This window comes from Protomyctophum parallelum (genome assembly GCF_964188405.1).
Source record: "Protomyctophum parallelum genome assembly, chromosome: 19".
NCBI lineage: Eukaryota > Metazoa > Chordata > Actinopteri > Myctophiformes > Myctophidae > Protomyctophum > Protomyctophum parallelum.
Window position 1 is genome coordinate 44878082 of NC_139717.1, and position 50774 is coordinate 44928855.

The 50774-nt window shown below is 39.6% G+C and overlaps 1 protein-coding gene and 1 long non-coding RNA gene across 2 annotated transcripts; both read left to right on the plus strand.

The window, feature by feature from the left end:
• Window positions 1-22378: 22378 nt before the first annotated feature.
• On the plus strand, window positions 22379-32391 carry LOC310877015 (Fc receptor-like protein 5; the record flags this gene model as incomplete). The annotated part of the gene is made up of 11 exons (XM_083790661.1): window positions 22379-22417; window positions 22882-22917; window positions 23512-23787; window positions 24405-24513; window positions 26082-26200; window positions 27331-27606; window positions 29034-29336; window positions 29506-29763; window positions 30206-30469; window positions 31216-31328; window positions 32320-32391. Exons 1-11 carry the CDS (start codon window positions 22387-22389, stop codon window positions 32389-32391), a joined length of 1857 nt encoding a protein of 618 aa, XP_083646787.1. The 5' UTR covers window positions 22379-22386.
• LOC310876257 lies at window positions 25004-26070 on the plus strand. Its single transcript, XR_014570711.1, has 3 exons — window positions 25004-25143; window positions 25543-25812; window positions 25968-26070. It is a non-coding gene; the product is annotated as an uncharacterized lncRNA (long non-coding RNA).
• Window positions 32392-50774: the final 18383 nt, after the last annotated feature.

The window sequence follows — 50774 nt, forward strand, 5'->3', positions numbered from 1 at the left end:
CCATGCTCAAGGCGCATACTATACTCAAGGGGTTAACATGCTGCATCACTATGTTGGTGTATACGTGTGTGCAAGTCCCACACGTCATTCGCTGATGTGGCAGTCAGCGGACCAATTGGGCGGGCTACTTAAGCCCACCAGTCTGCATGCTCTACCTGCCTTCCTCTGCACATGGTTCCTGGTTGTTATGTGATGTTTGCTCCCACCACCACCCCAGCACCACCGGTGGGCTCTGCTATTTATGTTCCCCATGGGGGTTTATTGTATATCTATCTCCCTGCTCTTAATGTTTTACGATGGTGTTTAATCGTGCCGAGCAGGGAGAAAATGCCAAGTCTAATATCGTATGCACACTTGTATTCTCATTCTATAATAAATATTGGTTAAATGTATTTGTGAGTTGTCTGACTGAACTATGGTTAAAATCAAATCAACCGTCAACTGTCCTCGTGTCTGACTGGTTACCTGAGTGATTATGTAATACTTTTGTTTTATAGGTCAATGTAATGGGTATTGTAAGTTTGTTGTAAAATATTCTTAGTATAGTATATTATTATATTAAATGCATCTGCATGCATTTTTGTACACAATTGTTTTTAGTATACTGTAGGTAGTTCAAAATTGTATATATAAAGGCCTAACCAGGGACTGGGGTTGCAAATTAGCCTTGGCTATAAACCCTATGAACAACACAACGGTTTCTTGTTTTTACAACTTGATACATACTGTTTTTTGTATTGTCCCTGTTAAATAAACGTATAAATAAACTAGAAAAAGTGACCCTCGGGTCTCCACCAGGGCAGGTCAGGTTGTGGCCTCCTGGTGGCGCTATAATAAGCCAATGTGAAAAGGGTGCCCTTTCTTCTGACGCGTTGGATGGCAATTGGATGTTTAGTTCCAAAAATGCTTTTTTGCAAAAATCCACCTGTTGGTGGCGCTATAACAGGCCAATGTGAAAAGGGTGGGATATATTCCTCAGGCTAGTTGGAACATCTGTGAAAGATTTCACGTACATTTCACGCTGCGTTCATGATTTGAGGCTTTTTTCTCAAAACGGGCCAATCTGGACAGATCTGTCTTGAGCACATGACTATAGAGATACTGTGTAACGATTTGCGGGATTTTTGGACAAAATATAGAGGAGTAATATCAAAGAAATGTGTTTTACAAAAGTCGGCCTCCTGTTGGTGCTATAACAGGCCGTTTTGGAAAATTTGGGGCAGAGGTTCATCGCTGGTATCTAGGGAGGGAGGGAGGCAGGCAGGCAGGCAGTTAAGAGATCTTTATACTGTCTCTCTGTCAAATAATTGATTTCACAGGTTGGGTTTATAAAGCATTGAATGGATTAGGGTCGAACTGACATTCCTGATCATTGCTTAATTATTTTAAAACGTGTCTGTTTGTTGCTGCTGTACATTCCTTTAATAATGTTTGCCAACCCCGCCTCGGTATGGGCACTGATGACACGGAGAGAGTGGCCACAGTGTCAGCGGGAATCGAACCCAGGACCTTCTAGCTGTGAGGCGACAGCACTACCGACTGCGCCAGGTGAAGGGAACATTCGCCTACCAAGGGGGGGAAGGGGGAAGAAGAAAAAAAGAGGAGAAAGGGAGAAAGAAGAAAAAACTAATGTGGAAAGGATGAAAAACGCAAAAGGCCTTTGTTTTTGTGCATCTCCCCAGTGATTGATCCAAGGTCTTTATAGTATACAGTATACACGATAGATTCATTCAAAATTGTGATTTGGTCAATTTTAGGTAAGCTCCCTGAGGATCCAAAGGGTCAGGACTGGTCATGGGTGCGATTCCCACATACGCCTTGGAAAAAAATGAAACGCAATGAATTAAAAAACATCCTTTTTGTTTTAAACCATCTAAATGCACCAAATGGACCATCACCTAACCAATTTATACTATTGTTGAGGGGTGCTACCCCTCCTATGTCCAGCATTGAGGGTCTGTGTAAACACAAACATTAAAGACAAAAGTGAGGTCGCAAATTGTGATTGGCCAGAATGAGATATATGATGACGTATGATGATAAGAGCGCCCCTCACATCACACAGGTGTGATTTCATATTCTATGTAGGGCAGGCCTACATTGTCAAACTTTGACAGATGCCTGTTAAAGGGTAAGACCACTTTTTTTGAGGTTTGGGTTGTGTAGTTACTTTGCCATGATGCAACTCCAAATGTGGACAAGAAATAAAAAATAACTGCTCCAGTGATTAGAAATTGATAATTCAAAATATGCTCCTCATTGACTTACATTGTATCTAAAACAGCTCTCAAAGTCACTCTTTTAGTATGTAAACAAACACAAACAAAGTTGATTCAGACAATATAGAGCATCACCAAAACTCATGCTGTTTTATTTTTTCATAAAAATGTTTTCTTCCTGTTGATTTTACTATTTGAAGATCTGGATCCAGATCCACGGATCCAGTCCGGGTTTTCTTCCCAATAAAATGGACAAATCAACAGGAAGAAAACATTTTGATGAAAAAATAAAACAGCATGAGTTTTGGTGATGCTCTATATTGTCTGAATCAACATTGTTTGTGTTTGTTTACGTACTAAAATAGTGACTTTGAGAGCTGTTTTAGCTACAATGTAAGTCAATGAGGAGCAAATTTTGAATTATCAATTTCTAATCACTGGAGCAGTTATTTTTTATTTCTTGTCCACATTTGGAGTTGCATCATGGCAAAGTAACTACACAACCCAAACCTTAAAAAAAGTGGTCTTACCCTTTAAGCATAACCCTTGAGACTGTACTTCATTCATACTTATTCAATTGTAGAACTATTCATATATTCGCTGGTGATATGTACAGTACACACTGCAGTATATATATTAATATATATATATATATATATATATATATTCACTGTACTTTATACTGTACTGTATTTTATAGCACCTTTTATCATAATATTACATGTAACTGTAAGTAAATATGTTATCCGTTCTCCCCAAAATACAGCATGTCACGAGGAAAACTGGAGAGAATGTTTGCATTAGGACAAACGTTTAACCACTTAAACCCCAGCATTCCTATTATGGGGGAGACGTTCACCAGCAATAGCAGATCTGCAAGCTCAACATGTTGTGAGCTTGTAGATCTGACATTTTTGGTGAAGAGACTTCGGTGTACTATAGACTGAAAAATAACACAAGTGCAGTTTAACCTAGGGTAGTTAAACTGATGTGACATTGATCAATTCCAAATATTATCAGAGTATTCTGAGGCACCCCCAGACCCTAGACTTAACCCTGATAGACTGTAGTGTAGGCTGTCACTGTTGGTTGTAAACCCTGTGACGGGCTTGGAAAACAGCAACTGAGGCTTTGGGAGAAGGCTTTTAAGCACAGCAGGTGGATGATGATATAGGAGGAAGAGTGGGGTGGACGAAGAGTGGGGTGGACATTAGCAGCTGGAAGGCACCCGGCAGCCACAGGTTTAGCAGTAAACATCTTGTCTTATGGGGGTCCCTGGCATATATCTTTTCAAATGGCTGTCCGCTGGCTAATGAGTGTAAATGTGGGGGGTCCTTGCCATGAATACGTTTGGGAACCACTGATAGGATCTATACAATGTATTTACAATTAAGCATTAACCCTCTGCATTATGGTTCGTAACAACACCACTGTTAATGTTATTACTGTAGTATGGTAATCATTTGCATGCAGAAGACGATCAAGAATTGAATTACAAAAGTAATTGAAGAAGTCACGATACTTGCCTTTACTGTAAGAGAATAACGACATCCGTGTCCAGTGTCGACTCATCAAAAGAGATCTTGTAGTATATATTTTATACCATACAATATCACAATCTCAAAGTGGCATTTGTTTTGTTTTTCCACGTTAAAGCTGCATCAAAACAAAGTTGTTACATTACCCTGCAGTGAGCTGGTTTGGTTTCCAATATTCCATTTGGTCCTCAGATCCTGCCTAGAGCCCTTCAGCCCGCCTACCGTATCCGGTGATTTGTACACACACATTATGCAAGCACCGTTTCATATCCGCTCTGGACACAGACCGGATCGACATTCGGCAACCCGCGAAGAGGTTGAGGGAGGATCTGTTTACAACGGTGGAGGGAGGAGGGAAATGGATAGCAGTACCACGCAGGAAAAGCGGACGGGTGACGGAGCTTTTTGATTGGAAAGAAATCGGACGGGGGAGATATTAGATTGGAGAGAAATGATTTCGGTGCACGTTTACTGGCAAGAAGTAGGAACGGGGGAGACGGAGGAGCCCCACCATTGGAAAGGAATGGATCTAGCGAGGTAGACGGCCAGACGCTTTGAAGTGCCACCGTGGCTCCTTCTTAATGTAATTTCATGTATAAAGCATTTTTAACTGCCTTGATGTCAAAATGCACGACAGACAGACAGACAGACAGACAGACAGACAGACAGACAGACAGACAGACAGACATGAAAAGTGTGCAATTGTTTGCACGTCTAAATCAATCAAATTCATCTAATGCTACTCTTGGCCTAGTTTCCTCATGCAGATTTGGCTCAGAATCTATTTGGCTACGTGCGGCTACCTCTTCAGCTTGTTCTTCATCACACAGTCAGGAAGGGGAGGAGCCTGGGAGTATGAGGGGTGGAGCCAGAGGGTATAAAAGCCTCCAGTTGGATGCCGGGTGCTGTATATGTCTGTGGGGGTTGGAGGATTAAGGCCTGAGGCAACGAGCTGACAGATCTAAACCTCTGGCTCATCCATTCACCATCGACTACTGCAAACTCTTGCTTGGAACAAAATACACATCCTTTGGTAAGTTTACTAGTCTACTACTTGTAAAGGGATACAGAAATAGGATAGCTGGGCACTACTCTACAGGACACACACAGCATAGGTGGACACTAGGACATCTGGGCACTTCTATGTAAAATTGGGTTTATGTTAAAAATTATATTATTTTTTTAAATGGTCTTAATTAAGTCAAATATGCATGGTGTGAACATGCTCGGTACATCATTATCAGATTTAATTTTATCTATCAACTTCTTTTAAAATACAGGTTTTGTAGCAATCAATTATTGTAGAAATATTAGACTTTAATTGTCGAAGCTCCTATTGAGAACTCTAGTTTTCGCCAGCTGCCGGGCACAGCTGTGCTAATAACCTTGGGGCAGCCCGTCTCGAGTTTGAATCAAATCAACTCAACTTTACCTCAGCGTACCAAAGTGCTTCACAGGTCAGAGAAAACAATACAATACAGTGCAATACAATACAGCAGTGAAGAATGAAGCAATAAAAACAATGCATAGTTATGGTACAGAGAAGAAAAACGTTAAGAGCAGTTTAAAAGCAACAAGGCAAACATATCCTATGTATTAAAGTGCATGAGCATCAGGGGGACTGAAAGGCTTGTGCATATAAGAATGTTTTGAATCCGTGAATCCGTCCATTGAACACCCTGGGCTGTATTTTTGCGTGTCTTAAGTACCAGGTCTTATTCCCTAACTTGAGTAAACTAAAGACCTGGAGGCGTGATCAATGCCATTTGGCTATTCTGAGTGGCCAAAGAGCTTAACTCCATTGGACCCTCAAACTGTCTGCTAAAGCAACTAACTCCACAACCTTTCCCCCTCTCATGCAAGTAATTACAATATATAAAGTCACAACACCAACTTGATAAGGCAGTATTGCTTTGTTTTCAAAATATAAGCTTTTCTTAATATCCTGATATATTATATAAGTTTTTTTTCTTTTCTTTTCTGAAAAATGGAAATTTTGGATTTAGGTGGTTCCTTCCCAAGATATTTACTTGGCGTTAATGTGACAAAAGCTGCTTTAAATTAACAATGTAATTCAGGCGATGCTGTGGATAGAAAAGTTATTTGCAGGAGGTGACGTGAGACAAAGATGTATGAGAACCACAACTATGGGCTGTACCGTACTAACTAACCTTCCACGGTGTGTTTTCTCCCTCTCCGCAGTTCTACCGTGAAATGGAGACCTACGCCGACAAGACGACCATGCAGGAGCTGCTGCCGTTCTGCCGGGAGCTTCTGAGCCAGCGGCCGGGCTGCGGCATGCTGAAGATCTACCTGCTGGGCTCCGCCGTGGCCGTCCTGGGCTCGCTCCTCGGCCTAGTGGAGGCTGTGTGCCACCCCTTCACCACCGGGGGAGGAGGCGACGAGCCCGCGGACGCAGAGATGCCGCTGCTGCCCCTCCTGACGGCCGGGGAGAAGAGGAGGAGGGGAGCACTGGAGGATGAGGAGAGGGAGCGGAGGGGAAGGAGAGAGGAGATGGAGGTGGAGGCAGCAGCAGCATCCGCCACGGATCATGTAACCCAAATCACAAAGACTCACCAACAGCAGATTGTCAGGACTTTGGCCACGCGGTCGCATGCTTCCTGAAAGACACGCGCTTTAGCATGCATGGTGAAAGACACGCTTTTGCATAAGACACAGTTTGACAGCATATGGTGTCTCAAAGACAACCACTTTGACAGCATATGGTGTCTCAAAGACACACACTTTGACAGCATGCGGCGTCTCAAAGACAACTTTAGCATGTGTCTCAAAGACACACACTTTAGCAGGCGTCATGAAAGACACGCGCTTTGATAGCATGCGTCGTGAGAGACACACAGGAGTTGTGTGGAGAAGTGGATCTGCAATGGGGGCGGCTGCCCCAAATGTAGAGACCCCAGCTTCAGTGTCAACATGTTGCAGCTGACTGGGCTGGATGAAGTAGCCGACAGCCTCAGAAACTCAGAAAATTGATGTGGAGTACAATATGTTGATCTGAGATGTCAAAAGCAGTTTTGTACTTTTTGGAAGTTCATTGTTGGTACATTGTTGTATTAATCCAAATGTGCAAACTAGTAAGTAAAAGTTTAAAATGTGTAGAGTAAAAGCGTAAATGTTCAATAAAGTTCTATTTCCTAATAACAGCTTAATTGTCCTGATTGATTAATATATCTGCAGGTCACACTACATGTGCAGATTCTGCATGTCCCTATTTGCTGTTGAATGGGTACGTTTTGAACAGGCTGTAGGCAAAGTGAGGCATGTGCCTTGTTTATGTTTTTGCCTCCCCTCAGCCGAGAGGCTTTTTGTGTATTATTTGCTATGTAATTTGCCATATTCAAGGCTGACAGACAGTGTATCAGACAGGAGAATACAAATCTATTCTCTGTGTCCTGCGTGTCTGGAAGGTGTTGGGTCTTTTCACACTCTAGTGTGAAACGTGTCTGCTAGGTGCCTACTGCCTAGGTGCCTCTGCTGCATGCATCCCCCAGAACCGGTTTTCACGTCACCACACACACACAATGTCCCGACCTCATTCTTCATTTGATTCTTAAAACAGCAGAGGCACGCAATGGCACCGGAGAAATAAAAAAGTCTGTCCAGTGCAAACTTTATTTTCGACGCCTAAACCTCCACCACACCGCTAAAGCTTACACCACCACGGCACCACCACCTGCACTAGGGAGGAGAACCAGAGGTCCCTCGTTTTTCGAGCCACCAATATCCATTTACATGGCTTGAATGCAGCCATGGATACAGTGTTTTGACACGGACATTTGAAAGAGAACTAATGGGTCAATGGTTAATCATTTACCAATCATCAAATTATTGTAGGCCTACAATATATAAGTTAAAACATAAATATATACATTGTATTTCAGTTATTCAATTCTCTCCACTCCAGCTGTCTATCAATCTGCAAATTGTAGTCCCGTTTCCAGAATAAGACTCAAGAAGTTGCTTTGTTTCAGGAGAGGTATGACACATTAAATATGCATGCAACAGCATCCAGCACAAGATGTTAACCTTTTGCATAGCTTCAGCAGGGGTCACCAACATGTCCGTACACGGACAAAATGTGTCCGCAAAGACTTGGTCTTGTCCATGGCTTTTCTTCTTTTTTTTTACTGAATCTCAAGTATCCAGGTTTTCTCAGGAATAAGTATGGCGATTATTTATTATGGCACATTATGAATCCAGTAGTACTAGTGGTTCTCAAATGTTTTATTTGCATGGACCCCTGTAACTCATTTGAACACTCTTAGAGTTACAGACCTGTTATTCAGGGGTATCTATTTATGTATTTCTGGTATTATTATTATTATTATTGCCCACTCATTGTGTATGTCCGTGGCAAAACATTTCTGTTGACAAAAATGTCCACCACAAGCAAACATGGCGATGACCCCTGACCTTTAGCATTTTGTTAGACAATAACTAAACTTTACACAGTCCTGGATATGCTTGTATGCTTGGTTACACTAGCTTCTACTGTTAGTGCCAAATTCAAATAAAAACATCTCTGAAAGTCTAATGATCTCAGCCTAGGGAAACGTTGAAGGTGGTCTCCTACCACCTATTGGTTGATGAAAGGTAAAGCAGTTTTATTACAATGAAGTGATGTAAGTTACATAATGAGTCTGCTTAAAATATATAACTCCAGGTCTTTAGTTTACTCAAGTTAGGGAATAAGACCTGGTACTTAAAACACGCAAAATACAGCCCCTAGTGTGATGTTTTGAAAATATTGACTTAATGGAAAGTAGTACAAAACACTAAGGACAAAACCTCTTAACTCCATTGGACCCTCAAACTGTCTGCTAAAGCAACTAACTCCACCACCTCTCCCCCTCTCATGCAAATAATTAACAATATATAAAGTCACAACACCAACTTCATGAGGCAGTATTGCTTTGTTTTCAAAATATAAGCTTTTCTTAATATCCTGAAATATATAAGTTTTTTTTCTTTTCTTTTCTGAAAAATGAAAATTTTGGATTCAGGTGGTTTCTTCCCAACATAAGAAATGGTAAAATGGTGCATTTATATAGCGCCTTTATCCAAAGCGCTTTACAGAGATTGTGCATTACATTCACCCATTCACACACACATTCATACACCGATGGCAGCGGAAACCATGCAAGGCACCAACTAGCACATCGGGAGCAATTAGGGGTTCAGTGTCTTGCTCAAGGACACTTCGACAGTAACTCTGGGGGAGCCCGGGTTCGAACTGGCAACCTTACGGCTACCATCCAGGCACTCTACCCCTGAGCCACTGCCGCCCTAAGAGATATTTACGTAGCGTTAATGTGACAAAAGCTGCTTTAAATTAACAATGTAATTCAGGCGATGCTGTGGATAGAAAAGTTATTTGCATGAAAACATTTCTGTTGACAAAAATGTCCACCACAAGCAAACATGGCGATGAACCCTGACCTTTAGCATTTTGTTAGACAATAACTAAACATTACACAGTCCTGGATATTTTTTTCTGCAGTGTATGCTTGGTTACACTAGCTTCTACCGTTCAAATTAAAAAACAAACAACTCTGAAAGTCTAATGATCTCAGCCTAGGGAAACGTTGAAGGTGGTCTCCTACCACCTATTGGTTGATGAAAGGTAAAGCAGTTTTATTACAATGAAGTGATGTAAGTTACATAATGAGTCTGCTTAAAATATATAACTGAAGTGTTATAGCCTATATGTTTAGCATATTTAGCAAAGTTCTATATTCACAGTAATCATTAGTGTTGGGTAACACTAGTATCTGCATTTCATTAGAAAATAGATTTTCCAGATCGTACAAAAATACTAACAAGGCAGCTGTCCTAGAAAGTGAACCACTCTTTTAATATACACCTGCAGGTGTATACTTTTCAATGACTTAGCCTACAGTAAACAGTCCTCACAAATTAAACAAAAACATTGTCCTAAATTTTGTTCGAAAAGAGCTCCCTCTTTAAGAGATAAACTCACACAGTCACCTACCAGCAAAGACAGAGGGCCATTGCGGACCAATGACCACCTACAAATATTTAAAAACAAACTCAATGCTCTAATGTTACACAACAAATGTGACCCCACACGATGTACAGACTGCCATCGCGCAAGTTGCAACTGTTCAGGACATCTGAAAAACTTTTTTATTTTTTATTTTTCTGTCTAAAATGATCTGAAGCTATATTATTATTCATTTCATGTTTGAGCAGGTCTGAAATAAATGTCAGAGCTTGACTATGCATGTAAACATGACATAATTGTATTAATGTTTAAGTGTAATGATGTTATTGACCGGATTATCCGTAGTCCTCCAGCCGTTAGTTTAAAAAGCTAATATTATAAGCTAACCACATTACTAAAGCCAATGTATTGCGGTAAATGCGGCATGTCCGCGGTAAATTACTTATACAAGTGAGTCGCGTTATATTTACCTTAAATACCAGCCAGAGTACATTTCAAATAAGCAATTATTAGCCACGTTATGTTGCTATATCAGTTTAATTAATAAAAAACATTACGTTTCTTCTTCGGAAATCCGCATTTCTTCTTCTTTGTTTTTGTGAAATGTTGAGTGACGGCCTGAGATTGGCTAATGCCGTAAGACGCAGGCGCCTGTGATTGGCTTTGGCTGTGTTTTACTTCCTTATTGATCCTTATTTCAGCGACAGAAACAGCTGCTTGGGTGTGTGGTGTTTAATGAACATGGAAGCCGAAAAGAACACGATGGACCCTGCTGCTAGACGTGATTTTATCGCTAAAATAACTTGTACGCTACTTAACATGTTGAGGGCGGAAGGTTTGAGACCAAGCCATCAATTAGAATTGGATAAGGAGCTCGAGGAGTTTTTGGATATGGATGACGGTGATGTTGGAAGTCTGACAGAGGAAGATGACTCGGACGAAGAATCCAGTTTGCCAGGAGATATTGACGATGTTCGTGTATTTGAAAATGATGACACGGACTGTAACATTGTCACAGTGGAGGAAAATATCCACGAGGAGACATTAGCGAACGAGGTCGTCCATCCTATTAGAGAAAATGAACTCGATACAATCCGAAACTACAAGTGTAGATGCACAAAGCGCCAGGCAGATAAAGAGAACAATTCCGCACAGTCGTGTATGCTAAAGTTAGATCCATTAGATGTCTATGACAGACGTCAGCAGATATCCATGTTGGCGGCAGACATGAGAGACATGCTGATTATGGGACAATATGACACTCACATAAGAACAACAGAGATGACTAGTAGCAACAAAAAAACGCCAACCAAACGGAAGACAGGGGACAGAATACATCATCAATGACATAAAAATCTGCAGGACAACGTACATGTTTATGCATAGGTAAGCTTGTAGATTTGCTATAGCTAATTTCATGTAGCCTATATGATATTTCATTGTATATTAATTACAATTATATTCTGATTCTACTTGCATTACATTATACATTAGACTACATACATTCATCATACATGCATGATGAACATACATTTTAAAATTCACATTTTAAAAGACCAGTCACATTATTGTTTGCATATTTTTTAATCAATGTTTTCATTCTAGCTTGGCAGAGAAAACACTCATCGCTATCCACAAGCAGTTCAGAGATTATGGATTTGTGCCACGCTCTGTGAAGAAACCTCGACAGAAGCGCTATCTGCAGCCAGATGACATTCAGCGGGTCATATCCTTCATAAGAGGTATTGTAAACAAGTGTAATGATTTATGGTGCCGTCCACAATAACAGTCTTTGTATTGAGTTGCGCTTGAAATGTACTGTAATCTGTTAATAAATACTTCAATCAATCAGGTTATGCTGCAGAGTATGCTGTGGTTTTGCCAGGGCGCCAAGCAAACCAGAAAAACTTTTCTGGAGAAGTCCTCTCCTCTAGTACCACCAGGGCAGAAGTTTGGCGTAAATACCAGGAGACATCAAAGAAATATGAGCCTGGTAGGTTAAAAAGAGAGCATGTTATGATGTAAACACTAGGGGTGGATGCTATGTGAAAAACAACAAAGTGTGTGTGTGTGTGTGTGTGTGTGTGCGCGCACCATGACTGTTATGATGGAAATCTGTAATAATCTGTCCTTTTTTTCCCATATGTCCGTGTTTTGTCTCTTAGTTCAAGACATTTCTGCCAGACATCAAGTGTACCAAGCCTATGTCAGACTTACTGTATGTTGGCAGTGTCAAAAGAACAACTACAAGGTATGTAAATCATTATGAATGGTCAAAATGATTCAAGATCACAAAATAGGGTTTATTTGAGTTGATTTAGGCATATTTGATTACGTTCTTACTGGCTTGTTTTAATTGTTTCTCTCTATTTATACCTTGTTAAAGGCTGGGTCCGCCTGCTGCACACGGCACTTTTCTCTTCTGTTGGGACTGCACTGTGGGACATTTGGGTTTATTGGTGTGTATTTGTTAACCCCCTGCACTGCATGTTTTGTATTGATTTTATTGTTTGAATTTAGTTAGTTTTGGTGCTAGGCCTGTCCCCTTTCCTTCCCTAACTTCGAGTTTATTTCACTGTGCACGGGCCGACCCGCCCTTCCCTAAGATAAATTACCAACCTGTCACTTTATTATCTTAAAAGTTACTACATTATGGCCCATCCTTTTGTACAGGTTTACCGAAGTAACGGTGTGGCAGAGGAAGAGAAACGTGACACACTGAATGTACAGCTAAAGCACTCCCTGGTTAAGGGCGAGCAAGATCTCTACAACGACATGCGCAGAGACTGCAAAGAGATTTGCACAGATCAGGATCTGCATCTGCTGAACGGCCCTGTTCCACCTGCAAGCAGGGACTTCAAGATGCACTATTCCTTTGACTTTGCTCAACAGGTAAACTCAATTAAAACAAAAAAAGATAAAACAGATTTGTCTGTCTCAAAATACAACAAAATAATAACAGCCTAATCTAATATAAGTACAACAGTTAATACGGCAGTGAATTCAAGTTAATGTGTTTCTTGTTTTTGTTATTTTCTTACAGGTCTTGCATCCACATCGCCATCACCAGCCAGGAGAGATATTTTTCAAAACTCCACGCAAGTGTGGAATTTTTGGTATATGCTGTGAAGGGATACCAGAACAGGTCAATTACCTTGTCGATGAAGGCATGACATGTGGCAAAGGGAGCAATGCAGTCATTAGCTATGTACACCACTTCTTCTGTGATTATGGACTGGGAGAGACGGACGTGGATCTTCACTGTGACAACTGCTGTGGCCAGAATAAAAACAGATTTGTCTTGTGGTATTGTGCCTGGCGCACGATACACAAACTGCATCATCAACTCGGGCTCCACTTTTTGATTGTAGGTCACACAAAATTTGCTCCTGACTGCTACTTCGGTCAGTTCAAGAAGATCTTCCACAAGTCAGACGCCCACAACCTGGCTGACATCGCTGCAATGGTGAACAACAGCTCAAAGCCCAACATTGCACAGCTGGTTGGAACAGAGGATGGCCGTGTGATGGTGCACTGCTATGACTGGCAGAAATTCCTCCAACCATACTTCCGCCCACTGGAGCACATCAAACAGTACCAGCATTTCCGGTGGGTTTATTTTATATTTAAACATGTATTTATTGACACTTTTCAATTATATAAAAACTAGGGCCGGGACTAATTGCGATTAATTTAGATTAATTAACTACAGAAAAATTAATCGCGATTAACTACAGATAAATTAATCGCACCTTTTTTTCACTGCGGAACGTTTCTCACTGGGAGCTTTTCTATAGTACTGAAAACTGGAAATAATAAAAAGTCACCCCATTTTGTGTTGCCTAGAACTGGAGGTCTGACAAAAAACAGTAACAATATGAAGTATACAGCTTTGTGATGTCACTGAGATGTACTTGTTACGGTTACTAATTTTCTTTCAGACCTCCAGTTCTAGGCAACACAGAATGGGGTGACTTTTTATTATTATTTCCACAACAGGTATATTAATGACAGTAAAATGTTGAAAATGAGTGGTATCCTGTAGTCACTATTCATTGATTCACTGGGATACCAAAAAACCTTAAAAAAAAGGTTTCTCGCTGTTCTCGGGTTGAATATTGATATGCGATTAAAATGCGATTAATCTAGATTAATTAATCGCAAAGCCTCTGATTAATTAGATTAATTTTTTTAATCGAGTCCCAGCTCTAATAAAAACTTGTGTTTTCTAGTGGAATTTATTGTCTTTTCAACCCTATAACAACCACTACTTACATAATTTTATATTTCATCACATGCAGGTTTGATGCCGACAAGCCTGGCATGGTGTTTGCCAAGAAACAACACAGCGATGAAGAAGAGGTGAAGTTCCAACTGCTTCGTGACGTCAACGTCCTGCCACTCTACAACCAGCAGGACTGGACAGAGAGAGGCAGGCCTATCTGTACAAACACATCCGAGAGTTTTGTGAGGACTATGCCAAAGACACATGTCCTAAGCCACCACCCAGCCCACCATCACGCCCAACAAAGTCAAAGACACCAGCAAGATTGTAGATTGTAGAATTTAAATAGGATGTTATACCAGGAATTGTTTGCTGTGTTGTTTGCTGTGTGGATTGTAATGTTTGCTGTGATTTGATTTTTTTTATTAATTATTCCTGGTGTAATTATTGTATATTGTGTGTGTATATATATATATAAGGTAAATGGCCTTATCGACGTGAGTCACGTTATGTATTTCTACCTTAAATACTAGCCTAAGTACATTACAAAAATGTTTATTTAATAAACATTAAGGCCTCAATCTTCTTCCTTGATTGTTTTGTTGGAACAGTAGGGCTCGCTGTTTTACCGAATATTTGCCGATGGGATTTCTCAGATTTGTTTGAGAAACTTATATTATTATTATGCTATTATGATTAACGTTAAAGCTTCATCAGAGTTAAGCAACCTCCGTTTACGTCATGGGGCCAGTCTGTCTGTTAGTCTGTCAGTCAATGGCGGCTCTTCTACATAGCCTTCTTTGTCCCTACTTGCAAGTACATGAACCACGTGACCGGGCTGTTTTCTGCCCCCTCAATATCGCAAACCAACTTTTTTATAAGCTGGCTCTCCGCACAAGTGCATAATACTTGTTTATTTGGAGTGAACATGACAATTATATAAATATTAATATTAACACGACTCCCATCGATAAGTTATTTAGCCTGGACATTTCCGCATTTAGCTGAAAACGGGCTCAGTAGCCTACTATTCGGCTAGCAGCAGGAGCTAACGGCTAACAGTCCAGTAGCCCTGGTCCAGTGCTTACGCCCTGTGGATGTCCCTTCCGCAGCCCGCAGATACTCACTCCCGTGAGAGGATTTTCAAATCCCAGCAAAAAAACAAAACGATTTGTAGCTGTTGCAAAAGACACAAATCTACAGAGCTACAAATAAGATGAACTGGTTTCAACTTCACCTACAAAGATTCAAAGCTACAAATAAGCTGTGTATCTTTGTTTTTGTTCCCCTCTATTGAGAACAAAGGGACGTTTAATTAAAACTATGTGGTAACTGCATTATGTATTCATCTTTGTCTACTATTTGAATCTACCCCAATAACATAATAGGTGCTAAAAACATTGTCATTTTCCAGTTACTATAGTTACTTTATAGATTTTGATAATTATTATAAAACATGCATTAACCACTTCAACCTTATATTCATTAGTATGAATAGGGTAGTAGTACTTAACTTAAGTAAATCAATTGGGTAATTTATAGTAGGTTATACGTAGGCCTACTACTTTTTTTAATTTGACACTTTTATAAAGGCTAATGTCCTTACTATACCCTGACCCAGAATTAAATATAATAGCTTCACTCTTGTTTTCGACTCAATACTGCCCCACCTGGGGGGGTAGAGTACCGCAGTTTAGCAATGAAGAGGAAACCACGCCCCCAAATGACACTGACCGAATTTGCATCTTTGAAGACCAAATTCTCAGATTGCTGTAGCTCTGCAAGACATTACACTATAAGCCATATCTCAAAAACTAGTGGGTCAAACTGCACAACCAATATGTCAATTTGAAGCTATGATTCCCTGCTTTCATATGACATGATAAAAACAAAAATTAAAAAAATTCAATGGCAGTCTCTCGATCAAGACTGGTCACATATAGTGTGAAGGCCTCACTAGCTGAGGATGCCAGCTATCCCACCAGCTAAACATATCCCAACAAACTCCACAGAGAAGGCGTTGTCTTTATGAAGTTTTACTGGTCAATTTGTGAAACTGTATAACAACAAAATACAAACATTTCCAAATTACTGTTACAATACGGAAAGCATGTGTCAAACAGTACAAATCACTTATCTCTTAAGCTGGTTGTAAAATACATCTGTACAAATGCAAATAACAAGAAACAACATAAAATAACCTGCCATCATAAACGTATTACTCACAACATTGCTTTTAGCCCAAGAGAAGACACAAACAGCAGTACACAATCTTCCACTAGTACACATGGAGCTGAAGACATCTGACTGACTGCAGGCAGCACAGCTGAAATATATGTTGTATCTAATTGCAAGCACAAGGCAAACATGAAAATAAGAAACCCTGGTGTACCACAGGGTGGTGCTATTTCACAGAATAGTTAAACATGACCACTACACTTGTCCTGGAGGCTGGTAATGCGAGGCTAACAGGCCTAATAGATGCCCAGCTCCCTCAGTGGATTTGACTGATGCTCAGTCCCAGGAGAACACCACCCTGTCCGTCTAATTAAACTGTCAGTGCTAATAGAGGGCTAATGTCAGAGAGTAGTGGACTGAAAACACTGTACATGTTATACGGTGTGTGTGTGTGTGTGTGTGTGTGTGTGTGTGTGTGTGTGTGTGTGTGTGTGTGTGCGCGTGTGTGTGTGTTCTTGGATGAATTAATGAATAAATGGACATTCTGTGATCTCTCATAAATAAAATAAGGGGCCATTAATAGTTAATATATAGCCCAGTTTCATCCAGTGCATCCTGTATAGCAGGACCAACCGTCTTGTCTGTATCTGAGCAGAGATGATGGTTTGTCATTTAGTCCTGTGATTGGTAGATAAGACCCCGTTTAGCTTTTCAATTAGGGAAGATGATCATGGCGTTCTGTGCTTGTATATTTGTAGGCCTGTGTGTGTGTGTGTGTGTGTGTGTGTGTGTGTGTGTGTGTGTGTGAGAGAGAGAGAGAGAGAGAGAGAGAGAGAGAGAGAGACACAGAGAGACACAGAGAGACAGAGAGGGAGAGACAGAGCTGTGTGTTGTGTGTGTGTGTGTGTGTGTGTGTGTGTGTGTGTGTGTGTGTGTGTGTGTGTGTGTGTGTGTGTGTGTGTGTGTGTGTGTGTGTGTGTGTGTGTGTCTCTCTCTCTCTGGGTTTGAGTTTTTAAAGTTGTACGTTGTTTTGTTCCAGGATGGTAAATGAAGATGTTGGTGACAAGATAACATGTCCTCACTGATATTATATGTCAAACACACAAAATTGATGTCATAAACCAATCATTTAAACTTTGACTCTGACCTGTCTTTTTCACCCAACCAATAATCATTGGAATATTATTCACATATCCGGTACATCTCATTACAGAACTCACAAATATAATCCCTGTAGCCTACTGTACAATGGTATAAATTCAACTCCCTACTACCGAAAGAAACTGATCACACACATCTAACTCTTGAACATGGAGCTGTGATTTACAGCTGTATGTTAGGCTGTGTCGTTCTTGTCAGTATGAATGCATTGTATACATTATTGGTAACTACTGTATTTTGTGTGGGATACTCCCTCATTTCCAAGACCTTTCAGGCATCCCACAAATTGAGAAGTCCCACAAATCCCCCCCCCCCATGAAAAGTTAACAGCTATGGATGCATATCAGTCTTGTTACTAGGAGAATCCCAGAGACTGAGGCTATAGACAGTGATGTTTTATTGTATAAATGTTTGAGGTGAATAATTAGAGTATTAGACTATTGATTGTATTTGGCACTGAACATGAGCTAACTGATTGGTGAATTAGTTCTATTGTGATGTTGCCTAACTCCTTTTGTAAGTGTAACACTCTGCAGAATTAACTTTGAATTATTGTAATAAAACTATTATATCATTATACTTTATTAAAAAATGTGATTTGATACCTTCTTCTTTATTAAAAAATGTGATTTGATACCTCCTTCTTTATTTCTGTTTCAATGTTTTAAATTTGAATAATTATTGCCTTCTAGAATTGCAATTTATTTAGCTATTGAATTTGAATGAGCTGCTTTAGCATTTTTTTATTCTTCATGGAAATGATTCAGTTGTATCTGTTGTATCCTGTCTTTTACTATTGATACAAATAAAAATAAAACAAAATGACTCGGTTGCCGTATACGTTGTCTGCGTCTGTTGCATGTTTGACAGATGAGGTCATTGGCACAAGAAAGAGCTGATCAGCCTATAGTAACATTATGTATTGGGGCACCCGCTGGCCTAGCGGTCCAGGCACATGCCACATAATATAGGCTCTGGCCTGACAGCGCGTCCCCTTCTCTCTCTCCCTCTTTCCTGTCCGTCTTCACTGTAACTATCAATAAAGGCACAAAAGCCAAAACATTAATCTTTAAAATAAATATATATAACAAGATGTGTACATGCACGCACGTACTGTACGCACTCACACACACACACACACACACGTGCGTGTGCGTCATACATTATGAAACACTTAGTTTTACTTTTTTAATGGAAGTCTAGATATGACATCATCAGCTATAACCTCTTTCAGAGCCCCATCGTCTATAAGAGGAAGTGAACTGCAGTTTGACACTTTTTCCTCCATCCTGTTAAAATGTATAATTTAAAGGATTCATGAACAAATGACTAAATGCTCGCAGTATCATATTAGTTTACACCCAGCAGTGTATTCATAATCATACTACTATGTGTAGTATGATTTCCTAATCTCGGAAACAGAGATGCCAACACAACAGTGATATGTTACCAATGTGCATTCTGAAGTTTATTACACACACAGAGTAATATACAGTAGGACAGTAGATCTATGACGTCCATAGTAGATTATGGAAACTATGATAAGAACAGAATGAGCAGGACCGCGGTTGCATCTCATATCATATTGTACATATAAGTCTGATACAGTACTCTGATTCAGTAGTAGACAATCATCATGTCAGGGTTATCAATATGCAAATGCAGCTATGTGTCACGTGTCATTGCCCCAATAACATGAACCTGCGCAGTCAACGGACCAGCGCTGGCTTGAGCTGCAATGACAAATTCGTCCACTATGTCCATTTCGCCTCAGGGTTTCCTCCGGGTGCCGTCTCTATTAATATACTCTAAGATTCAACCTACATAGGTTACAATATTGATGCATGTTTGCCATTTGTTTCCCTTTTCCTACGTCACACAACTGATCATTACACGTATTCTAATTTATGTATTTCCCCAATAACAACCTTTAAATAATATGTCTTCCCTTTTGTCTTAACAACAACTGCAGCCTAGATAAGGAGAAGACTGTGACCAAGCAAGAAGCAACCAAGTCATTGTCACACGTCACAACAAGCAGCGTGTGGTTAGTAAGTGTTCACAGCATCCTACATGTCATCTGAAAGGTTGGAACATTCTAACCTTTCTCATGTCTTTTGCTGCCCATTTCGAACAGTCCTGCATCAACACTTCTGCACACATTCTGCTGTCTTCCATTACAATGGTATACGGGTGGGTGATAAAAAATATATTTGTCAAAAACCTTCTGAATATTGTGCAGGACATTATGCTTCATGTGAACATACTCAAGATTAAAACATTTCATTCCTCATTTCTTCAGAATTTTCAACCAAACAAGTAAAACTAAGGAACAAAATGCTAAAATTATTTTAAAGATTCCATAAATATAATATAGATGTCTATTTGTGAGCCCAATCTTTTCAAAGTCTAAGCATAATGTTTTCAGTCATTTCAGATCAAAAAGATTTTGTCCCCCAAACCAAAATCATATTGTGTGACACCATTTTGGGACATTTCAACAGGCTATTGTTTGGACACCCATTGGGATAGAGAGTTACTTCTTCAGTAAGGCTGTTCAGCACTTGCATTACAATAGCATGACAGGTGTCTGTGGTGAATTATCATTTTAACATTTTCATGAAATACGATCTTGTTGGAACGCTGACCAATGCGACTCTTCCAAGTGTCTGTTGGTGTGACACCTTTTTCATTAAAAAAGCTAAAGGTATTAGATTTTTTGGTCATAATTACATGTAAATCTATGTTGCTTTGTTATAGCTAGCATGTTGTTAGCATGTTAATGTGTAGCTAGTAGCCTCAAGGTTATGTTAAGTGCAGAAAACGTAATATGGTGTGACACTTTATCATAATGGTGTGACTATTTTCCTGTCACGCCATATGACTTTTTTGTCACACCATATGATACAAACTGTATTTTCCTACAGATATAACAATAAATAACAAAGTCCCATGCTTCTTTTGTCCATTTAAACATTTGTTTTAAACATTTTCAACTAAAATCTGCAACTATCCACAATAAATTGTGTTTAATTTAGTTGTATTCAGTCATTGCCATGTTATTCAATGTTAAAGCAATGTTCCTGTTGCTGTTGTAATTGTTAAATCAATCTGTAAAGTTCAGTACTCACTAATAAGTAGGTTAAAACACAGTTTGCTTTGAAAAATGAAGATATGATCATACAGTGTGACACTAAATCATTTGGTGTGACGTTCCAAATAGTGAAAAAAATCATACCTTTATTAATTATGAAACCATTAATGTTCATGGATTACATAGCAAATAGTCTAAGGAAGAGTCACAAATATTTGTGTAATTTTAGAGAAAGTTTTGTCACAATAAATACAAAATATATTGAAAGACCCATAACATGGGCCTCACATTGAGTCTTGATTACGGAAATAATATACAGATTTAATACATTTTCACAAAACTATAGTGGATCACAGGTTAGTTATGATAAAGTGAGCAACTTAAGAAAGGTGTACTCAATTTTCATTTTATAAGCAATTATTGTCATGTCACACCATATGACGATTTTAGGCACAGGTACAACAAAATGCTGAATAAATTCTGATTCCAATAAAATATCTAAAAACAAAATATGTTTCCATAAAGATGAGAGTGAGTAGAACAAAAGTAACTCATTTTTATTCCTGTTATTTAAAGGTTTAAAAAAAAAACACTTTTTTTGGGGTGTCACGTCACTGACCCATATATCCTTGCCTTATTAGCTTCCAGCGCTGTCTAAACAACATGGCTCTGCAACACTTCAATCCACTAATCATACAACATTATAGGCTACTCTTTGCTTTCCCAGCTGGCCTTGTGTTGTTGTGTAATGATGGACAGTTGATAGCGGAATAGATAGAGTGCAAGAAGTGGTGTACGTCTTTTAATGTGATTTAAATAATGTTTTAATGTGATCTCTGTCAAGTATGCTTTTTAACAGCATGAATACGTGTGTGTGTGTGTGTGTGTGTGTGTGTGTGTGTGTGTGTGTGTGTGTGTGTGTGTGTGTGTGTGTGTGTGTGTGTGCACTAGAGTTCTCATCGGGCCCGAAAATTAACCCTTTTACTGCTGCCATTTATTGAGAAATTAGGACCTAATTCATGCCAGCATTTTTTTAATTTGAGCTCTTATTTTGAAAAGCCACATTTTGCCTCAACCGGAAGTGAGCTTATCCCTGCCAGCTTTACGTTGCCAAGACAACCTTTGTTTACATGATCGAAAAATGCCGGTACATTTTTGCACTCCACAACGTCGGCTCGTGCCGTCAAAGAAACGCTGTTTTGACCAAAAATGCCATCTGGGACAAGGAATAGGAGATACAGGCGATTGAAAGAAACGGATAGAATGGATTCTTATGGCGACGGTGAATTAATATGAACGATCCAGTGCAGTGCTAACAACAGTGCTAGCTAACCGGCTAACGTGAGTAGCATTATGGCTTGATCAATCATATGCACTAATAAAGGGCAATTGCCGAAGGGCTTCGGCAATGGCAGCAAGCGTTAATATCAAATTAATGCTTCAATTGCCGAAGGGCTTCGGCAATGGCAGGAAGACGGTTAAGGCCCGGCCCTAACTGTGCCCTAACTGATCAGGCCCCAGGCCCGGCCCGGCCCGACTAATTAGCATAGATTTTAGGCCCGATCCGGCCCTAAAATGTCGGGCCTGGTCGGGTTTGTGCAGAATTTGAGAACTCTACACAGAGTAAAAGTGAAACGCCAGTCAGCACCATCTTCATAATAGATAAATACACAAACAGACAGAACAGAACTATTATTTTTATTATTCTAAACAAATTCAATATATATATATTTTTTTTTTCATGGAGCCCCAGGCCCGGCCCGGCCCTACTGATTAGCATACATTTTAGGCCCGGCCCGGCCCTAAAATGTCGTGTCGCTTGTGCGTGCGTGCGTGATCAGGCCATTTCCCTTCAGTGACCTGATGAAATGGAGCCACTACTGTGACTCTCTCTTTCTCTCTCTCTCTCTCTCTCTCTCTCTCTCTCAGTATTAGTTCAAAGTGAGTAGGAAGTAGTTTTCAGTCGTTCATCACAGGAGAGGATCATGCAGGGTCACATCTTTCTCTGTGTTCTCTGTGAGTATATATCACTATTCTATGGAAATAAATATGAGTATAAAACTAATGTCTGTACAGAGTTAAAAATGCAGTGAATTTAATGTTGGATGTTTTCACCTTGCTGTACATTTACCATGTCAATAGGCCTAATAATACTTTACTCTTGAAAATATAAAACATGTGATCATTCTATCGTCTTCTCAGGCCTTTGGGAAAAAAACATGATCATGATTATATTAGGGGAAAGATTTTTTTCTAAAAAGTGTAGGCCTACAGAAAGTGTGTGTTTTTATGTGGCCACCAGGCATTACGTATGCCTGGTTTGCCTGGTGGGTGTGGCCACATAAAAACACACACTTTCTGTGATAGGTGCTTAAAGCAACTTTATTGCTCATAAATCCTGTCTATTTTGTTCGAGCGTCATTAGCCATTCATATTAATACAACTACATGAATAATATTCTTTCATCAAATGCTTTTCAGTGCTGAGTAACCTCCTGCCACATGGACACAGTCAAGGTTAATATTAATTTTGATATCCATTCTCTTTATTATCCCAGTCTCAGTATGACATGCATTTATGCCAGTTCACTGTTATGTATAGTATTGAGTCATGTTTTGAGCGCCTACTCAACTTGTTACTTTGATTTACAGACTACAGTTTGTATCATTTGGCTTTGTGTGTTTGTGTAGAGCAGGGTTGCCCAGAAGGTAGATTGCAATCTATAGATATAAACTATTTTTGGTATCTGACTGCCACTAACTGATTAATTGATTGAGTGACAAAAAACCTTGCAGGGTCACGGACAATTTAGAATAGTTGGACTATTTTGTAATGTTTTAGCAAAAACATATATTAAAAAAAAGAGAAAAAGGCAAAGAAGTTTAGTGATGCAAGATAGGCCCCCTATTGTGGTCTGTATGAGAAACATTCTTAGAGCTCATCTATTAATCATCATATTTTGTATGATAAAATCATAAAAATACGATTACATATTTGTATGCAACTTTGTTCAAGAACTGCCCATCTAAAATGTTGCTACCGATAGCTAACGGTTGGACAGGGAATGTAGGCTTTCTTATGTCTTCTCTTATTGTGTTCTGTTTTAATAGAAGAAGCAGTGGGCAGGCCTGTTGTGGTCCTGCAGCCAAATAGGTCTCATGTCTTCAAAGGAGAGAGGATCACTTTCAAGTGTGAGATACAGGGGAGTGGTGATGCAGAATGGATGTATGAATGGATGACACCTAGGTCATCTCACTCCCAAGCTGAATTCAGCATCGACAGAGTCCAAAGGTCTGACAGTGGGGACTACAGATGTAAAGGCCATGCCAAGAATGACCCGCAGCCTTCCACACAGTGGAGTGATGCTGTTCAACTGACTGTGTCAGGTAAGTCACAATATCTCATTCATATATTAATGTCTATATTTTTTATTGGATCTTCGATCCACACAACTGGCCTTTCATGACACATCAACATATTCAACAGATTGATTGATTGATTGATTGATTGATTGATTGATTGTGTGTGTGTGTGTGTGTGTGTGTGTGTGTGTGTGTGTGTGTGTGTGTGTGGGTGTGGGTGAGGGGGGGGGGGGGGGGTGCGTGCGTGCGTGCATGTGTGCGTGCGTGCGTGAGTCTGTGTAAACTGAATGCTATGTGGGGAGTAGCAGAGACATGCAGACATTTTAAATCAGTAATAAATGCATTCCTACAGTTTCAACATGCTAGACAAGTAAAATAGTAAAGAAGTTCAACAAGGGTTCTATAAAAGGAACTAGTTAGAACGAATAGTCATCTATTCAGTCAGATTTTTATGGACTAATTAACTTACAGGTTACACATAACTGCTGCAGAGTATCACAACTAGTCCTTATTACTGTAGCTTTTGAATGAACTTCTGCTACTTACCAAAGTCTGTGGAGCTCCCCTTGGTGGAATGTACCATGTAATTAATTTAAATAACAATCACTGTTTTTAATCGATAGAAATGTTCTTTCCAACAGGCAACCCCAAGCCTGTCCTGAGTGTGTCTCCTCCATGGTTGAGCCCTGGAGCCTCGGTGACTCTGAGCTGTGAAGTTAAAAAATCATCTGCAGACTGGAGGTTCTACTGGTACAGAGCTGTTCCTACACCACCACACAACTCCTACACTTATGAGCTCTTACCTGGTAGCCTCCATGGGACTGTAGAAGGTTCCTACATCATTCACGGTCCTACAGGCACAGGAGGATATGTGTGTAGAGCTGGGAGAGGAGACCCACCTTATTACACTGAGTACAGCGAGCCTCACTTTGTGTGGTCTGGTGGTGAGTGGGACTCATTATTCATCATTCATAATTCTTCTAGGTTGTTTCCAAAACAATTTACAGAATAGACCCAGTGACTGAGACTGACTGATTTCACTCTATCATTTTGTATGCTCTATCAATCTGTCTCACGTCCTCTGTTTATAATATTTTACCCTTTGTGTTTTAGATAGTCATTCTTCAGCTTCTCTCACAGTGAGTCCTAACAGAACTCAACACTTCTTCTCTAAGTCTGTTTCACTGAGCTGTGAGGGACAACATACTGACTGGAGAGTGAAGAGTAACGCTACTGGTGAATTTAAAGTGCCTTCGCATAGCCATGAGCCAATGACCAGATATACATGGGATGTTGGCCAGTATAACCTCAAGACTGGAGTGTACTGGTGTGAGTCTGGATCGGGAGAGTACAGCAATGCTGTTAACATCACAGAACGCAGTGAGTCCTTCTACATCATTCACTACCTATAACAGAATGCCATTCCAATCATTATTAGCTAGCTATAGCATACATACAAGATTTGACTGAGGAGGTGACTAGTGAAATGGTCAAATTCATACATATTTCTATAACAGCATACATCAGAAATGTAAAGGTAACGATATATTGAAAGAGGTAAACACATGGGTTATTATTATGAATATTATTTATCTATAGGATACAGGCCTACTTTTACATTTGTTATACAAGGTAAGAATTTGACTGTTTCTGTGGTCACCCCGTCAAGCTTGAGTACTGTATGTGATTGTGACTGAGCTACATCAGAGGTGCATGGAGGAAACAGAGGAGGCTAATTCAAATCATGCATCCTTTTTTGCATGTTAACTTGTCTTACAGCTGGTTCTGTCATCCTGGTCAGTCCTGTCCACCCTGTGACTGAGGGACATTCTGTCACTCTACGATGCAAATACAAAGTCAACAAACAACAAACTGAGTCGTCTCTCTTCAAGGTGGAATTCTATAGAAATGAAGTACTGGTCCAAAATAAAATCAGCGATGAGATGATCATACCTGCTGTGTCTAAGTCTGATGAGGGATTCTACAAGTGTAAAAATCCTGGAGGACAGTCAGCACAGAGCTGGATGGCAGTGACATGCGAGTATACTGGTAACACACACACACTAAACATGTTTGTTAGCTGTATATAACAGTAGTTGTATTACAATGTCTCGCATAATTTCTATAGACTAATCTATGCTAAAATTAGTGGTTTTAATTCTAACCTATTTATTTAAAGTGCTATTTTCTTTGTCATCATATAGTGTGTCAACCTCCAGTGACTGATGAACCATCTAAACCTTCAGTGAATGGATCTCCTCCACCTTCAGTGAGTGGATCTACTCCACCTTCAGTGAGTGGATCTCCTCCACCTTCAGTGAGTGGATCTCCTCCACCTTCAGTGAGTGGATCTCCTCCACCTTCAGTGAGTGGATCTCCTCTACCTTCAGTGAGTGGATCTCCTCCACCTTCAGTGAGTGGATCTCCTCCACCTTCAGTGAGTGGACACAGTCAAGGTGAAGACTGATTTAATATTATATTCTCTTTATTCATTTTACATTTTATACTCCGCATATATGTAATGCACAGTGGTGGAGTATAAGTACTTTTACTTATATAATTTTGAGGTATTTGTACTTTACTTGAGTATTTCTAATTTCCAGTACTGAAAAAATGAGTTACTAATTACTTTGGAGATTTAAATTTGATTAGAAAACATACATTAACCACTTCAACAATATACATTTTGGCTATTTTCAATAGCTTTTGTACACATTTTGAACTTGAATGGGGACATTCACATGCGTGAAATGGGACATTCTGCAATATGAGTACTTTTACTTACACTTTCTGTGATAGGTGCTTAAAGGCAAGCAACATTATTGCTCATAAATCCTGTCTATTTTGTTCGAGCGTCATTAGCCATTCATATTAATACAACAACATGAATAATATTCTTTCATCAAATGTGTTTCAGTGCTGAGTAACCTCCTGCCACATGGACACAGTCAAGGTTAATATTACTTTTTGATATCCATTCTCTTTATTATCCCAGTCTCAGTATGACATGCATTTATGCCAGTTCACTGTTATGTATAGTATTGAGTCATGTTTTGAGCATCTACTCAACTTGTTACTTTGATTTACAGTTTGTATCATTTGGCTTTGTGTGTTTGTGTAGAGCAGGGTTGCCCAGAAGGTAGATTGCAATCTATGAATATATATAAACTATTTTTGGTATCTGACTGCCACTAACTGATTAATTGATTGAGCGACATAAAAAACCTACCAATTCCATGTTCCCATCTGGTCACAATGTAGAATAGTTGCACTATTTTGTAATGTTTTTAAAAATAGCAACAAAAAAAACAAAAACAAAAAAAAGAGAAAAAGGCAAAGAAGTTTAGTGACGCAAGATAGGGCCCCTATTGTGGTCTGTATGAAAAACATTCTTAGGGCTCATCTATTAATCATCATATTTTGTATGATAAAATCATAAAAATATGATTACATATTTGTATGCAATTTTGTTCAAGAACTGCCCATCTAATATGTTGCTACCGACGGTTGGACATCAGGGATTGTAGGCTTTCTTATGTCTTCTCTTATTGTGTTCTGTTTTAATAGAAGAAGCAGTGGGCAGGTCTGTTGTGGTCCTGCAGCCAAATAGGTCTCACGTCTTCAAAGGAGAGAGGATCACTCTCAAGTGTGAGATACAGGGGAGCGGTGACGCAGAATGGATGTATAAATGGGAGACACCTAGGTCATCTCACTCCCAAGCTGAATTCAGCATCAACAGAGTCCAAAGGTCTGACAGTGGTTACTACGGCTGTAGAGGCCTAGCCAAGAATGGCCCACAGCCTTCCACACAGTGGAGTGATGCTGTTGAACTGACTGTGTCAGGTAAGTCACAATATCTCATTTATATATTATTACTTGCGCAAGCAGATGTTTATGCAGAAAAACATCAAATCTGTGCCTGTTTTGCTGGGACCAAATGACCACAAATGACCATATTTCTTACGTCATCATTTAGAGCTAGTCATACGTATACTATATACATAATCAGTAAAAATAAAATAGCAAATTGTGCCTGATCTGCTGGGACCAGAGTATGTGGTGTGTATATGTATGACTAGCTCTTAATGACGACGTAAGAAATATGGTCATTTGTGGTCATTTGGTCCCAGCAAACCAGGCACAGATTTGCTGTTTTCTTGCATAAACATCAAATGGCGGGACAGCTGTCACGGTTTTTGGCGCAAAGTAACCACAGTATACCGCTAATCAACTTACAACTACACACTCTATATAGTATATATGTATACGTATATAGTATATGCCTATATACTATACTATATATAGTATATGCCTATATAGTATATGCCTGCTTTGCTGGGACCAAACGACCACAAATGACCATATCTCTTACGTCATCATTTAGAGCTAGTCATACGTATACTATATACATAATCAGTAAAAATAAAATAGCAAGTTGTGCCTGATCTGCTGACCAGAGTATGTGGTGTGTATATGTATGACTAGCTCTTCACCCAAACTTATATAGATAGAAACTTGAATCATACTTAATAATACTAGGTGTTTATATGCATAAAGTAGGTAGGTAGCAAATAGTTACATCTAAAAATTATACATTTCAAACGTTCCTTCACAGAGATACTGAGATTTGACAATTTACAGCGGTCGAAAGGACTTGCGCGCTCTGCTTGCGCACTAGTTGGCCATTTATGCAAGTATGCACTCAACAGAGTGCAGTTCTAGTTGTCTATATTTTTAATTGGATCTTCCACACAACTGGCATTTCATGACACATCAACATCTGCAACATATTGATGGATTGATTGATTGTGTGTGTGTGTGTGTGTGTGTGTGTGTTGTGTGTGTGTGTGTGTGTGTGTGTGTGTGTGTGTGTGTGTGTGTGTGTGTGTGTGTGTGTGTGTGTGTGCGCGTGCGTGCTTGCGTGTGTGCGCACGTCATTTTAAATCAGTAATAAATGCATTCCTACAGTTTCAACATGCTAGACAAGTAAAATAGCAAAGAAGTTCAACAAGGGTTCTATAAAAGGAACTGGTTAGAACGAATAGTCATCTATTCAGTCAGCTCTTTATGGAGGACTTGAAATGAACAAACTAATTAACTTACAGGTTACACATAACTGCTGCAGAGTATCACAACTAGTCCTTATTAGCTTTTGAATGAACTTCTGCTACTTACCAAAGTCTGTGGAGCTCCCCTTGGTGGAATGTACCATGTCATTATGTTAAATAACAAACACTGTCTTTAATCAATAGAAATGTTCTTTCCAACAGACAAACCCAAGCCTGTCCTGAGTGTGTCTCCTCCATGGTTGAGCCCTGGAGCCTCAGTGACTCTGAGCTGTGAAGTTAAAGAATCATCTGCAGACTGGAGGTTCTACTGGTACAGAGCTGTTCCTACACCACCACACAACTCCTACACGTATGAGCTCTTAACTGGTATCCTCCATGGGACTGTAGAAGGTTCCTACATCATTCATGGTCCTACAGGCACAGGAGGATATGTGTGTAGAGCTGGGAGAGGAGACCCACCTTATTACACTGAGTACAGCGAGCCTCGCTTTGTGTGGTCTGGTGGTGAGTGGGACTCATTATTCATCATTCATAATTCTTCTAGGTTGTTTCCAAAACAATTTACAGAATAGACCCAGTGACTGAGACTGACTGATTTCACTCTATCATTTTGTATGCTCTATCAATCTGTCTCACGTCCTCTGTTTATAATATTTTACCCTTTGTGTTTCAGATCGTAATTCTTCAGCTTCTCTCACAGTGAGTCCTAACAGAACTCAACACTTCCTCTCCAAGTCTGTTTCACTGAGCTGTGAGGGACAAAATACTGAATGGAAAGTTAATAGTTACCCTGGTGGACTGTCTTCACCTGAAAGAGGGCAAATGACCAGCTACACATGGGTTGTCGGCAAGTTCAAACTCATCAGTGGAGTGTACTGGTGTGAGTCTGGATTGGGAGAGTACAGCAATGCTGTCAACATCACAGCACGCGGTGAGTCCAGCCAAGCCTACTTCCTTCACTACCTAACAGAATGCCATCTACTCGTCAGTAGCATTAGCAATTTAGCATACATTACTGATTTGACTGAGGAGGTGACTGGTGGAATGGTCAAAATCTTATCTTTTCTCTAACAGTGTACATCAGAAATGTAAAGGTAATCCTGTAATCTGTCGGGGTAAATTAAGTGCATGTGGATTTGATTAATTAAACTATAGGTTGAAACAACCTTTTAATTTGGATGTTTTGACAGTCAGCATCAAATTTAACAAGGTCGTGTCTCCATGCTAAATGTCAGATTTAAGAAGTTTCAACTTTATTATTATCAACATTATCCTATCTGTAGGATACAGGACTACTATTATTTTTTTGATACATGGAGGAGGACACAAATACATTAAAAGTATGTATGTTTTTCTTGCACCTTGTCTTACAGCTGGTTCTGTCATCCTGGTCAGTCCTGTCCACCCTGTGACTGAGGGACATTATGTCATTCTACAATGCAAAAACAAAATTGTCTCGTCTGAGTCGTCTCTCTTCAACGTGGAATTCTATAGAAATGAAGTACTGGTCCAAAATAATACCAGCGAGGAGATGATCATACCTGCTGTGTCTAAGTCTGATGAGGGATTCTACAGGTGTAAAGATCCTGGAGGAAAGTCAGCACAGAGCTGGATGGCAGTGGCATGCGAGTATACTGGTAACAATTGTTGTCTCCACCAGGTCAAAGGCGTTGTCGGGATTACGTTTACGTCCCCGTCTGTCATTCTGTCCTGTTGGCTGTGCACACACACTCCCTGGAGGCAAAATCTCTGCCCCAAACAGAGATTGGACGCACGCACACACACACACACACGCACACACACACACACACACACACACACACACACACACACACACACACACATGCACGCACACGCACACACACACACACACACACACACACACACACACACACACTAAGCATGTTTGTTGTTTGTTGCATGGGCGGAGCTTGGGGGGGTTCAGGGGGTGCACTGCACCCCCTAAAAAAAAAAAAAAAAAAAACTTAAACTTTAATACCTTCTGGCTTCTGACTGTAGTTTGTAATCATCTCTCTTATCATGATATGATGACTCGCTGTATGGCTGTAGTGCATGTGTGTGAGCTGCTGTACTACCTAAATAACTAATTTTTAGGGGTTAGGGCATTGTAAAAACGCTAAAATAATAAAATAAAGGTTAAAAAAATCGCGCGCGCACGCTGCGCGTGCGCGCGGGTGTCGTTGGCCAAGCAGTCGCACCCCCCACCGTCAACTTCAAGCTCCGCCTATGGTTTGTTGGCTGTATATAACAGTAGTTGAATTACAATGTCTCGCAGAATTTCTATAGACTAAATTATGCTAAAATGAGTTGTTCTATAATTCAAACCTATTTATTTAAAGTGCTATTTTCTTTGTCATCACAGTGTGTCAACCTTCAGTGACTGATGAACCATCTAAACCTTCAGTGAGTGGATCTCCTCCACCTTCAGTGAGTGGATCTCCTCCAACTACAGTGAGTGGATCTCCTGCACCTTCAGTGAGTGGATCTGCTCCACCTTCAGTAACTGCAGCACCAGCTGAGGAACGGAGTTCCGCAGTGTGGTTGATTGTAGGACTTCTTCCTGCCATGATTCTTCTACTGACCATCCTGCTGATCGTGCTGCGTCGACACAGAACATCTAAAAGTGAGAAACAATCTTACATCTATATAAAATCTTTATAGGAATCATGTATCCTTATAATATAGGAAACATGCAGCAGTACGTTGTGCCACTAAACAGCAGAGGACTAAAACATTATTTCAATGGTTTTCATACACCTTTCATGCCAAGGAATCACCCCGGTGTACTATGCAGTAGGCCTGGGCCATGTACAGTATGTACTGATAACTCATAACTGAGAGTGTGTAGAGTTTACGGGCTATATCTTGTGCCACCCCTTATCCCTAAACCTATTTGTCTTTTTTTTTTTTTTTTTTAACATTCTAAAATACTCTTCCAATCTACATCGACACGTTGAGAGCTTGTAAGATAAGCTATTTTAACTATTTTAAAATGTTTTAAAATAGTAAAAAATGGCAAATAAGTTTAGGGATAAGGGGTAAGATATAGTAGCTATAGATGTTCTCCCCATGTCCCCCATGTAGGATAGGTATACCCTCACAAAATGCATGCAGTACTCTCTCTGAAAAACATCAGTGTACAAAATGACCCCACTTTGAGAACCACTGCACTATTTAACGTGTTTTACCATTTCTTTTTTTTTTATTGCAGATCTTCCATGTTACATCAGGTATGACTATGTGTACGCGACTCTCACTCTGTCTAACCCTGTCTGCTGATGGCTCACCAGCTTTGTGTCACCTGTCTGTCTGTCCACTAGCACCTCCTACAGTTTGTTCAGGGCATCTGTTCAGCATTGAGTGGAGCTGCCTGGGATCTCAAGTCTGCATGCATATGACCACGTGGCATGTAGTGGTACATTCAACGATCTCCTCCTAAATCTTTAATATCTTTATCTTGAACTAGATCCATCCTGTCCCGGGGAACCAATCAGAACTCAGCAGCAGACCAGAGGACCAACCAGCTGAGAGCAGGTAGGCCTACAGATGATGGAGACACCCCGCATCAGCATGGTCAGCCTTTCAACCAATCACAATCAATCAATCAATCAATCAATCAATAAATCAATCAATCGGCTACTTTATAACACATTGTTATTCAAATGTGGATTTTTTTATGATAATTGTGTGAATCAGACATTGACGCTTATGGATGTCTGTGGTAACTAATGTCTTTCAGATGAACCTGCAGCAGAGTCCAGTGACGCCATATATTCAGAGATTGACAAGGAAAGGAAGGGTGAGCGAATGCACACACAGATCACGTGTGTGTGTACAGTAATGTTGTCATCAATACACAATGAGTGTCGGAGTGTACTTCATAATATTGTAAGTCTAATATCACACGTACTGTTCATCACCTGAAGCCGACAGTAGTTGGTGCATTTATATAGCGCCTTTATCCAAGGCGTTTTACATAGATTGTGCATTACATTCACCCAGTCTTACATTCACCGATGGCAGCGGAAACCATTTCGACACTAACACTGGGGAAGCCCGGGTTCGAACTGGCAACCGCAAGGTTGCCATCCAGCCACTGTACCCCTGAGCCACCGCCGCACTCAGTAGTCTTAGGGTACAATCATTCATTTCGTATAGCTAAACAGAAATGCTACATGAACTGAACTGAACAGGTCTACCAGAATAGAAGGCTGTGCCTATATTATATTATATTTTATTGTATATATTATTGCAAGCATTTCAAAATCACACCCGTGTGAAGTGAAGTGACAAAACAAACATTAAATTATCTTTATTGTTAATGGGATTTAATGTTTGTGTTAGGGACAAGATGACGTACATTTTCCCTTCATTGTCAATGGCGTTTATAAAACATTAAACCTGTATATAGGAGGATAGCGCCTCTCAAAGATGCTTAATCAGTCACATATTTAAACCTGAGCTTTAACATTCCGCTGTAATATTATTGCATAATAACATAATTATTATTTAAATGTGATTTTGAAAAGAGGGTAAAGAGAGGAATTCAAGTGGAAATTATTTGTGTCTGTAATTTATCTCTCTGAAAAAACTCTGAGTGTACAAAAACCCCACTTTGAGAACCACTGCACTATTTAACTTTTATTTTATTTTATTGCAGATAATCCATGTTGCGTCAGGTATGACTATGTGTACACGACTCTCACTCTGTCTAACCCTGTCTGCTGATGGCTCACCAGCTTTGTGTCACCTGTCTGTCTGTCCACTAGCACCTCATACAGGTTGTTCAGGGCATCTGTTCAGCATTGAGTGTAGCTGGGATCTTAATATAAGTATGCATGCATTATGTGGTGAAACTCTTCACTGTCAGGTTAAACAAATTAAATCTCTGGTGTTTCAGAGGAGACATGTGGTTGTCTAGTCTCTACACCACTGTCCTCTAGCCTGACTGACTTTGTCAAGTTATTGGGAAAGAAAATAACAGATCTAGAGCAGTGGTTTTCAACCCTTTTTATAGCAAGGCACATTATTTATTCAGCCTTTGAGTCACGGACCAGCACTTGATGACATTTAGCCTGATCAGACCCAAAACGTTGGATATTGTGTTGTCGTTGGATACGATTTTCTCCACATTTCCATGCTGTATTGACGTGGTACCATTAGGAGAGATAACAGGCAAACGTCAATAAAAATAGTAATTCTTCTAACTCTCACGATTCTGTAACCCATTTTTCACTCCTGTGTCAATTATCTAATGTGATCCTGGGCTCTACACACCCTCCGCCAACCTATAGTCCCCATATATGGGGGACATGGGGAGAGCAACGGACTTGAACTCACTTCCTTCATGCCTGCGTGTCCAAGTTTGCTCCTTTTACACCTGACAGGGGGGAGTTTCCCTGGTTGGACCCTCAAGGACCACTGGTTGAAAAGCACTGATCTAGAGTTTTGGATGCATTACCGCAGTCATAATAGGTTATTTGACCTTTGTTCAGTATATGGTGCATATATATATAGCGCCTTTTATCCAAGGCACTTTACATAGATTGTGCATTATACATTCACCCATTCACACACACATTCATACACCGATGGTGGTGGAAACCATGCAAGGCACCAACCAGCTCATCAGGAGCAATTAGGGGTTCAGTGTCTTGCTCAAGGACACTTCGACACTAACTCTAGGGGAGCCCACAGGGTTTGAACTGTGGCCACCTGAGCCACCACCACTGCCCCCAGAGTGAGAGTGCCTCATATTTGTCTCTCCAAACTGTTGCCGGTGGTTCTGTGCACTAGCTTGCCATCTTTAGCAGGTTAACACCCATAAACTATAACTCTGTGACAGTTATGTTCAAGGGAGAAATTCATGAGTTGATGAGGAGAGCTAGCCTCGCGTTGCGAATATACCACTGTGCTGCCTCGGGGCATATGCATATGCATTAGGGGCGGATGAAGTCTGGAGGAGAGCGGGGCTGCTGCTAATTGTGGGCAAAGTAGCCGTGTGTATGTGTGTGTGCGTGCGTGCGTGTGTGTGTGCATACACGTGGCATGGAGTGGTACATTCAATGATCTCCTAAATCTTTCATATCTTTATGTTGGACTATAGATCCATCGAGTCCCGGGGAACCAATCAGAACTCAGCAGCAGACCAGAGGACCAACCAGCTGAGAGAAGGTACAGATGATGGACACACCCCGCATCAGCATGGTCAGCCTTTCAATCAATCAATCAATCGGCTACTTTCTAACACAAATGTGGATTTGTTTTGGAATTTTACAGAATTACAGAGATGAATTATGATAATTGGGTGAATCAGACTGCAAAGAGAAGAATAAGTCTGCATACCGTTTTGAAAGCTCTCCAAAAACTTTATTTACCAAGGCGGGGTAAAAAACACAACGTTTGGGCCTCTGTGGTCTTCGTCAGGTGTGCAGACTTATTCTTTCTTTTGCAGTCTGTTTCTTTTTAGTTCGAGCACCCGTTGAATTAACCCGGGATGTGCGTGCACCTCCTGGCCAATTGTGTGAATCAGACATTGATGCTTATGGATGTCTATGGTAACTCATTTATTTCAGATGAACCTGCAGCAGAGTCCAGTGACGGCATATATTCAGAGATTGAACTCAAAGATATGGACAAGGAAAGGATGGGTGAGCGAATGCACACACAGCTCACACTGGCGCGCGTGTGTGTGTGTGTGTGTGTGTGTGTGTGTGTGTGTGTGTGTGTGTGTGTGTGTGTGTGTGTGTGTGTGTGTGTGTGTGTGTGTGTGCGTGCGTGTGTGTGCGTGCGTGTGTGTGTACAGTAATGTTGTCATCAATACACAATGAGTGTCAGAGTGTACTTCATAATAATGTAAGTCTAATATCACACTGTTCTCACATGAAGCCTACAGTAGTCTTACTGGGCTGTATTTTGCGTGTCTTAAGTACCAGGTCTTATTCCCTAACTTGAGTAAACTAAAGACCTGGACCTGGTGTGATCAATGCCATTTGGCTATTCTGAGTGGCCAAAGAGCATTGACCACGCCTCCAGGTCTTTAGTTAAGTTAGGTAATAAGACCTGATACTTAAGACACGCAAAATACAGCCCACTGTGTCTTAGGGTACAATCATTCATTTCGTATAGCTAAACAGAAATGCGAAATGAACTATTTCTATTAGGCTATATAAAGGCAGTTTCAATTACAGGCTTAACAGGTGCAAGCATTTGTGAAGTGAGGCGCTAATATATTAGGTCACATTCCCACCTAATTGGGATTCTTGCATATTTAATTTGCTGCGGTTTGCCTTCACACTGTCATCCGCAGCAATTGGAAACGCAGCAGGGGGGACCTTTATCAATGTGTTCCATTCATAAACTAGGCTACACAGTGAAATCTATGGTGATAAAATGATACTCATAACGTGCATGTGTCGTACCGACTGGGACTGGACAGGAGTCCAAAGCTGTATATAGGAGGGCCCCTCAAAAAAAAGTCACATATTTAAACCTGAGCTTTAATGTTCTGCTGTAATATTATTGCATAATAACATATGATTATTTAAATGTGATTTTGAAAAGAGAGTGTTAGATTTGACAGAATTATAGAGATGAATTCAAGTGGAAATTATTTGTGTCTGTAATTTATGGACAATTACCACGTCTATGATCGTTCTTTAATAAGTCCAGTGACGCGACATATTCACAGATTGAACTCAAGTACATGGACAAGGAAAAGAATGGTGAACAGAAATAAACATGAAAAGATTGCAGAATTACTGTACATTTCAAGCACAACTCAAAACAAGAACTGTTAAATGTGGACTTTTTCAGAGTCCAGTGACGCGACATATTCACAGATTTAACTCAAGTACATGGACAAGGAAAATAATGGTGAGCGAACACAATACATGAAATTAACATGAAAAATGTGCAGAATTACAGTACATTTCAAGCACAACTCAATACAAAAACTGTTAACTGTGGACGACACCATAAAGCATTTGACTTGTTTACAATAGGGCCCACCATTTTCAATTCATCATAACATTTAGAGACGTACAAAATATACACTTCTATATAGCCAAAGACTGGAAATCATCATAAAAAGACGTAAAAAGGGAAACGAAACATATACGGGGAAAAGGGGTTGGTGGGGGATTCAGGTTTTACAGGGGGCCAGTTTTGAATTGCAGCCGTCCGTAGGTGGCTTTTGAGAGCGGGTTTGAAGAATGAAACTATTAAAAACAGACACCTCACGTGAATTAACTTGATTGATTCACATTTAGATCTTAATGGAAAACAAACTGATCAATGTTGGCAGTGCTGCATCAGGGATATAGAGCACTAAGATTTAGACTCTTGTGGATGTATTGTTGAGGTTGGAGGACGGACACCAGCTATATATAGAGCTCCGAACATGTGCAAATGCAAATATAAGGTCCCAAATGTTAGAGGGGTCTGCGGGGTGCTTGTGCAATGTCCCTAGTTTTCAATCAATAGGCCTATAAAGAAGTGTTTTAATCTGGCCGTTTGTGGACGATTCTGTCTGAATCCCATGACTCCGCTCTCAAAGGGTACCTACGGGCGGCTGCATGCAATTCGAAACTGGACCTCGTAAAATCTGATTCCCCCTTCCCCCCTCTTTTCCTTTGTACCTCCTTACATGATTTCCTGTTTTTTTATATAGAAGTGTATATTTGTTTGTCTCTAAATGTTCTGATGAATTGAAAATGGTGCACCCTGTTGTAAACAAGTGTAATGCTTTATCAGTGTGTCGTCCACAGTTAACAGTCTTTGAATTGAGTTGTGCTTTCAAGTGAAATGTATACCCATTCTGCAAACTGTTAATAAATACTTAAATCAATCAATTTCAATCAAGTTCCCATAATATGGCCAACTAAAATGTAAAATCTGTTATGGCTGTTACTGTATGTCCACGGAAGAAACACAGAGGTGTTTTCTAATGGTCATGTCACATAATATTTGCTGCACCAAACCCTGTGGAATGCATTCCCCAAACTCTCAGAGACATGCCCCCACCATCCAAGCCTTCAATATTGCTTTCCCCAGCTATCTATTCCACTGTTTTAATTTATTTATTAACTTGATTTTGATATTGACTTGATTTCTTACAATTCTTCCCCTAATAAAGATGTCTCATGTCCCCCTTGTAAAGCATATTTGGGTACTCAGAAAAGCTCTATATAAAGTATTCAATTTGAGATATTATTACTACAAAAACAATGTTTTATTGCTTAAACTTATTTATTCACTATTCATTGATTCACTAGTACACCAAAATCCATAAAAAAAAATACTGCAGGTTAAAATATTGATATGCGATTAATTGAGATTAATTAATTACAAAGCCTCTGATTAAATAAGATTATTCTTTGTAATCGCGAGTCCCAGCCCTATTACAAATACATTCAAAACTCGGGGTCAATGAATCATGGACAAATAGAATAGGCTACTGTCAATGGAGTAAGTATGCTGTCAACTGGAAATGATAATAAATGGAGGTGTTTGGATGTTGGAGAAACAAACTGATAGTACTGATAGTAGCTAATCTTCTTGAAGTTAAGAATGAACTGGCCGCCGTGCTGAGCCGATGTTGTGTCATGCATGGTTGCTGTGTGTGTGCAGAACCTGGCTGTGGTGTTTGCATGACACCCAGCTTTTTCTAGTAGCAGTTTTTGTATTGACTTTGTGCTTTCGTTTGAAATGGACCCATTCTACATGACTGTGAATGTTCAGTCAATGTTCAACAAGTGAGCCATACAGCCAGATCGAGCCATTGTAGGCTACTTGGCTACTGCAAGCATGCCTGTGTGTGTGTGTGTGTGTGCACCGTTTAGCTATAAATATGATTTCTGAAATTATTTTATTAATTATTATTAATTATTAATTATTTAAAATCAATGCTGGTAAGACCCGCAACATGTGGGCATGTTAATTATTTTGAAAGTACTCAGTACCCGAATGCAATGCACACAAACATTATGTAAAGACAAACAAAACGTAATATTTTGAGGGGAAAAATAAGAATAAAATCAAATAAAAGGCAAAAGAAGAAGAAGAAAGTGCATGTGCATGCATGCGGCACACCTGCACACGGCACACCTGCACTGCAGGGTGTACAGCATGTGTGGATTCATGTGTTTATAATGTACAACTCACCCACATGAGGAAATAACACAATGCATTTTGTCTGAGACTGAGTAATCTGCACAGTGGCAGTCAATGTAATTCATAATGTTGGTCTAATATCACACTGTCACGATCACATAAAACCCACAGTAGATCATCTGTGTCCTCCTAACAGTGTGAAACAATTTTTTTGGATTGGTAGGCCTATAGCCAAGGTAACTATGGCTAAACATAAATAATACAACATTAACTTAATTGATCACGTGTATATCAGAAGGTGGCGCCAACATCCATGATTAACTCAATGGCTTTCAAGTTGCTGAAAAATGTAATTTACAGTAGCATTGTAAATGTACTTCAATCATGATAACACAACCGTTTTGAAAGCTCCCCAAAAACTTTATTTACCAAGGCGGGGTAAAAAACACAACGTTTGGGCCTCTGTGGTCTTCGTCAGGTGTGCAGACTTATTCTTTCTTTTGCAGTCTGTTTCTTTTTAGTTCGAGCACCCGTTGAATTAACCCGGGATGTGGGTGCACCTCCTGGCCAATTGTGTGAATCAGACATTGATGCTTATGGATGTCTATGGTAACTCATTTATTTCAGATGAACCTGCAGCAGAGTCCAGTGACGGCATATATTCAGAGATTGAACTCAAAGATATGGACAACGAAAGGATGGGTGAGCGAATGCACACACAGCTCACACTGGCGTGTGTGTGTGTGTGTGTGTGTGTGTGTGTGTGTGTGTGTGTGTGTGTGTGTGTGTGTGCGTGTGCGTGTGCGTGTGCGTGTGCGTGCGTGCGTGCGTGTGTGTGTACAGTAATGTTGTCATCAATACACAATGAGTGTCAGAGTGTACTTCATAATAATGTAAGTCTAATATCACACTGTTCTCACATGAAGCCTACAGTAGTCTTACTGGGCTGTATTCTGCGTGTCTTAAGTACCAGGTCTTATTCCCTAACTTGAGTAAACTAAAGACCTGGACCTGGCGTGATCAATGCCATTTGGTTATTCTGAGTGGCCAAAGAGCATTGACCACGCCTCCAGGTCTTTAGTTAAGTTAGGTAATAAGACCTGATACTTAAGACACGCAAAATACAGCCCACTGTGTCTTAGGGTACAATCATTCATTTCGTATAGCTAAACAGAAATGCGAAATGAACTATTTCTATTAGGCTATATAAAGGCAGTTTCAATTACAGGCTTAACAGGTGCAAGCATTTAAAAATCACACCCGTGTGAAGTGAGGCGCTAATATATTAGGTCACATTCCCACCTAATTGGGATTCTTGCATATTTAATTTGCTGCGGTTTGCCTTCACACTGTCATCCGCAGCAATTGGAAACGCAGCAGGGGGGACCTTTATCAATGTGTTCCATTCATAAACTAGGCTACACAGTGGAATCTATGGTGATAAAATTATACTCATAACGTGCATGTGTCGTACCGACTGGGACTGGACAGGAGTCCAAACCTGTATATAGGAGGGCCCCTCAAAAAAAAGTCACATATTTAAACCTGAGCTTTAATGTTCTGCTGTAATATTATTGCATAATAACATATGATTATTTAAATGTGATTTTGAAAAGAGAGTGTTAGATTTGACAGAATTATAGAGATGAATTCAAGTGGAAATTATTTGTGTCTGTAATTTATGGACAATTACCACGTCTATGATCGTTCTTTAATAAGTCCAGTGACGCGACATATTCACAGATTGAACTCAAGTACATGGACAAGGAAAAGAATGGTGAACAGAAATAAACATGAAAAGATTGCAGAATTACTGTACATTTCAAGCACAACTCAAAACAAGAACTGTTAAATGTGGACTTTTTCAGAGTCCAGTGACGCGACATATTCACAGATTTAACTCAAGTACATGGACAAGGAAAATAATGGTGAGCGAACACAATACATGAAATTAACATGAAAAATGTGCAGAATTACAGTACATTTCAAGCACAACTCAATACAAAAACTGTTAACTGTGGACGACACCATAAAGCATTTGACTTGTTTACAATAGGGCCCACCATTTTCAATTCATCATAACATTTAGAGACGTACAAAATATACACTTCTATATAGCCAAAGACTGGAAATCATCATAAAAAGACGTAAAAAGGGAAACGAAACATATACGGGGAAAAGGGGTTGGTGGGGGATTCAGGTTTTACAGGGGGCCAGTTTTGAATTGCAGCCGTCCGTAGGTGGCTTTTGAGAGCGGGTTTGAAGAATGAAACTATTAAAAACAGACACCTCACGTGAATTAACTTGATTGATTCACATTTAGATCTTAATGGAAAACAAACTGATCAATGTTGGCAGTGCTGCATCAGGGATATAGAGCACTAAGATTTAGACTCTTGTGGATGTATTGTTGAGGTTGGAGGACGGACACCAGCTATATATAGAGCTCCGAACATGTGCAAATGCAAATATAAGGTCCCAAATGTTAGAGGGGTCTGCGGGGTGCTTGTGCAATGTCCCTAGTTTTCAATCAATAGGCCTATAAAGAAGTGTTTTAATCTGGCCGTTTGTGGACGATTCTGTCTGAATCCCATGACTCCGCTCTCAAAGGGTACCTACGGGCGGCTGCATGCAATTCGAAACTGGACCTCGTAAAATCTGATTCCCCCTTCCCCCCTCTTTTCCTTTGTACCTCCTTACATGATTTCCTGTTTTTTTATATAGAAGTGTATATTTGTTTGTCTCTAAATGTTCTGATGAATTGAAAATGGTGCACCCTGTTGTAAACAAGTGTAATGCTTTATCAGTGTGTCGTCCACAGTTAACAGTCTTTGAATTGAGTTGTGCTTTCAAGTGAAATGTATACCCATTCTGCAAACTGTTAATAAATACTTAAATCAATCAATTTCAATCAAGTTCCCATAATATGGCCAACTAAAATGTAAAATCTGTTATGGCTGTTACTGTATGTCCACGGAAGAAACACAGAGGTGTTTTCTAATGGTCATGTCACATAATATTTGCTGCACCAAACCCTGTGGAATGCATTCCCCAAACTCTCAGAGACATGCCCCCACCATCCAAGCCTTCAATATTGCTTTCCCCAGCTATCTATTCCACTGTTTTAATTTATTTATTAACTTGATTTTGATATTGACTTGATTTCTTACAATTCTTCCCCTAATAAAGATGTCTCATGTCCCCCTTGTAAAGCATATTTGGGTACTCAGAAAAGCTCTATATAAAGTATTCAATTTGAGATATTATTACTACAAAAACAATGTTTTATTGCTTAAACTTATTTATTCACTATTCATTGATTCACTAGTACACCAAAATCCATAAAAAAAAATACTGCAGGTTAAAATATTGATATGCGATTAATTGAGATTAATTAATTACAAAGCCTCTGATTAAATAAGATTATTCTTTGTAATCGCGAGTCCCAGCCCTATTACAAATACATTCAAAACTCGGGGTCAATGAATCATGGACAAATAGAATAGGCTACTGTCAATGGAGTAAGTATGCTGTCAACTGGAAATGATAATAAATGGAGGTGTTTGGATGTTGGAGAAACAAACTGATAGTACTGATAGTAGCTAATCTTCTTGAAGTTAAGAATGAACTGGCCGCCGTGCTGAGCCGATGTTGTGTCATGCATGGTTGCTGTGTGTGTGCAGAACCTGGCTGTGGTGTTTGCATGACACCCAGCTTTTTCTAGTAGCAGTTTTTGTATTGACTTTGTGCTTTCGTTTGAAATGGACCCATTCTACATGACTGTGAATGTTCAGTCAATGTTCAACAAGTGAGCCATACAGCCAGATCGAGCCATTGTAGGCTACTTGGCTACTGCAAGCATGCCTGTGTGTGTGTGTGTGTGCACCGTTTAGCTATAAATATGATTTCTGAAATTATTTTATTAATTATTATTAATTATTAATTATTTAAAATCAATGCTGGTAAGACCCGCAACATGTGGGCATGTTAATTATTTTGAAAGTACTCAGTACCCGAATGCAATGCACACAAACATTATGTAAAGACAAACAAAACGTAATATTTTGAGGGGAAAAATAAGAATAAAATCAAATAAAAGGCAAAAGAAGAAGAAGAAAGTGCATGTGCATGCATGCGGCACACCTGCACACGGCACACCTGCACTGCAGGGTGTACAGCATGTGTGGATTCATGTGTTTATAATGTACAACTCACCCACATGAGGAAATAACACAATGCATTTTGTCTGAGACTGAGTAATCTGCACAGTGGCAGTCAATGTAATTCATAATGTTGGTCTAATATCACACTGTCACGATCACATAAAACCCACAGTAGATCATCTGTGTCCTCCTAACAGTGTGAAACAATTTTTTTGGATTGGTAGGCCTATAGCCAAGGTAACTATGGCTAAACATAAATAATACAACATTAACTTAATTGATCACGTGTATATCAGAAGGTGGCGCCAACATCCATGATTAACTCAATGGCTTTCAAGTTGCTGAAAAATGTAATTTACAGTAGCATTGTAAATGTACTTCAATCATGATAACACAACCGTTTTGAAAGCTCCCCAAAAACTTTATTTACCAAGGCGGGGTAAAAAACACAACGTTTGGGCCTCTGTGGTCTTCGTCAGGTGTGCAGACTTATTCTTTCTTTTGCAGTCTGTTTCTTTTTAGTTCGAGCACCCGTTGAATTAACCCGGGATGTGGGTGCACCTCCTGGCCAATTGTGTGAATCAGACATTGATGCTTATGGATGTCTATGGTAACTCATTTATTTCAGATGAACCTGCAGCAGAGTCCAGTGACGGCATATATTCAGAGATTGAACTCAAAGATATGGACAACGAAAGGATGGGTGAGCGAATGCACACACAGCTCACACTGGCGTGTGTGTGTGTGTGTGTGTGTGTGTGTGTGTGTGTGTGTGTGTGTGTGTGTGTGTGTGTGTGCGTGTGCGTGTGCGTGTGCGTGTGCGTGCGTGCGTGTGTGTGTACAGTAATGTTGTCATCAATACACAATGAGTGTCAGAGTGTACTTCATAATAATGTAAGTCTAATATCACACTGTTCTCACATGAAGCCTACAGTAGTCTTACTGGGCTGTATTCTGCGTGTCTTAAGTACCAGGTCTTATTCCCTAACTTGAGTAAACTAAAGACCTGGACCTGGCGTGATCAATGCCATTTGGTTATTCTGAGTGGCCAAAGAGCATTGACCACGCCTCCAGGTCTTTAGTTAAGTTAGGTAATAAGACCTGATACTTAAGACACGCAAAATACAGCCCACTGTGTCTTAGGGTACAATCATTCATTTCGTATAGCTAAACAGAAATGCGAAATGAACTATTTCTATTAGGCTATATAAAGGCAGTTTCAATTACAGGCTTAACAGGTGCAAGCATTTAAAAATCACACCCGTGTGAAGTGAGGCGCTAATATATTAGGTCACATTCCCACCTAATTGGGATTCTTGCATATTTAATTTGCTGCGGTTTGCCTTCACACTGTCATCCGCAGCAATTGGAAACGCAGCAGGGGGGACCTTTATCAATGTGTTCCATTCATAAACTAGGCTACACAGTGGAATCTATGGTGATAAAATTATACTCATAACGTGCATGTGTCGTACCGACTGGGACTGGACAGGAGTCCAAACCTGTATATAGGAGGGCCCCTCAAAAAAAAGTCACATATTTAAACCTGAGCTTTAATGTTCTGCTGTAATATTATTGCATAATAACATATGATTATTTAAATGTGATTTTGAAAAGAGAGTGTTAGATTTGACAGAATTATAGAGATGAATTCAAGTGGAAATTATTTGTGTCTGTAATTTATGGACAATTACCACGTCTATGATCGTTCTTTAATAAGTCCAGTGACGCGACATATTCACAGATTGAACTCAAGTACATGGACAAGGAAAAGAATGGTGAACAGAAATAAACATGAAAAGATTGCAGAATTACTGTACATTTCAAGCACAACTCAAAACAAGAACTGTTAAATGTGGACTTTTTCAGAGTCCAGTGACGCGACATATTCACAGATTTAACTCAAGTACATGGACAAGGAAAAGAATGGTGAGCGAACACAATACATGAAATTAACATGAAAAATGTGCAGAATTACAGTACATTTCAAGCACAACTCAATACAAAAACTGTTAACTGTGGACGACACCATCAAGCATTTGACTTGTTTACAATAGGGCCCACCATTTTCAATTCATCATAACATTTAGAGACGTACAAATACACTTCTATATAGCCAAAGACTGGAAATCATCATAAAAAGACGTAAAAAGGGAAACGAAACATATACGGGGAAAAGGGGTTGGTGGGGGATTCAGGTTTTACAGGGGGCCAGTTTCGAATTGCAGCCGTCCGTAGGTGCCTTTTGAGAGCGGGTTTGAAGAATGAAACTATTAAAAACAGACACCTCACGTGAATTAACTTGATTGATTCACATTTAGATCTTAATGGAAAACAAACTGATCAATGTTGGCAGTGCTGCATCAGGGATATAGAGCACTAAGATTTAGACTCTTGTGGATGTATTGTTGAGGTTGGAGGACGGACACCAGCTATATATAGAGCTCCGAACATGTGCACATGCAAATATAAGGTCCCAAATGTTAGAGGGGTCTGCGGGGTGCTTGTGCAATGTCCCTAGTTTTCAATCAATAGGCCTATAAAGAAGTGTTTTAATCTGGCCGTTTGTGGACGATTCTGTCTGAATCCCATGACTCCGCTCTCAAAGGGTACCTACGGGCGGCTGCATGCAATTCGAAACTGGACCTCGTAAAATCTGATTCCCCCTTCCCCCCTCTTTTCCTTTGTACCTCCTTACATGATTTCCTGTTTTTTTATATAGAAGTGTATATTTGTTTGTCTCTAAATGTTCTGATGAATTGAAAATGGTGCACCCTGTTGTAAACAAGTGTAATGCTTTATCAGTGTGTCGTCCACAGTTAACAGTCTTTGAATTGAGTTGTGCTTTCAAGTGAAATGTATACCCATTCTGCAAACTGTTAATAAATACTTAAATCAATCAATTTCAATCAAGTTCCCATAATATGGCCAACTAAAATGTAAAATCTGTTATGGCTGTTACTGTATGTCCACGGAAGAAACATAGAGGTGTTTTCTAATGGTCATGTCACATAATATTTGCTGCACCAAACCCTGGGGAATGCATTCCCCAAACTCTCAGAGACATGCCCCCACCATCCAAGCCTTCAATATTGCTTTCCCCAGCTATCTATTCCACTGTTTTAATTTATTTATTAACTTGATTTTGATATTGACTTGATTTCTTACAATTCTTCCCCTAATAAAGATGTCTCATGTCCCCCTTGTAAAGCATATTTGGGTACTCAGAAAAGCTCTATATAAAGTATTCAATTTGAGATATTATTACTACAAAAACAATGTTTTATTGCTTAAACTTATTTATTCACTATTCATTGATTCACTAGTACACCAAAATCCATTAAAAAAAATACTGCAGGTTCAAATATTGATATGCGATTAATTGAGATTAATTAATTACAAAGCCTCTGAATAAATAAGATTATTCTTTGTAATCGCGAGTCCCAGCCCTATTACAAATACATTCAAAACTCGGGGTCAATGAATCATGGACAAATAGGATAGGCTACTGTCAATGGAGTAAGTATGCTGTCAACTGGAAATGATAATAAATGGAGGTGTTTGGATGTTGGAGAAACAAACTGATAGTACTGATAGTAGCTAATCTTCTTGAAGTTAAGAATGAACTGGCCGCCGTGCTGAGCCGATGTTGTGTCATGCATGGTTGCTGTGTGTGTGCAGAACCTGGCTGTGGTGTTTGCATGACACCCAGCTTTTTCTAGTAGCAGTTTTTGTATTGACTTTGTGCTTTCGTTTGAAATGGACCCATTCTACATGACTGTGAATACAGTGTTCAGTCAATGTTCAACAAGTGAGCCATACAGCCAGATCGAGCCATTGTAGGCTACTTGGCTACTGCAAGCATGCCTGTGTGTGTGTGTGTGTGTGTGCACCGTTTAGCTATAAATATGATTTCTGAAATTATTTTATTAATTATTAATTATTTAAAATCAATGCTGGTAAGACCCGCAACATGTGGGCATGTTAATTATTTTGAAAGTACTCAGTACCCGAATGCAATGCACACAAACATTATGTAAAGACAAACAAAACGTAATATTTTGAGGGCAAAAATAAGAATAAAATCAAATAAAAGGCAAAAGAAGAAGAAGAAAGTGCATGTGCATGCATGCGGCACACCTGCACACGGCACACCTGCACTGCAGGGTGTACAGCATGTGTGGATTCATGTGTTTATAATGTACAACTCACCCACATGAGGAAATAACACAATGCATTTTGTCTGAGACTGAGTAATCTGCACAGTGGCAGTCAATGTAATTCATAATGTTGGTCTAATATCACACTGTCACCATCACATAAAACCCACAGTAGATCATCTGTGTCCTCCTAACAGTGTGAAATCATTTTTTTGGATTGGTAGGCCTATAGCCAAGGTAACTAGGCTATGGCTAAACATAAATAATACAACATGAACTGAATTGATCACGTGTATATCAGAAGGTGGCGCCAACATCCATGAATAACTCAATGGCTTTCAAGTTGCTGAAAAATGTAACTTACAGTAGCATTGTAAATGTACTTCAATCATGATAACACAACTATTTAAATCAAATGTGGGTTTTCAAAGAGGGAGCTGAATTACAGTATATAGAGATGGATTGGGTGGAAACCTTTTGAATCTGCAATTTATGGACGTCTGTGTTTTTCTTTCAGTCGAGCCTGCAGCTGCAGGGTCCAGTGATGGGCCCTATTCACGGGTTGGAATAGACCAAAATCCATGAAATTAATATAAAATAGCTGAAGCTTATGGACAGTGGGGTAGAAGTCAAATAAGCCAGACTGCAATAGCATAATTATTATTGAATCACAGTCAATGCAACTGGGTTTGAGTGTTTAAAGTTGTGTTCCAGGATGGTAAATGAAGATATGACAACTTACGACAACATGGAAGAAGCAGAAACAATCTGGATCTTATAGGAACACTCATTTTCATACAACTGGTCCTCACTTATGGCACCATTTCTGTGGGCAGTTCTGAGACCTGCATAGCAGTTACATCATTGATATAGACATGTTTGAAAATCCCAAACAAGACAAACTCTCCTTTTTTTAACTCATTTAGTGCCACCTAGTGGTCACCAGTTTAGTGCCAGATCTCCCATTATAACAAACAAATTTAAAGACGTCTTTACGGGCATGGCACTCAGTGCATAGCATACTAACTTTCCAGGAAGATGTCTATCTATTAGCTTGGCATCCCCATCAATGATGTGATTGGTAGCTAGGTTCCTGAACTGTCCACAGCTTCCATAGTTTCATTTATTGTCCACGTGTGGAAATTTGTCTTCGGTCTCAACAGCAGTAAAAAACAAAGAGCAACATGAACCACAGTAACAACACTTACACAATTATGTTCATGGCAAAAATGCAGGACAACAGTGGCAAATACATTTAAAAAAAAAATCCAGCGAGACATGGTATCGTTTAGTTTAGTGCCTCATGGCATTTGGAATGAAGGCATTTAAAAAAATGTTACGGTTAGCTTTCGGTACTTTGTACCGTCTACCAGAGGGAAGTAGTTCGAACTCCCTGCTGAGTGGATGAGAGGGGTCATTTGCTACCTTGACAGCTTTTTTCCGAAGTAAGCATGTTGTGAGCTTGTAGATCAGCTATGTTTGTTCATTCATTTTTGCCAAAAGGTACATTGCCTATATTAATGTGGTTACTTATTTTTGTATACAGTAGATAAAAGTATTATATTCATAATTTACTTTGATAAACCCTTGACATCATCAAGATGTACTTCACAATGTCAATGATTTATTTTCATACCTCCAATTCTAGGAAACACAGAATAGGGGGACTTTTTATTATTATATTTCCACACAACAGCTCACAGGTATATTCATGACATTACTCGAAAATGAGTGGTATTCCCTTTAATACAGGTAGAAAGAAGGGCATTTTACAGTAGGCTTGATTTCGTTGCTTAATTTCACCTTCACCTTTCCATTACAATTTGAGTCAAACTGTCTTCTAGTATTTTATGACATTAGACATTGAGTGAGCAGCCTAAAGGTAGGGTAACATATAAGGGACAACTTGTTTTTTTGTGAGAAGCAGATTTAGCTGTTCATCTATTTCCAACATTCATAAAACATAGTGATTGTTAATTAAAATGTCCAAATGATAACACAAGTCGTCTACTGACTTTCTTTTCTAGTTTAATTATATGTTTCAGCAGTATTTTACTGTTATGGTATTGATTAAGTTGTATCTGCTATTATTAATTAAAAATAACAAATACGTTATTCCAAAATGCATTGTTTGTCGTTTTCTATTTTCTGTCTGCACCCCAATAAATAAATATAATAAGAAAAAAAAAACGTTAATGCCCATGCTTAATATACGTTAAGTTTCATATTGTGATGTATGAATGAGCTACTTTAAACCCCTTCTTGACTCAGACTCAAGTACCTAAGCTAAATGTAACATCTACACACCTTTGCATTTGTGGTTGGAAACGTATCTTATCTGTTCTAAACATGTTGACATGATGACGTATATGGTACGTGTGAAAGGCCTGTGCTTTACTTGAGCACCGTTGTCTTTACTTCCCCTTTTCCACCAAAATAACTTCGGTTCTACAACTGGTCCCGTTCTAGATTTTCAGAACCTGCAGCCATTGTTTTGGTTCCAGTTCCGAAACACATTTTAGGTTTCCTAACCCAATTAATTTTCAGTGGAAACACTGAACCAATACTGGTTCAATATTAGGCAGGGGGGGAAAAAATAACCACACCGATTCAACCCAGGTGGAAAAGGTTGTGAACCACACAGTACATTCATCACATGACGTAAGAGGGTATTGCGTTAATTTCCAGTTCACTTGAATGTCTTTTTATGTCCTTCTCTGCTTTACAGAGTCTAGTAACAGAAATGGCAATAGTAGGTAAGTAACTTTAGCCTACTGTAGTAATTACAGACACAGAAAACAACACAACAAATTGTGGAGTCAAACCTTTTTATTTTTTCTTATTAACAGTAACAGTATATGCAACATATCAATTAGGGGTGTATAACTATACATTTTAACAGCGATAACAATATGTATCACGTTACATGGTTGACGATACGATACATGTTGTGCCAGAAACAGAGAGAGAGAGATAGTGCTGCACTGTTGCCTGCTAATGAGAGAGAGAGAGAGAGAGAGAGAGAGAGAGAAAGGAGGGGGGGGGGGGGGGGGTTGCACCACTCAGTTCACACAGGTGTGATTTTTACAGGTCTTTAACTCTGACAGTGTATACATACATGTAACCAAATGGACCCTTACAGGTCTGTAACTCTGAGAGTGTAACACATGGAACCAAATCGACCCTTACAGGTCTATAACTCTGACAGTGTAATACATGTAACCAAATGGACCCTTACAGGTCTGGAGTTTAACACTTGTAATCAAATGGACCCTTACAGCTCTGTAACATGACAGTTTGACACTTGTAACCAAATGGACCCTTACAGGTCTGTAACGCTGAGAGTGTGACACTTGTAATCAAATGGACCCTTACAGCTCTGTAACTATCTATATAGTATATCTACATACTAGCTATGTAATATCAATCTATTATTATGGCAGAAAAGGGAGTAGTATTAAAAATCACACCTGTGTGAAGTGAGG